The 72,089-nt window shown below is 42.6% G+C and overlaps 1 protein-coding gene across 1 annotated transcript; it reads left to right on the forward strand.

Moving 5' to 3' along the window:
* Window positions 1-12,999: 12,999 nt before the first annotated feature.
* Window positions 13,000-16,923, forward strand: LOC126456578 (neuroligin-2-like). The gene is made up of 2 exons (XM_050092325.1): window positions 13,000-13,528; window positions 16,871-16,923. Exons 1-2 carry the CDS (start codon window positions 13,000-13,002, stop codon window positions 16,921-16,923), a joined length of 582 nt encoding a protein of 193 aa, XP_049948282.1.
* Window positions 16,924-72,089: the final 55,166 nt, after the last annotated feature.

The raw sequence follows: 72,089 nt of genomic DNA on the forward strand, positions 1-72,089 counted from the left end.
GTGTGTACCTGCCCCTGATGTAGGCGACCCGCACTAACAAAATGTGCTGGCGTCCTTGCTGTTCCACTACTCTTGTTTGGTGGTGATTTCGGTTAGATCATGCACCCTAAGGATCAAACGTCTCACTACAACACCTGTAAGAATGGTGCCTTTGTGATCTGTTACTCCAAAACACCTTGGAAGTTTGGCACATGACACACCTGGATATACTTACTAGGCAGGTTGCTGTGAGAGCCACTTCAACAACATTTACGCCTCTCAGGAACCCACAACTAAAAAACTTTGACCCTTCACCTTTTAGGACCACTGTGCCTTCATATACAGTATTCTCCCCCCGCAACAAGTGATGTGGCCCAGTTGTGCGCTGTGGAAGTAAAACACTTGCTACCTCCATGATCTCAAATGTATTCAACGCGTTATAGGGAATGGGAAACCTGTGAACGTCACTTCCCGAAGTACTGCACAAGTTTGAACTGGTGCCTGGACTGTTGTAACGGCGACCGGAAGAGTCGCGGGGTTGAAGTGGCGGAAAACGCGGCAGGACCCGCGGAGCGGCCCGCGAACAACAACACAATGGGAGAGGACGAAAACGGCCAACGAAGGACCTTACGAAGACAACAAGTACGGAACAACAGAGTCAAGAAAACCTAACTAGACAACCACGTCCACTCGTAAACAAAACACGAATGTGACTGAACCGAAGCGCGCGCAACCTCTTATATTTCTCAAACGATTTTACAGAAACTATATGATTTTTGCCTTACTTGTAGCGTTATATGTCAGCTTCGTGACGAAGTGCCCATCTCCTCGCTAATGACCATTCTTATTGTGATGTACACATTTTAGTAAGACACTACGCAAAACTCAAAAAGTTTGCAACGAAAATTAGGGGTCGCTATGATTTTGCGTTTGGTGCATATTACACTATATGTTGCTGCGTATGAAATTTAGCTAACATGCTGAATTTTGTTTAGGCTTGGGACGAGATCTCTATCTGCCTCCGATCTCGAGAAAATGGATCCCATGTAGCGCACTCACTTCCGATCCCACGCCCGCGAGAATGAAATACTTGCAACACCTCTCGTATCTCCTAAACCTCTCGAAACATCGAAACGAAAGTTTGGCGAATGATAGCACACAAGGAGGAGAGTGTTTTGCCAATTATTAAACACACGGAACTTTCTTATCTATGGCGATATATCACTACTTATACTTCTTTTTTTATTTATTTCACTCCAGTGACTGTAATTTTTTAAGAGATATCGACAGCTAGCGAAACAAGAGCTTCCTAGTATGAAAATAAACATGAAATTTCTTCTTTTATGTTACTGCAAACCGATATTATGAGGTTTTTCGTAAGCTATTGAGAGCTCTGTGATTGCCAATTACTTGTTTAATGAGGCCCTCTCTTTCGGAATTCTGTCTCAATAGCTGCTGTGAGATGAGTTTGGCAAATTACATTGTTACAAAGGAAGTACAATTAAACCAGTCACCAAGAGAAATGTAGCCTTTAATCATAAGTGGTGATGCTTCTTCGAATGAGAAAAGGTTAACAACTCACACAAAAACAGATTGGCAATTCTGTTGGAATTTTGGTGGAATCCCCGTAACCCATCGTATTTTTAACACTGAGCGACTGGAATGGAAACTTACCAAAGGATTTTATTCCTTCTCTTGATCTGAGCAGTATTAAAATAATGACGAGCGTTCCTACAGGCGAAATGATAGGCACATGCCAGATACTGTTTACTCACCTAGGCCTTGCCAAACTGACAATGCGTGATCGCGAATAAAATAGTTGTTATTGAGAAAAATAAACAATTGACCTGTCGCCCAACTCAATGGTCAGTGTATCGTCAGCAGCGAAGGATAATGCGCGCGACAGGAATACACAAGCTAGCCATGTGTGCCTTGTGAGATGGAGTTCGAAAAACATTGTCATGAAAGTAGATCTGCCTTTGTCAGCAGCACATTTCAACAAATTAAATATATCAAATCATAACACTCTTTTAGGATATTCCTACTTTCGTAATAATACCGACCATTTTCTTCACTTGTGTAGCCTGTTGTTGTATAATTAGTTTATTAATGCTGATAATGTCCATGCAACAGTTCAAATGCTTTTTCTCATCACGGCGAACCAAATAAAACATTGTTATTTGTGACTGCTTTTCGACTGTTTCTAGCTTGCAGTGGAAATATGTTGTTTACATGCATGTTCAAAATGGTTCAAATGGCTCTGAGCACTATGGGACTCAACTGCTGTGGTCATAAGTTCCCTAGAACTTAGAACTACTTAAACCTAACTAACCTAAGGACATCACACACATCCATGCCCGAGGCAGGATTCGAACCTGCGACCGTAGCGGTCGTGTGGTTCCAGACTGTAGCGCCTTTAACCGCTCGGCCACTCCGGCTTACATGCATGTAGTACAGTGTGTTGTATTACATTATTACATCCATATCAGAGTAATCACAGTGAAACTTCTATACTTCAGATCTTGGACGCTTTTTACCACAAGCACGAAGGGATCACACATGTAGAGATTATCCCATTCTAAATTTTTGTAACAGATCGTACAGATACGCTGGCTTACTAGGCAGCAAGAATATAACCTTGCTTTACTTTCCTGCCTTGATTCTGAATCACATGATTTTATAATATTCCTTGCTTCCTTATTCACTACCCTCTGTCCCTTCTTGCGATCTGAAAACATCGCGGAGGCATATGGTGCAATTCCAGTGGCCAATGGCTCATCAGTTACTGAAGTATACATTTTTCTTGACAGAAGAAAAACAAAACAAAACTATGCAGATATAAATAACACAAAAGTATAGCGTGCTAACGAAGAAAGCTGGAGCGTTTAAATGGCGAAAAACTAAACACTACCCAAAGGCAATAAAATTCAGTACACAGTAAGGCAAAATTTATCGTATTGGCAATACTACCAATGCTGATATGCGCCGTTCCGATGTCAGCATATAGCCGGGCTACTTTTGCGCTCCCCGCCTCAAATTTCCCACGGTGCTAGCGAGGCAAGCGCGACGCGAGAAACTGTGCCTCAACCACAACGCCGCGCGACCTGGCGCAGGCGCGTGTCGCGTCCCAGTCGCGTCGCGTCGCAATTCGCGCGGTCCCATTTGAACCTGTGATGTTACAAAACCGCGCGATGCGCTGCGTCGCCTCACACGCGCTATACGCGTCTCAATTTGCTCCTAGCGTAAAGGCGGGTCAGGAGGCGCGCGCCGCCACAGCTTACGGTGCGATGGTACAGAGACCTCTAGGGGTCTTCGACGTCCATGACGTATGGCGTGGATTCAAATTCCGGGGCGCGCGATACCAGATGGACTGTGCCAAAGTTGCCATTAAGCGGGCCTTGATCCAGAATGACAAGCAAGTAGAGGTTTGGCATTGGAGACTTTCGACTATTTCTATTCCTTTCTCTGCAACCTGGACATCCAGCTGCCCACTCCTGAAACCCAGAGGGAGTGTAGTATGACTAAGACACAAATTGAGATGTTCACACTCCGTAGACTGCAGGATGCGGTGATGAGGACCAGACGTCAAGATTCGGAGGAACGCATCATATCGCCAACGACGACAACGACTCGTCGCCGACATGTACAGATGTCGTACCCAGTACATCACTTCTCAGGCCAAAATCGTCAATGCCTTTGTAGCCCACTGCTACACAGTGTATCCAGAGGGCTACCCTGGATCAGCCATCTTAATCACTTATTGATAATATACTGTTCTACACAACTTCCGATTTTGGATTCATGTGGATATGGACCATTTGGAATTTTCACAGTAAGTGCAGAATCTGTGTTTCACTTATCTTGCAATACAAGAGGCCAGCGGTCAGTACATGAATACTGAGCACGTCTTAATCAAATCTTTTTGACCAGTAATAACAACAAAACACTTGTTATAATTTTGTTCACTCATGCGTTTCGAGCATATCATCAGAAAATCAAATAAAAGAACTTAACACACAGTATCGTATCATCGATTTCAGTCTTGACATTTAAGGCCAACAAACGTAAGGATGGAATCATTTGACCGACTTTATGGAGTCCATCTATCTGATATTCTGATGCTGATACTAGCCCAATGCCCGAAAAGTGCTGATAGTAAAAGAAAGACAGCGCATGTATTCTTGTTATCAGCGGTGAAAAAGCGGAAAGGTTATGACTGAGACGAGCTCAGAAACCATGATAGTATTTAATGAACCTAAAGAAGCATGCGTGCTGCTCGGTAATAGATTTGTATGTAGAAGAGCCAGGTAGAGACTTGATATTTTTTCTATGCTGAAATAATTTTCTTAATCAATCGTACAGTATTTCATCTGTGTATCTGCTTGGTTCTTTATCGTCGTATGTGCTATGCAATACAAGTCATGGAAGTTTTAGGGTCCGACCAGTATGGGATGCAGGCTTCTCAGTGTCGCATCAGAAGCATTGGTTTTCACTCTGAGTTTACGCTATCTTGTTTCAACGTCACGTTAATACGGTGAGGTGGTTTCAATCAGCATTTTGAACAGATAAACGAATTTTACAGGTGATGACTATTCTTCGCTGAGAAACTTGCGATTAGGAAAGGCAAAAATCTGCGTTCTTTCATTCGATGCTTTCACTTTTAGATGCATGAGTCGAGAAACCAAAGGCGCTTTTAAATTTAATAGTCATCGTAGGGTAAACATAACTTAGTGGTTCAATATTTCAGTTTTCTGGGAACACACACGAGGAGCTATTTTCTTTATTTTTAAGATACTTGTACTTTAAAAACCGTCTTTATGAGCTGTGTTCACGGTGCAATCAGACGATTCAGTGAGGCAGTAGGACTAATACGTAACATACGTATCGAAAACTATACGTTCGAATTAATTGAAATCATTCTTGTTAAACAAAACTGTAGCATTAGCATCATAAAATTATTCAACAGATGCTGCGGTTTTGTTTAACAAGAATACATTCTTTTAGCAATAGTAGTCCACAACATAAAGTGTGTGAATGTAAAAGAAGTTGTAGCACAGCTGAGACCGACATTCGATTTTGTCGATTCTCACGAAATTGAACTTTAACTAATCCTAGAGCACGAAGTAATTCTGTGAAAGCAATTGCAAACAGGCTTTTCCGGTTACCAAAAGTTACCCGAAACACTGTATTGCGTTATTGTTGAGTTAGACCTTTTCGAAAATAGCAAAAATTTGTCAAACAAAAAAATTTTGCGTAATATTGATATTTTTCACAACACTTTCTCTTTAAATGCTCATTAGAAACAAATCACTCTGCCAATTTATTTTGGTAATTTTGGGGTAAGTACCTATGGGAGCAAATTGCTGAGGTCAAACGGTCCCTAGGCTTACACACTACTTAATCCAACTTAAAATAACTTACGCTAAGGGCAACACACCACCCATGCCCGACGGAGGACTCGAAACTTCGACGGGGAACCAGCGCGAACTGTGGCAAGACGCCCTAGACCCGTGGGTACCCCGCGCGGCTGCCAATTATTGTGTGTGAAATCTTATGGGACTTAACTGCTGAGGTCATCAGTTCCTAAGCTTACACACTACTTAACCTAAATTATCCTAAGGACAAACACACACACCCATGCCCGAGGGAGGACTCGAACCTCCGCCGGGACCAGCCGCACAGTCCACGACTGCAGCGCCTTAGACCGCTCGGCTAAGCCCGCGCGGATTGCCAATTATTGATCTGCTGTCGTTTCAACAAAACAGGACACATATTTGGAAATATTAGTAACGCTCACGTAATGGCTAAAAGCTATTATCAAATCTCTCAAGCACAGCGTCCTAAGAATACAGGGTTTGATGCAGTTCTCCGATCTGGATTACCCTGTGTAACAGCCCTCTTCATCTCATCATAACAACTGCTACCTGCTTCCGTTTGAACCTGCTTATTGTATTCAGGCATTCAAGCCTACGTCTCCTCTATAGTTTATGCCACAACACTTTCCTCCATTACCAAGTGAACAGTTCCTTGATGCCTTAGACAGTTGCCTATTTATGGATCCTTTCTTTCACTTAGATTTCACCATAAGTGTCCGTTTTCCTTCAATTCGTTTCCGTACTTAGTCATCGGTTATTCGATCTACCTACCTAATCTTTAGCAATCCTCTGTTACACAAAATTTCAAAACCTCCGCTTCTATTCTTGTCTGAACTTTTATTGTCCACACATCACGTCCATACATGGCTGCATCCCAGACAAATATCCTCAAAAACGACTATCTGTCTTTTAAACTTGTATTTCATGTTAAACATTTTCTCATTTTCAGACAGGCTTTTCTTGATATTGCTGGTCTACATTTTATGTTCTATCTACCCTGACAACCACAATTGTGTATTTTGTAATGAACCGGGACCTAGAAACGACATAGAGGCTTAGTCTCGCCATAGCCCTCCATGGTTCACAGCCCCACAACAGGCCACAGCAGTTCACCCATCCCACCGCCGCCCCAACTGAACCCAGGATTATTGTGCGGTTCGACCCCCAGTGGACCCTCTCGGGAACGTCTCATACCAGACGAGTGTAGCCCCAGATGTTTGCATGGTAGAGTAATTATGGAGTACGCATAACATGGATCTCGACACTAATCCGCCGGGAGGATTAGTGTTGGGGGCTTGCACACCTTCCCGCTCGGGAAGCAGCGCGTTAGACCGCTGCGCAAGCCGCGCGGGCGACACTACAGTTAGTTGCTTCTCAAATGGCAAAACTCATCTACTGCGTTGATAGTCGCAGCTGGTTGTGTAGTGTTGGCAGAAGAGCCAACACTGTGTTTCTAGAGGAGGCCGAAATGCACGCGTTTAATTACACGCTGACTGGCGTGAGGTCTGGAACAGGACAATATCTTGAGAATTGCAAATAAAGTAAGTAGTTGATATAATACTTAACTTTAATCCACAATTGTAGGACATCGCTCTTGATGATACGTGCTTCATATAATAATTATCAATTGAATACGGCGCCTTGCTAGGTCGTAGCAAATGTAGCTGAAGGCTGTGCTAACTATCGTCTCGGCAAATGAGAGCGTATTTGTCAGTGAACCATTGCTATGAACGTCGGCTGTACAACTGGGGCGAGTGCCAGGACGTCTCTCTAGACCTGCCGTGTGGTGGCGCTCGGTCTGCTATCACTGACAGTGGCGACACGCGGATCCGGCGTATACTAATGGACCGCGGCCGATTTAAAGGCTACCACCTAGCAAGTGTGGTGTCTGGCGGTGACACCACAGGTTGATGTTTCAGTGAATGTGACTGCCAGGAGACCCAATGGATGGTCTGACTGCTTGTATCCCTGTTTTTCATTTCATACTCTCTGGGAGGCACTTGTAGCTTAACGCTACAGACGAGAAAATCTCTGTAGAGCTCTGCTTCTATATGGGAATGTAACTATGTCCTCAGGAATCCTATTAATGACGTACCTGGGTCATCCACTTTCAACTCTTGAGAGGTTAAAATCACGATATTCTACTCCGCGCGATGCTTCTAATATGGTTGCCAAAAATTCTTTTGAAGAATGGAAAGATTGATGGGAAGCAGAAACAGATGTGCTCTGGTGTAAAATCTTTTCAGGGGCTAAGCAGCCAAAACGATATCACATACGACGTAGGACCTGGCTGCCATAAATCGTATCCGTATGGGCTGTGGCAGATGCAAAAACACACTCCATAAGTGGAACAAGCTGTCCAATTCAGACTATGTCAGAAGTGCTGCATGTCAGACATTACATCACATGTCAACGACTGATGGATTCGACAATATCGCAGTAGTGAAAATAATATCTTCCTAGCAACATCAGAGGGTGTACACTGGATTGAAGGACTGGTGACACAGTTATGAAACACATGTAATCTTGGCAGTTTCGTTATTTCCCATTTGTACATATGTTTAGTTCTGTATGTATCTGTTGCAGTTGTGTGTATTAGCCGTACACTAAATACCAGCAGTTGTATCCAATTTCCTAACATTTCCGAACCTAGTTCTTTCAGCATCACCTGTTCGAGTTCAACTTCACGCATCTACTCTGCTTTATTTTTGTTGATGCTTTTCCAAGTCCTTTGCTGTCTTGTATAGAACCAAAGTGTAATCTGCAAACCTCCTAGATTTCATTTCTTCTCCGTGAAATTTAATTTCCTGTCCTAATTTATCCTTGATTTCTTTCACGTCTTGCACAAATTTCAGATTAAATAAGACTGGGGAAAGACTACTGCCCTGTATCACGCCGTCCTCTGACATTGCTTCTATGATCATCAACTCTTATAACTGCTCTCCAGTTTCTTTACGAATTGTAGATAACCTTTGGCCCCCTGTAATTCACCCCTGCTACCTTCAGAATTTCGAAGAATGTAGTCCAGACAAAGCTTTCTCTACATCCACAAATTCTATAGTTGTAGGTTTGCCTTTCCTTAACCCAAATTGTAAGATAAGTCGTAGTGCCTGTACTACCTCGTGTTTTCCTACATTTCTCTGGTAACCTAACCGACCTACCTTTAGTTCGGCTTCTACCAGTATTTCCGTTCTTCTGTAAATAGTTATTGCCGGTATTTAGCAAGCATGGCTTATTAAACTGATAATTCGGTAGTATCCACTCTTGTCAGTGCCTACCTTTCTTTGAATCGGGATTATTGCATTCTCTCCGAAGTCTGGATAATTCTCCCGTCAAAAAATGGTTCAAATGGCTCTGAGCACTATGGGACTTAACATCTGAGGTCATCAGTCCCCTAGAACATAGAACTACTTAAACCTAACTAACCTAAGGACATCACACACATCCATGCCCGAGGCAGGATTAGAACCTGCGACTGTAGCAGTCGGGCGGTTCCGGACTGAAGCGCCTAGAACCGCTCGGTCACGGCGGTCGCCCAATTCGCCTGTCTCACATAAGTTGTGCAACAGATGGAATAGTTTAACTACCACCAAGTGAAGAGACAAAAAAAAAAAGCAAAGTTACAATATTTGGAAACTGATGTATCTCCATCTTAGACCAGTATTCAATTTGGGGCGTCATGATGTTCATTAGTGGTTTTTCTGTTACACTACCTGGCTTTTTTTCTTTTCTATTTATGTTGCTTACAACTGGGTTAGAAAATCAGTACCGTTTCCTAAATAACGTAAACCGTTTGATGTTACTTTAAAACTGATGAATTTCCGCGCAGACAACAGAAAAACCTTTGTAATTGATGTGCATTTAATAGTTCCGAAACTTTATGTATGGATTTTTTGGTTTATGTGTAGTGTGATAACGTCTGAAGAACAATATTAAGCATGGCAAAACAATAAAGGTAAAAGATCAGAGTGTGGTAGAGTTGGGATTGAGCTTTTGTTGTCTTGTGTACTCGAGATGTCTTGTCAAGCACTGAAATTCTAGCGAGAAAATTATTAGTGCAGTTATTCATTGTCTTGCAATATTTAACATAAGCTTCAAGCTGTACATAATAATTTTTCTAGTACGGAAAGCGGCGGTGATGGTTTTCGATGGCATGATTTGTGCGAAAAAACAATTATGTTTTGCTACCTTCTAAGGATCTTACAACCTTTGGAAGGTTAGATGATTTAAATAATTTTTTTTCAATAAAAGTGTTACCTGATGAACATTATGCTAAGCCATGTTACGACGACGTGTTTTCTTTCAGTCAAAATGAATGCTGACCCCAGGAATAAATGGTTAATTTATTCTTTGTAAGACGTTTCTGTGGGACCTATAGTAATAATACAAGGCACCGCGATAGTCTGTAAGCCGGCCGAAGTGGCCGTGCGGTTAAAGGCGCTGCAGTCTGAAACCGCAAGACCGCTACGGTCGCAGGTTCGAATCCTGCCTCGGGCATGGATGTTTGTGATGTCCTTAGATTAGTTAGGTTTAACTAGTTCTAAGTTCTGGGGGACTAATGACCTCAGCAGTTGAGTCCCATAGTGCTCAGAGCCATTTGATAGTCTGTAAACAATATGTGAAAATCTTAAGACCTTACCGATATAGTCAGTAACATCTTCAATGAACAGTAAGAAAGCCTTGGATTTTGTAGACGGTTATACATCACTGTCATCTTTACGTGGTGGCCTTGATGCTCTTTTTATATCAGTGGAAGAACACCCTTTCATCACCAGCGCATTAGTGAAATATGCCAGTTCTGCATAGTGTGGCTCCTGTCACAGCCATTCCTTGTTCTAACTGCTAACGTCTGTATAAGGTCACACTTTTGCCACAGCAAATTTTACTTCAGTCAGTACCGAGCAGTGTCTGAATCGGCCCATCATAGAAACTACAACCGACCTCGAGGATGGTAACGCAGCTTGGGACATAGCTTTGGTTTGCTCCACGGCGTAATAGCCCGGAATGTTTTAATAAATGTGACATTTTCGGCAATAACTGTTTAAATTTTAGAAATCAAAAATTTGTTATACTTTTGAGTGATTTTAATCATGATTTTCAGAAAATATTCTGAATGAGCTTCCACTTTGTTATGCTGTGTCCGTTCTCGGTTCGCAATACTTGCTATATTGTGTAAAGAAAGCTGGAATCATACAATGATGACTTGACCGGTTGCCTTAGCTGGTGCGTAATTTTCCAGGTTTTATCGTCTTGGGCCATGAAACTTTTGTTCCTGATGTTTCGTCCAGATCTGCGACGGACCGCTTTAGAGGTGCTTCGCGGTCTTGTCACATGAACTTCTGAAGATACCCAACGCAGTTATGGACAGACGGAAGATCCACGAGCTAATAAAACTAGAATATTCCATAGATACTGTTAAGATTCCTTGATGTCTCAGTACATAAGCAGCTAAAATGTAATTAGCAATTGAGATCATTTAATTCTTCCTTCCGTTTTTACTGTGATGTTATCGTCCACGTCGTCGTCGTTGTTGTCGTTGTAGTAGTTGTTTTCGTCTTCGGTCCAAAGACTGACTTGACGCAGCACTCCATGCTACTCTACCTGTGCAAGCCTCTTCATCTCCGATTAACTACTGCAACTTACATCCTTCTGAATCAGTTTCCTGTATTCATCTCTTGGTCTGCCTCTACACCCACACTATATTCCAGTACTAACTTGGTAATGCCTTGATGTCTCAGAACGTGTTCTCTCAACCGGTCATTTCTTTTGGCTAGGTTTTGCCACAAATTTCTTGTCTCCCCTATTCTATTCACTACCAGTGATCTACGCATCTAAGTTTCAGCATTCTTCTGTAACACCACATATCAAAAGCTTCTACTTTCTTCTTGTCTTAACTGGTTATCGTCCATGTTTCACTTCGATATACAGCTACACCCCACATAAATACCTCAAGTCAAGACTTCCTAACACCGATATCTATGTTGGACGTTAACAAATTTTTCTTTTTCAGAAACATTTTTCTTGCCACTACCAGTCTAAATTTAGTATCCTCTCTACTTCGACCATCATCAATTATTTTGCTGCCCAAATACCAAAGCTTGTCTATTACTTTAAGTAATTCGTTACGTAGTCTAATTCCCTCAGAATCAAATCATTTAATTCGACTACGTGCCACTATCATTGTCTTGCTTTTGTTGATGTTCATCTTATATCCTGTGCATTCCGTTCAACTGCTCTTCCAAATCTCGCTGGTTCTGACAGAATTACGTTGTCACTGACCAAACTTTATGTTTTTATTTCTTCTCCCTGAACTTTCATTTGTACTCAAATGTGTTCTTTGGTTTTTTTATTGCTTGCTCAATATACAGATTGAATAACATCCGGGAAAGGCTACAATCCTGTCTCACTCCCTTCTCAACTGCTGCTTCCCTTTCATGCCCTCGACTCTTATAACTGAAGTCCGGTTCCTGTATAATTTGTAATTAGCATTTCGTTCCCTGAATTTTGCTATGTAGGTAGATATTGACAATGAAGGACAAATTATATAAAAAAAAACATTAATAGCTACAATTCTGACGCTAGGTTTCTTTTGTTGCAGGATACCATGAAGAGACACGGTCGCTGAGACTGCCTGCCCCTTCTGTCCTCGAGAAGGAGTCTTCATCGTGGAATATGGCCAAAATGTCGCAAGCTCTGCCCGGAGCTCAGATCCTTCGCCCTGCATCAAGTTCTCCCTTAGCCGGCATACCAGCGCGAAGGAAGGTCACACGATGAAGTTGTCCGGCTATGAGACGGCCCGTCGATCCCCGCTTTGTATCAGCATGTTAGAGCAGTCGACTAAGTACTGTAATAGTAGTGTCGGCGAGATTAGACTGAAGTTTCAATGGAAACTCTAATACCAAGAAACGAACGTGCACTGCCTGTTTCACGGGGCCTTTTAGAACACTGCATTCATAAACCAAGAATTTCCTTAGTGTTTTCGGTACGCAAGGAAAGAACAGCAACCTATTTCCCGATAAAAGTTATTGGTATTTTCTATTTTGTTGCAGTTACTAACTGTGAAATTTGTGTGTGATTTTGCAAGACAGCAGTTTTTAGTTATTGATTTCAGCTCAGAGTACAAATTTCATCAAGTCTCTGTAATTATTTAGCTTGAAAACAAGAAACTGATGAGATTTTGGATTGTGTTGCCATGCGTTGTGCAAAGCAGAAGTGTCATGCCAGGCTGTACGAATTTTGTTTCATTTGAGAAAAGTGTGTGTGGGCGTACGGTTCCGACTGACGGAGATGTTCTTGTATGGTAGCAGGAATTTATGCTTCGTTTTACAACGCAAACATGCTGAGAGTATACAGTGTCTTGAACCGGTGCCTAATTAGTAGAAAGTAACTGCTGGATATCTGGCATAATAGCCACTTTAAGTGTTCCTGTTAGGATACGTGTGGACTGCGTTAAGTTCTCGGTCGAAAGTAGCTTGTACCGTGAATTAGTCAAGGGGTCTACCCCGTACTTTCTTCGCGAAGAGGAGTGTTGTCGGTTGTGCCAGTGTCTGCCACGAGACAATCAAATGGGTTGCGAACGGCGGGATTTGCACCGCGGGCGGGTCTAGTAGCCAGGGGCAGGCTGGCGTATGGCGCGGCGCCTGTGATGCGGGCTGGGTCGCGGTCGAGCCTGTTGCAGCTGCTGGCGCTGCTGCTGTGGCAGCTGTCGGGCCCAGCCGGGGGCGTCCCGGCCCCCGGGGGCGTCGTCGGGGGCGGCGGCGTCGGCGTCGGTGTCGGGGGCGGGCCCCTGCCCGTCCTGGGCGTGGGCCAGGCGCCCGTCATGTCGACGCGCATCGTGCAGACGCGCTACGGCAAACTGCAGGGCCTCGTGCTGCCCATGGAACACGCGCGCCACCTGCGACCCGTGGAGGTGTTCCTGGGAATCCCGTACGCGACGCCGCCCGTGCGCTCCAACCGCTTCAGCCCGACGCGCACGCCGTCCCCGTGGGAAGGTGTGCGCATCGCCGACACGCTGGGCCCCGTCTGCCCGCAGAAGCTGCCCGACATAAGCAATGAGACGGCGGCCCTCGAGAGGATGCCCAAGGGCCGCCTCGAGTACCTCAAGAGGCTGCTGCCACACCTCAAGAACCAGAGCGAAGACTGCCTCTACCTCAACATCTATGCTCCAGTACAAGGTAAGTGGCCATCGACTGAAATTAATGGTTACAATTTTATGTCGAAAACAGCAGAAATTTTCACTGATTCCGAGACGTCACAGATTTTGCTTGTGACGAAACAAAGATCGCTAGAGAAATGCAGTAAACGGTATGTTTATTGTGAAAGCTGTAAGAAGTTTATACAGCAGTTTGAAATAATAGTTAAAAAAGCTGCTAACAGATGGCGCTGTACGCTGTACAGCTCATCCCAGCATACATAAGTGAAATAATCGTATGAAAACAATCTTTGCAAACAATCACATTACAATGTTTTCAAAATGTTCAGCATTGGCACTACAGAGGTGGCGCAAACGAGGAATGAAATTCGCCATCACATTTCGTAGTGTCTCAACCGAAATGGATTCACATGCCACAGAGATCGCCGATTCAAGCTCGTCCAGCGTGGCGGGATGCTTCGGGTAGACCATGTCTTTCACTGTGCCCCACAACAAAAAGTCACAGGGAGTCAAATCCGGCGAATATGGAGGCCAATCCATGCCTGCACCAGTAAATTTGGGATATTCCAAAGTAATGACTCGATTCCCGAAGTATTCCTCAAGAAAGCGAAACACTTGTTCGGTCCGATGAGGTCGGGCTCCATCTTGCATAAACCATTCAGTACCTGGTCGATCCTCTAACGCTTGCTGTGTGGCGACAAATTGTTCCAAAATTGCAACGTAACGTGCATCAGTGACCGTTTCTCGAATGAAAAAATGGCCAATAATGCCTCTGTTGCATACTGCAGCCCACACAGTAACTTTAGGAGAATACAGGGGTTTCGCTTCACACCAATATGGCTTTTCGGAACCCCAAAATCGCCAGTTCTGCTTATTCACGTATCAATTCATTTGTAAGTGTGCTTCATCTGTAAACCAGATGCAGCCAACATCAAATCCTTCACTATGAATCATTGTGAGCATCTGATTAGCAAAGGCAACCCTTTGTTGCACAGCTCGTACGGGTATGGCCTGGTGCGTTTGAATTTGGAATGGAAACATGTGTAGGCTCTTTCTCAGTATTTTCTGCGTGCTGGAACGCTTCAAACCAGTCTCAGGTGCAATTCTACGGACGGATGACATTGGATTTCGCTGAATAATTCCAGAAACTGTGGCGATATTTTCTGGCGTAACTGCGGTTTGCTTGCGGCCAACATGCCCCACTAGATCATCAGTTACGCTGCCTGTTCGTTGAAATTTTGCGAAGAGCGTACGAATGGTTTTTGCATCGGGTCCTTTTGGAACATTAACTCGTGCTTGAAAACTTCGCCTTGTTGTCGTAGGACTCTCTTCTAACCTGTGGTACTCTAGCACCAGAAAAACGCGTTGTTCAATGGAGTACATGGTTTTAATCTCTTCCTTCGGTACGCTGACCTCCTTTCACGTTTCAATAGTGGAACTGATCACACTGGGCTTCGGATCACTATTTATACTAGGCATTACGTATGGCGATTGCAGCGCCATTTGTTAGCAGCTTTTGTAACTATTATTTCAAACTGCTGTATAAACTTCTTACAGCTTTCACAATAAACATACCGTTTACTGCATTCCTCTATCGACCTTTGTTTTCGAGATATTTAATTTTGAAATCAGGGAGTCCTTTTCTGGACACCCTGAACCTCAAATCAAAGATATGCCGCACGGTGGTGAGGCCAGCTGCATTATACGGTACCGATTGTTGGCCCTCACCTACAAGTGTTGAGCCCTCTTTACTAAAATGTAGACTTCCACGTCCGGAAATATCATGTCCATTATAATTATCCGGGCTGTTATGCCGTGGTCGGTTGATGAATTCTGTGTCAATCCCCAACGTTTCGTCTTCGACTGCGGGAGACATCTTCAAGGGGGTCTGTAGCTCGATGCAAGGTCTAACACACCCACTGTCTCGCTACTGACTGCCGCTAAATTCCGAGTCCGCGCGCTCCCGCGCCGCGGCGTGATATCACGTGTTTTGAAAACGTCAATGCAATTGGCCGCTGTCCGTCGCCGTCGATCGCCGTTGCCATCACCCAGTAGTGGACGGGTGGTACACATCTTCTTTAACTCCGGCATCCATATACCGTTTAATTTCACGCCCTCCTCCTTTCGATTGAAATTATTAGGGTGTTTAGCGATTTCGATTGCCTCCCTGTAGAGCCTTTCGTAATATGTGGGTACCACTAAAAGAACTTTCTAAAAGTTTGGAAGAGCACAAGGGAATTTGTAGAAGAAGAGAAACGAAACGATCAGCTGTTGCGGAGCATGCTTTCCAGCCAGAGAACCACCATATTCGTTTCGAGAAGACGCAAGTGCTAGCGGCCACAAGCGGATATTACAAAAGGCTCTACAGAGAGGCAATCGAAATCGCTAAACACCCTAATAATTTCAATCGAAAGGAGGAGGGCGTGAAATTAAACGGTATATGGATGCCGGTGTTTAAGAAGATGTGTACCACCCGTCCACTACTGAGTGACGGCAACGGCGATCGGCGGCGACGGACAGCGGCCAATGGCACTGACGTTTTCAAAACACGTGACGTCACGCCGCGGCGCTGGAGCGCGCGGACTCGGAATTTAGCGGCAGTAAGTAGCGAGCCAGTGGGTGTGTAGGACCTTGCATCGAGCTACAGACCCCCTTGAAGATGTTTCCCGCAGTCGGAGACGAAACGTTGGGGATTGACATAGAATTCATCAACCGAACACGGCATAACAGCCCGTATAATTATAATGGACATGAGCCCTCTTTACATGTCATGGAAATGCAAATACTGAGAAGATCATTAGACATCTCTTTGCTCTACCATACAAACAATACAATGGTCTGACAACTAGCTGGAGTGAACACAGTCAATGAGTAGATCCAAGAACAATGATTCCGATGGTATGGAAGCATCATACAGGTACCAATCAGCTCAATCATTAGCTCAGCCGATCATCTCATTATCGAAGGACAGAGAGAGCATGGAAGACCTAAATTGCGGCGGCAGATCTGAGATGGAAGAACATAAATTCACATGAAACATTGGACCTTAAAAAACAGTAATAAAGGTGTGATATAAAGTCACGTACGAGCCTAACGACATTCCTAGCAAATGTTAGTAGAACTGTAGTTAAGTTGGCTAGGCCTTGTAAAATGTCATACAGCGCTTGAAGAATTAATTTGTTTATAACAAAGTACACATGACGCGTTTTGAAATTATTTCTGTCTTCATAAATCCGTGCGCAAAGGCAGCAAAGGCAGCACAAAGACAAGAGCGTTACCAGTTGTGCACTTAAGATGAGATGACAGACTACCTTCTCGTAAGAAATAGTACGCATTGACCAAAAAGCGTACCCCGTTCCAACAGGAAGGCACAAGGAAGAAGAAGAAGAAGAAGAAGAAGAACTGCAGTTTTCATAAAATAGTTTATTACGTAAATATCACTTAATTACTACAAATCTTCACATTACTAATTTCAGCACAATATTGCCATAATTAATGGACAAACAGTTTTATCGTTATGTATAGACTCTAGTTAAACACATCAAGATGAAACTGTTTATGGATTAATTTTCATCTCTGAAGATGTGAATATCGCGCTGAAACGAGTACGCTGAATATTTGTGATAATTAGGGGATTTTGACGTACTAAATTATGCTGCGAACTCTTGTGTAGTCACATGCTTTTTATAAAACTATAGTTTCCCTCTCTATTATTTCTACTCGTATGAGCGAGGATACCTATTGAAGTTTGAATTTCAAGTCACTGACCCAGTAATTTTTAAAGAATCAGAAACTCTGTAAATATATTATTCACGATGAGAGTTGATTTCGCGTCTGTGGTTAAAATACCAGATACTTTTCTTACTGAAGCAGCGACCATTCACTATATAATCCTTTTTAATGCATTTTTAGTCTCCCATTTATTGCAGCTTTCAAACCACAGCAGTATCATCTTCAGATAGTGGGTATTTCCAATACTTTTCTCTCATACCGGATCCCACTAGTCACTGAGATACTGGCGCTTCATAAAATAGTTGGACTCTGCGTAGATTCTGACGTTTTACTCTCGCGGATAAATTGATGTCGTATTATTTTGTTACATACACGTTATGTGATTCTTGATTTTGTACAGCACATTAAAACGGACATACTACAACCGTTTTGAAAACACAACATTTAGACGCACATGGTTTAAGAACTCTGGTACACATATTCGACTTACATGCGAAGATGAAGATACATATGATGTTATGACACTAAATGTGAGGGTGTAAGAGCATGTATATAGTTCGTTTAAGTCTTTTGATTATGTTTGAATACCCAAACAAAGTACATTATCTTGGACAGTACACTCCAACCTTCATGGCTCTTCCGGTGTGTCAATCCAACTACTCTGTTCTTATCCTCTTAATACTATTTGATTACTTATTTATTTCTTTAACCTCAAGGGGTGAGTGGACATAAATACTCTTTCGCAAACTCATAATTAAAAAGTTGTATAGAGAAATAAATTACATAACTAACGCAGTAGGAGGGAGGAAATTACAAACATGATAAGAAGGAAAAATTAGATCGTTATGAGTTGTTTCTGTGAGTATCAGACTCTAGAGGAACAATTGTGGCACCTAAGGGATCAAGAATCTTGTTTAGATACGGAAGATCTAATATAACTAACGGGAGACGCAGAATATGTAGCCAGCAATCTAGCTGTGAGTGTTTCGTGTATCTGGCCTTACACAATTTATATAAATTTTAGGAGGGTCCTTGCGATTCGGAACTAGTAAAAACTTTCACGAAAAGTTAGATGTTTATAAATGCTCATTTTTAGCGGCCAAAAGCAATGAAACATTTTGCATCTTATAGTATGTACATTATGTTGTATGATCTAGATTTGGAAATTCTGTAGAAATAATACGACCAACGTGAACTGTGTAATTTAGCGTCTTACAGCAACAGCAAGCAGTTTATTCATACGCTGTCGTCGTCAGCATATTTTTAGCCAGCTGTGAGAATCCGAAATGTACGCAGTGCCCTTTGAATACCATAAACTGTAAGAGGCTGCATTTTATTGTTTTTCCGGCTTATCATGGGAATCTGTCGTAACACACGTCTGGTACCTGAGTAAATGATATGGTGCAGCTTTTGTCGATTTCTGAATCACAATGACATTCGATGTTGACCTATGATTGAAGAAGGTGATGTAGTTAAAACTTACCTTTAAAAAAGTGCAAATCGAAATTTCTTTGTATTTCGTGACAAGTTTCTGTTACATAAATTTCTTCTTTATTAAATAGAATACAACGTAAAATGGCAATGTGGTCCTTTATGAATGAAAAATTTTTATGTAAGCCCAACAAAAACCCGCGCTGAAAGTGCAACTTAGGCTGGGAGGGCGGAGATTACACAGTCTATAGTCCTGTTACTGAGCCGTCACAAATATTTCGTCTGCCATATGATTGATTCCTACTAAAAGTTGTTATTTCGTCTATACCGCCAACGATGCGCCCTCATCGTGCTTATCCATTATCCTAATCTTTTTAAACTGAACTGATCAGAAGATAGTGAGTTAATTTAAAACATTTACCAAATACATATCCATTGCTGTCTGAATTATTTTAATGTCAATTTTAACAAACAATCGCTCTTGTACGATATTGTAATGCCTGTGTTGTTAAGAGGAATACTGCATTGTACCTACGGACGTACACGTATGTCCAAAGGAGCTGTCATGAAGTACATGAAATGTATTCGCAGTTGTGAATACGAACAACCATCAGCTGTACAAGGGAACGACGACAGTGAAAATTTGTGCCGGACCGGAACTCGAACCCAGACGACCCGCTTTACGCTGGCGGGTCCCTTAACATCTTTGGCTATCCATGCACGACTCATGGCCAAACTTCCATACGTCGTCGTTCCTGTGTCACAGCCTGTACTCGTACACACATTAAGCAGTTCCCGTACAGGGGAGGACATTTTAATTGAAATGTCCAGAATAAATTTCCATTGCCGTCATTTCCTTAAAATGCGAACATGTTTCATGTTCCTTGGGCATTATAATTATAATTAATGAAGTTAATTTAACGATGATTTAACTATTTACCTTTTTAGTGTTCATGGAGGTAGGTATTAGCAAAGTAAATAGCAATCTATTCTAGATACAAAAGATTTCTGTATGTACCGGAGAAAAAGAGAATCCCAGCGATTGTGCGATTGTGTTTTGGTGCTATAGAGGGAGATTGAAAATTAAATAGAAGTTAAGAAAAGAATAGGATCTTGGTAAAATCGGAGAGGGGAGGCACATGTGGGAAACACTGACAAGAAGATGGGACAGGACGATAGGTTATGGAGACATCAAAAAATATCTTCCACGGTACCTGAGGGAACTGTAGAGGGTGAAAATGTAGAGCCTAACAGATATTCGAATATATCCAACTAATAACTCAATACGTTAGGTGCAAGTGGTACAGAAGGTGCCACTGACACTCTCAGATGACGAGAGTGGCACGGGAGAGGAACTAGTGGCGGGCTGCTTCAAAGCAATCAAAAGACTGATGACCAGAATAAAAGTGTGTTCACAAAGTGGTTTTCTAATTACCGACAAAGGTTAATAACGCGTTACGGGTTCTGGCGGCTTGGGGTTATCATGAGGCACTCCTGATCTACCATTACTCTCTATGAGCGAAGAACAAAGTTCCTTCAATTTGTCCTCCAGCATATTGTCGAAACTGTGAGAGGGCTAGACAACTCATTGTCAGTGATTAAACGGAACATCCGAAAATTGAGCTACACTGTCGGGTATGAGCTCTTACTTGAAAAACATTTGCTTGGAAATAGCGGACAATTTATACAGAATTTTTCTTTCGGGTAAACCAACCACAAACTAACTATAAAATATAGTAAACATGAGAAAAACTGCTTGTAAAGTATTAAATAGTGTGAAGCTACACTGAAAAAGTAAATAAGTCCTTCTACCTAGAATGTCAGTAAAAGCGAAAAGTCAGAGAAAAGTGGACGTAGGTGAATGTAACATTCCTCAACAAATTAGTAGTAATGATAAATAATATTCATATGAATACCAGGAATTTATTACTAAAATTACACGAACACATTTGGACACGTTTGTGAATTAGGTGTGGGTAATGGGAGTTAGGAAATAGACGAAAGTGATAATTCTAAATATAGCGTTAGAGCAGAATGGTAGATATTAAGTGGGATGAGAAACTATGAAATGAGACGTTATTAGACAAGAACAGAACCATTGGTGATCTTATCCCCTAAGTCCATTATCCTGTAGCTTCTCCAAAGATACAGAGTGTTGCACTTATTGAAACACGTCTGTCAAATCATAGAAGATACAAGTGGCTGCAAATTACTATTCAGCCATGCCCGTGCCTCAGACAGTAAAGAGTTAAGTGCAACAAGACAAGTGTTGTCAAATCATCCACAGTCATCGAACTATACGTTACTAGCATGTCACAAGTAATGTCATAGCAAGAGATAGCAGATTAATTTCATCTTGCTCGTAAAGTTTCGATGAAGTTTGAGGACCGCAAGAAGTAATTATCTGCCGACAAAGCGAGAGTCACTCTGGGAACTATCAAATCCTCGTTTATCAAATTGCTTTTTCAGCAAACACTCTCTCGAAAAACACTGGGAAGCTCTTTGTTCACTTTTCAGCTACATATTAATGACCCCCTGGAGTAGTTGCGGTAAAAAGTGATTTATAGGACTAATGCCATCTAGACATCTATTGGAAGCAAGAAAGTGAGGTTGTAATTTTTCTCTCACGGGAGTATATTAAATTCAAGATAAACCCTTGAAGTGTAAGAACGTAATAATAAATATTGCCTCTAAATTAAATATTCCAGTAATTAACAATTACTTTTGATGTTTAACTTTCGTTTTGTTTCCCTTGCTGTTACGTTATCATGAACTGACCACTTAAAAATAGTTTGAAACAACACACATTACAATTACGTAGCATGTACTTGCGGTGTTAATTTTTTAATTTTAGAAATGTTTTAAAAGAGGGAAGTTAATACATATATTGTATCAGTAGCTGTCACATTCTCTTATTTATTACATCTATGACAGAAGTACTGCTTGCGAGAAACCATTGTGGGACTTGTTTATTTCCTCCGCAATGTGTCTCACGAACACGCACGTATAGTGCGATAAAACCTAAAGGATCGTACAAATGAAATTACCTGTAACGTTGAAGTCTACATTATCATCAGCGTCTTCAATGACTTGGTCCCTTTGCCTTTTCTGCCTCCACAGCTGTTCACACCGTCTCTTTAAGCGATGTCCAGCTTTCGTCTTTCCTACTGTGTTAAAGAGTATTGGAGCTTTAGTTATCCTATTATTAAACATGCATTGGACATGGTATTTGCAGTTCAATCTGTACTTTTTCAATTGTAGCTGCAAAGGGATCTACATTTAATTCTTGTCTAATATTGCATTTTTTTATGGTTGACTAATGAATATTGTGCTACAAAATGGGATAACTCATCTGATATTTGGGTTCAACATGATCTACTACACAGTAGCAGAGGCAAGACGATTACTTTTCAAAGTCTAATTAATGTTTCCTTCCATATGATATGTTGGAATGTACGCTGTATGGCTCTCCATAAATGTCTGAAACCATCCTGTTTAAGCTCTACACTATCCGACTTCGAAAATTTAAAATTACACCCAAGGTATTTAAACCCTCTTATTCATACAGTTACCTCCCTTCGTACAACAACTGTAGCCCATAAAGTTTCCAATCCTCGAAATACCACAGTATTTTTGTTATCTATCGAAATTCTCTCTCCGTATTTAACGGAAATTTGAGACATGTTACGCGAAATATTTACAAGCTTCCTTCTGATTTTCCAATTATAAGCTAATACTAATTGTCAGCAAACAGAAGCACAAAAGCGTCAAGAAATTAAAATTATCAGTTCTTAATGTATCTGAGAAATGGAACAAACGTTCAAGAATACTTCAACTCAATAAAGGCAAGGCAATAAATACCAATCAAACACAAAGCCTGGCTTGTAATTTTCAACAGATTTTATTTAACAGTTGTGTGGCAACAGCAAACTACTCTTACTCCAGAATAATATACATAATTGCCGTAGAATTTGAAACATTAAAAAATGGTTCAAATGGCTCTGAGCACTATGGGACTTAACTTCTAAGGTCATCAGTCCCCTATAACTTAGAACTACTTAAACCTAACTAACCTAAGGACATCACACACACCCATGCCCGAGCCAGGATTCGAACCTGTGACCGTAGCAGTCGCGTGTTCCAGACTGTGGCGCCTAGAACCGTTCGGCCACCCAGCCCGTCTTGAAACATTAGTAAACAGACAAAATATCTACTGGCTTTAAAGCCCACCTCAAACAATAAAGTATTTTAAAACCCTCTTTACATAAATCTGAAATACCACATAAATAAAAAATGGTTTACTGAGAAACCTCCACAGAAGCAGGACGCCTTTTAAGATTAACAGCAGAAACAGTTCACAATTTCTCTTTCTGAATAATACAGGGTGATTCAAAAAGAATACCACAACTTTAGGAATTTAAAACTCTGCAACGACAAAAGGCAGAGCTAAGCACTATCTGTCGGCGAATTAAGGGAGCTATAAAGTTTCATTTAGTTGTACATTTGTTCGCTTGAGGCGCTGTTGACTAGGCGTCAGCGTCAGTTGATGCTAAGATGGCGACCGCTCAACAGAAAGCTTTTTGTGTTATTGAGTACGGCAGAAGTGAATCAACGACAGTTGTTTAGCGTGCACTGAGAATCCGCGGGAAACAACTCAGTATGAACGTGACTCGCCTAAGGTGAACGTTTTCTGTGCCATTTCAGCCAATAAAGTTTTTGGTCCCTTTTTCTTCGAAGGTGCTACTGTAACTGGACTACAGTATCTGGAGATGTTAGAGAATTGGCTGTTCCCTCAGCTCGAACAAGAAGCACAACAATTCATATTTCAGCAGGATGGAGCGCCACCACATTGGCACTTATCTGTCTGTAACTACCTGAACGTCAATTACCCAAGGCGATGGATCGGCCGCCAGGCAGCCCGTGACAGAGAACTTCATCACTGGCCTCCAACGAGCCCTGATCTTACCCCCTGAGATTTTTTCTTATGGGGGTATGTTAAGGATATGGTGTTTCGGCCACCTCTCCCAGCCACCATTGATGATTTGAAACAATAACAGCAGCTATCCAAACTGTTACGCCTGATATGCTACAGAGAGTGTGGAACGAGTTGGAGTATCGGGTTGATATTGCTCGTGTGTCTGAACATCTCTGAACTTGTTTTTGAGTGAAAGAAAACCTTTTTAAATACTCTTTGTAGTGATGTATAACAGAAGGTTATATTATGTTTATTTCATTAAATACACATTTTTAAAGTTGTGGTATTCTTTTTGAATCACCCTGTATATTAAAAACCCAGTACAATGAAAGGCAATCCCTAAGGTATTATAAAATTTGAGTGAGAAGTAATGACATATCAGAGGTGCGCGGAAACTACATCTCATTTTGAGCCTGGGTTAAAGCTGAAAACGAAGGTGGAGAAGGAAAGACTGACGCCTCGCCGAAGAACTGGAGTCTACTGATAAACACAGGGACCGCGCTATTAGTTACAATTCAAACTGGGCGCCGCTAAGGTGTCGTTCCCCACTTAAGCGATCAGCTACAACGGTCGACGCGCACCGCTAATTATACCACTGAAACAACAACATACAACCACGCAGCAACTGGGCAGTATCCGGAGTAAATCCATCCTTAAAACATTAGAAAAATTTCAAAACAGGACTGCGGCCACAAGGGACCCACAGGCCATTCTCATTCAGAATTGACCATTTTAAATATTTGCAATACTTTGTCATTAATAATATGTGCAGACAGGCTTATTATTGCAAGAACAGGAAGTAATAATATACTTAGATATACAAGAAGCTGATCATAGTGCTAAATCACGCACTCCTAAATTAACATATCCCCAGACCCGATTAACTATATAATATATTATCTATAAAGACACAATACGACAGGAATCTAGCACACTATAAAGTTTTCATCATTAAGCCCCTACTTGTTTATGTCCGCAGCTCGTGGTCGTGCGGTAGCATTCTCGCTTCCCACACCCGGGTTCCCGGGTTCGATTCCCGGCGGGGTCAGGGATTTTCTCTGCCTCGTGATGACTGGGTGATGTGTGCTGTCCTTAGGTTAGTTAGGTTTAAGTAGTTCTAAGTTCTAGGGGACTGATGACCGTGGATGTTAAGTCCCATAGTGCTCAGAGCCATTTTGAACCTACTTGTTTACCTCTGAACACATTACTTAAATATCAGCAGATACTCAGAAAATCGAACCTGTGGTTCTTTCGGAGTGCACCGACATGCACATATACACTACTTGCCTGTACCTCATGTGAGTCCAAAACAGGCAAACATCATTCACACAGGTAGCCACTGTTCAATAAGTTGTGCACCAGTAATCAATACGAAACAGAGAGCATGGGCTACTAAGCACTGGAAGAGCCGTTAACTGCAAACAGCTCGAAATTCAATATACACATATACAGTAAGACTTTAAACACCTGAATAATTGCCACAGTTAGACCCTATAACGTATCCGGTTGCGGGCTGATACATTCCAAAACCTTTCACATGTCCACATCGCTTAGCAGTACAGACGAGATCAGTGCCTTCACACTAGACGCAGTACACACTCGCCGACCGCACGCACGTCTTCGTCCGCTGCCCCACTGCCCACGTGACAGAAAGACGCAGAGCATACGCAAAGAGCTACCGCCGACAACTAGACTGCACACCGGAGTGCCAATCAAGTGACCTAAAACCAGTCCTTTCCCCACAGCGTCGTGCGCTTAAACAGCCGAAAAGCGACCAAATAAAAATCCCGCGGCCACTCGATACAGAGTCAATCGCAGAGGTCTTAAATGAATACAGAGAAGCGAGTGGCGCCAACTGTACCACGTATCAGTACTGTTTAACATAATCAATCATTCACGAATGACGTCGTCAGTATAAACAATGAGAAAAGGAGGGCAAAGTGTGTGGCGTTAACTCCTCTACTAATATTGGCTGATTCTATCCCATTACATGCAGTATCGATCATGATTTTAACAATTTTAAGTAACGACTAAAGTGCTGCAAACGTATGAACTGGAACTTCCGTTATCTTTAGTGATTGCAATAACGTTTTTCAAAATCGATATGAAACTAAGAAATTGGTAATTTAATTTCTCTTCTTTTCTCCTTTAGTTGTGCGAAAGTGGAAAGACTGTCAGAACATAATATACCTTTTCTAAAACCCTGTTATATCCCTAACATACGAGCTTCCACTATTGGCATTGAACTATTATTTACGAGTTTAGTATACTTTTTGTAACAGTAATTTAATAGACTTATCCCTCAGTGGTTTGCGCATGTCCACTTAATCAGCAAACATAGGTAAAATTTAAAAGTCTATGTTTAGTTGATCACATGCGTATTTAATCAGGTCCATGTTTACATTATCAATGCCTGGCAACTTTTTGTTGCTTGGAATACTTTTAGCAGTTCTTCCATTGTTATCAGATCATCAGGGTGATTATTGTTGTTGTTTACCTCTTGGTCTTCTTCATTATCAATCCATAAACATTCAAAGTAGTTTAACCGTTCATTTCGGGATACTGCATTTAGTTCATAAAGTATCACGTTCTTGTTTATTCGAGTGCTTCATACGTGTGCACGTTTTGTTTTTAGTGAAGTCATTTGAAGACAATTTAGTGAAATTAGTACGTCGATGCGAGCTTTTAACGTATGTTTCTCACGGGGAGGTATGCTAAATGCAACATTAAGCGGTAAAAATCTTAAGGTTTAATTTTGTGTGACAAACATTGCTAAAAAAATCAGTGTAAAAATCAGAATGAATTGTGATGTTCGGCTAATACGTGCTTGGGTGATAACTTTAATTGATAGCCTCTCGGATTGTTTGTAGCATTGTACGAAACTTCGATAGGTAATGCAGAAGTGTTACTTGTCCTCAGGTTTTTTTGCAGCTTACCAGTTATTGAGAGATACATCCTGTCTGGATGCTTCGTACTTTTTGGTGCAAGAGGAGTGGCAATAACGCTTGTTCTCCGGGTGTCCATAAAGTGCGTAAAACTCGATACAAAACACGTATAGCACTTGGCAGGGTATCTCTATCCATTGAAGTTCAAACTCAAAATCAAATAAATAAGAAACATACAAAAATAAATATAAAAGGAGTTCTAAATACTAGAAATTACATTTTAAGTTTGTCTCGAAACCTGGCAGAAAATGCAGAGACGTTTTGCTCGTATGTAATGTATGGTAGCGGCAAGATTCAGTCAGTGTCTTCTCTGTGCGATAGCAATGGAGGTAGTATCAACGACAGTAACGATAAACAGAGCCTTCTGAAATACGTTCATCAAAGAAGACGAAGTAAATTTTCCAGGATTCGAATCAAGAACAGCTTGAAACAACAGCTGCCAACATAAGTAACATAGAAGTAGATATCCTCGAAAAAGTGAAGCTACTTAAATCACTTAATAAAAGCAAGTGTTCAGGTCCAGATTGCATAAGAATTATGTTCCTTTCAGAGTTGTGTTGTTGTGGTCTTCAGTCCTGAGACTGGTTTGATGCAGCTCTCCATGCTACTCTATCCTGTGCAAGCTTCTTCATCTCCCAATACGTACTGCAGCCTACATCCTTCTGAATCTGTTTAGTGTATTCATCTCTTGGTCTCCCTCTACGATTTTTACCCTCCACGCTGCCCTCCAATACTAAATTGGTGATCCCTTGATGCCTCAGAACATGTCCTACCAACCGATCCCTTCTTCTTGTCAAGTTGTGCCACAAACTCCTCTTCTCCCCAATCCTATTCAATACTTCCTCATTAGTTACGTGATCTACCCATCTAATCTTCAGCATTCTTCTGTAGCACCACATTTCAAAGGCTTCTATTCTCTTCTTGTCCAAACTATTTATCGTCCATGTTTCACTTCCATACATGGCTTTCAGAGTATGCTGACGCAATAGATCTATATTTAACAATCGCATACAACTGCTGTCTGACGGAAGATCCTTATCCAAAGACTGAGAAGTTTCACAGATTACACCCATATTAAAGAAAGTCGGTATGAGTAATCCACTGAATTGCAGGCCCACATCATTAACGTTGACATGCAGCAGGATACTGGAACATATATTTGTGTTCGAACATTATGAATCACCTCGAAGAGAACTGTCTATTGACACACAGTCAGCACAGATTTAGAAACCCTCATTCTTGTCAAACACAACTAGCTCTTTACTAACACCAAGGGATTTAAAATTTATTCCGTATGTCTACATCTCCAGGAAGCATTCGACACCGTACCTCACAAGCGCCTTGTAATCAAATTGCTTGCTTATGGAGTAACATCTGAATTATGCGACTGGATACATGATTTCCAATCAGAGAGATCACAGTTTGCAGTAACTGACGGAATGTCATCGAGTAAATCAGATGTGATTTCCCACGTTTCCCAAGGCAGTGTTACAGGCCCTTTGGTGTTCCTTATATACGAGGGTTATTCGGAAAGTAAGTTCCGATCGGTCGCGAAATGGAAACCACAGTGAAAATGAGACGAAGCTTTGCACAGATGTGTTTGCCAGTATCTGTAGTACACTGCAGATCGCTTTACGTCACTCTTTTCAGTTCTGGGAGCACAGTGAGCACGTAAAAACGCCTAGAAGATAGTGTGTCCCGCCAAGTATGGGTCACGCTGGGAGATTTCGCCTGATGTAATGCAGCCCACGTAATGTAACTGTCATGCAGTTCCTTCTTCGTGACAGTCCTCCGCAGCGCACTGCAGGGGCAACAAAGACGTCCCTGTAGCGTTTTCAGAGGGAAGTCTCTGATCGCCCGCAGTACAGCCCGAAACTCTAAGCACCTGACCGACTGGCTATGAAGACCATATTCTGGCACCGACAACGAGCTGCATGCCAGCGTAGAGAACTGGAGGAAAGCACAGGCGGCTACCTTCTATGACGAGAGTATTCCAATGTTGGTATAATGCAACGACAGATCTCTAAATCGCAGAGGCGGCGATGCAGAGAAGGTGTAACTAAATAGTACAAAATAATTTCTGATTTTCACAGTGATTTCTATTTAGTCACCGACCGGAGCTTACGTTTCGAATAAACCACATATATAAATGATTTATGAGACAATGTGACCAGCCGTCTTGGGTTGTTTGCAGATGATGCTGCATTTGCCGTCTAGTGAAGTCATCAGAAGATCAAGAAATTACAAAGTGATTTAGAGAAGATAGCTGTATGTGCGAAAATTGACAGTTGATCCTAAGTAAAGAAGAATGTGAGCTCATTTACGTGAGTGCTAAAAGTAATCCGTTACACTTTTGGTTATACTATAAATCAGTTAAATCTAAAGGCCGTAAATTCAAGTAAATACTAAGGAATTACAATTACGAACAACCTGAATTGATATAGAGACATAGAAAATGCTGTGGGGAAGGTGCACCAAAGACTGCGTTTTATTAGCAAAACGCTTTGAAGATGCAACAGATCTACTAAAGATACTGCCTGCATTACGCTTGTCTGCCCCCTTTTGGAGAACTGCTGCACGGTTTGGGGTTCTTATCAAATAGGACTAACGCAGTACATCGAGAAAGTTCATAGAAGAGCAGCATGTTTTGTATTATCGAGAAGTATGGGAGAGAGTGCCACGGACATGCTATAGAATTTGGACATCATTAGAACAAAGGCGTTTTTCGTTGCAACGGGATGTTCTACATAGGGAGAAAAAAATCATGGAAATCAGAGCTCCCACAGAAAGACACGGCTGTTCGCTTTTTCCGCTCGTTGTTCGAGAAACGAATAATAAATTATTAGTGTGAAGGTGCTTCGATGAACCCTCTGCCAGGCACTTTAGAGTGATTTGCAGAGTATCCATGTAGATGTAGATTTAGAAGTCTTAAACACTATACAGTTCGCGTTATGTTGGAAAGTAGTATTTTTCACAAGTAAGTAAAGTTGTACTCACCCGAAAATGAATTTCAGTACCGCAGTGAATGGTCCTAAGTGAATGGTGCTACTGCAAGTGGTATGCCGTTGGTGCCTTCCGATTTTTGAACAGACATACCAAGGAAGTAATATGAGGACCAACAATTTGAAGTACATTCGAAACTACGGTGCAACCTGGAATTTCCTTTTTTTATTTACTTATTTTTTATGCGAATAGAAGTATGAGCAGATGCAATTAATGGTTCTGAACACAACGGAGAATTACCATTGTGGTTGACAGATTTCTCTGTCAGATCTGCACTCTACTACAGAATTTTCTGCCAGAAAGTCTCAAAGCAATGTTACAGAGACTACTGAAATACTTCAAAGAAAGGTAGTGACTGCTTGAGATGGGCGTGGATATCGTGACTGTTGCAAACACCATAAAAGCTACAAATAACTGCAAGAGGATTTGTTGTCAAGAAGCTTCAAGAAAATGTTTCAGATAACTGAATTAAGTTTTACCACCAGCGTTTAGTACATATAGTACTAATGCAGTAATCCATAAATCATTCAGCTCAGTAGCACGTTACGGTAGCGTCGCGTGAATTATAATCTCCTGTATCGCCCTTCAGAGACAAAAAAGGCTACAGTAATCCAAATATTGTATTTTTCAGTGGCATTTTTTAAGCAAGACCGTGGCCCGTGAAACTATGTACTACAATTCATTTATCCTAATTCCATTCTGTGGAGGTTCTTTTGGCAAGAAACATTAACATTTGTGACTGCAGCTTACAATCGGACGGAGACACTGTGCGAATAACCGCAAATTGATAAGTTTCGAAACATGACTTTTGGCATTTTTATGTTTATTATTCTGTAATTCGAAACACAGATCATGTTCCATGTTCGGATATCTGAATTGGTAGCACACTGTCGGCGAAAGGCAAGAATATTGTTTTCGAGGTTCTGTCCTGCGTCCAGTTTTAACTTGACTAAAACGTTCAACAAAGCGCATATGAAGGTTGAAACGTGTCAGATTATTCCACTTACCACGGATTTTGCCTCACTCGTTCACGCGAGCGGTGAACAGATCATCGTACTTAAATCGTAAATTCAGTGTTAGTCGCTTATCTTTTACGGCAAATATTTTCGGGGTTGTCTTTTGAGGACGGCAGCATTCATACCTTTCCATTATTTTCTTCGTTGATTGTATTGCATATGAAAAACTTTGGGAGTCAAGTTTCATAGTCAGAAGGTATTTGGGATAAAGTTTCATAATCACAGAGTTGTTGAAGATTCTCTCACATTAATTTAGCCTGAGTATAGTACAAATGCAAAAAATACGTAACAAGTGAAGCTATCAACAGAGATAAATTGTGTCATTACCGAAAGAAAGCCTTACGCTTCTGTAACCTCTATTAGACAGCACGTCCGTTGGGTACGTTGATTGGCATACATCTAAGCATTCTCTCCGCAGGGAAATTACCTTGGCTGGGTTCGGCTTACGAGCAAACAATGCCTAACGGCACTGCTTGAAATCGCAATGAGCCTCCAGCCCCCCCCGAGCGTAATGTGACCTTACGATACTACAACCCACCCATAACACACCTCACATGTTCGTAGTTATCGTTTTCCACACTTCATTACGATCAGATAAACCATCTGTTATGAGGCTCACATCTACTTCATTGAAGACTGATTCCGAAATAAGTAATCAGTTACTGTTGCTTCACTCCCCATGTGTCCTTCAGCTAAAACTTCAGAGCTGAGAGCCTGCGGTCGATACATAAAACTATTCACTGACGTTTCTTCTCGGACTGTGGGAGGCATTATCGTTTTCGTTTCACCTCCGCAGATGTCTGCCGAAGGATATAGTTTTATATACCGGTATCGACCTCAAACTTTCAGCCTAGAAGATTGAACTGGAGAAATTTTTATAATCTAAGTATGTTAACAGTTCAAATATCAGAGTTTCGAGTTATCGTGAAAGCTTTTCTGTTCCAGTCACTTTAGCAGTCAACACATCTGGTACAGAAATTATGCCGCTCAAAAACTGAAACATTTATTCATTGATATATGTTTTGTTACGACACGTCAATTTATCTGTTGGTATAGTGCTGTGCCTTATGTTTCAGACAATGTCAAGAAACAAATTTGTACGTAGGATGTGCTGCATTACACATATGGAAGAACATGTCGCAGGATTCTCATTCGTAATTTATACCATCGCTGGTTTTGCAGAAAACTGTTGTATGATAAACTAAGTTGTCTTGTGGCATGAAAAGTCCGTTGTCCTTCTATGTAGTGATCTGTTCCGTTATTTTCGAAAGGTATTTGTACTTTCTGGTTCATAGTTGAAAAACAGTTTGGTTTGGAAATAGAAGTACCACAATTACATTTGTAGCTGAGGAACTTCTATTCCCAAGCCCGCATCTCGTGGTCGTACGGTAGCGTTCTCGCTTCCCACGCCCGGGTTCCTGGGTTCGATTCCCGGCGGGAATTTTCTCTGCCTCGTGATGGGTGGGTGTTGTGTGATGTCCTTAGGTTAGATAGGTTTAAGTAGTTCTAAGTTCTAGGGGACTGATGACCATAGATGTTAAGTCCCATAGCGCTCAGAGCCATTTTTTCTATTCCCAAAGCAAACAATCGTATATCTGTTGACCAAGCTCACGATCAATTTATTAATGCAGGGTATCAGTATAGTCCCCGATTTCTCCTGCAAGTACGCATGCACGCCGTTACGCAGAACATTTAATACATCCGCTTTCCGACTACCATGATATCTTCCTAGTCCTCATTGTCTTTCTACACTTTAATAACGTTCCTCTTGTTCTTTCATCTTCGGACTCACAAAATATTGAGCAGTTTCTATTGGCCATTTGTAGTGATTGTAAATGACTCTTAGTTAATAAATTTATCTGCGAAAAGTATCATTATATGGTGCTCATTTATATCCCTGTGCCACATTACCACAGCACACCGCTAGAGGGGACAAAACGGCACTGCCATAAGATTTTCTGTAACATTGTTCCAGGAATACAGCGATCCAAGTTTTCTCACCTCCCACCTAACTGTAATAGTACTTACAGTGGATCCTGGTGCATTTTGCAATTCCCTTGTGATGGTCAGGATAGATGTCTGCCTATAATACATTACCTACATTCTACAGTCGGCAGTCTCTGTCAGTCAACAGACCAGGTCGGCCTGTACGCTTTTGTGCTGTATGTGTCCCTTCACGTTCCCACATCACTATCACATCGGAAACAGTGTACCAAGAGATTTTTAGGTGTGGGGAAACCTGGCGTACAGACGTATGACGCAAGTGACATGCAACCACCTGACCACGTGAGTTCCGCGGAGCGCGCCATTCTACTCTCTCACGATGTCTAATGACTATTGTGGTCGCTGATACGGAGTACCAGTCAGTAGGTGGTAGCACAATGGACCTAAAATGAAAAATGTTACTATGTCTAGCATTTGTCGAGATACAGTTTAAACAACAAGTGATATTTGCCATAAACACTACGTAAGAGGCCACATGCTTTACCGAGTTATATAACGAGCGATTGATATTCACACACCGACTGTTATCATTGTACGTATATACCCTTACTCCAGCGACCTAATAAATATGGAAGCACCAAGAACTCTCGGAGACCAAGCGATGAAGAGAAACGACGCATAAAATCGTTGAAGCTGGCGTCACCAACCCTGTGAACCAATTTTTTCAAGTCGAGTGGACGAAGCAGAATGCCATTTTACTTTGCGGCACTTAGCGAAAACACAGTGATTCACTGCGGCACGTTGGTTAGAAACGTTGGGAGAGCGGAAGGTTTGGGGTGAGAGTGGGGGAAAACGCTGTGACGTTACAGCTACTCTCGCGCTAATAAAAATGGCCTCGGTCATAGCCCGCCGACGGACCAGACGGCCGTGGATGGCCGGGGAGCCAAATATAATTTTTGACCCTGGGATCGTGAAGCGCGCGAGGGGAGCGCAAAACGACAGTAGCAGCGGCAGCAGCGATGGGGACGGACAAGTGGAAAGCATCCGAGGGAGGACAATCGAGCCTCTAATGCGGTTACGCGCTGTGTGTCGGCCGGCGGCAGAAGAGCACGGTAATTGCTACTTATTAGAGGGACGACGGTAATGCGGTGGCTGCGGTAGTGGCAGCCCTGTTTCGGCCGGCTACCGCAGAGACAGAGCGGCAGTGGGAACGCTGCCATCCCCTCCACACACCCACCCCATCCCGCGCCGCTCACCCCACTCGGCGGCGAGCGCGTGAGCGCGTCTAATGCGACCCGACGGCCGTGGGCCGTGTTATCCCTTACTAAGCGCCGACTGCAATGCTTCCGCCCCGGCGCTCTCATTTGGCTAGTTTTTATGGACGCATGCGGCCGCAAAACGCACGAGAAACACCGCTCTGGTATGGCGAAAAAACCGCGCTCTTCGGCGAATTCGCTGCCAGTGAAACAAAAATATGTGTGTAGCGGGGAACTGGTGGCTCAGCCTCAGCGGTTTTATACGGTGGTGAATCCTTCTCTCTGTAAGCAGGAACGCGGCGTTTCACGCGAAACGCATTTCCCTAGTGCATTGGGGTGACCAGTTCATAGACCATCAGCAGATTCTATACGGTACTGGACAAATCACTGCGCAATATTCACCATTTCTGTCACACATACTGTTCTGTGACATGTAAGCGTAGCCCTTTTTAAGTTAGTTGGCATTTGAGAGCGTGTGAACTGCACTCCCCTCGGCATCACTACACTAATGGGAACCTGCTATTTTTGGCTCGCATCGGCTCCCAGTCTGTTGCTATTTCCACTGCACAAAGTATTAAGCTTGCCTTTTCTGAGGAAGGTCATATACTTCCGAGACGAAACAAAATGTGAAAAATTCCATTTACCAGGGATGTACATATGTCACAGGCTCATACAATGGGTACGAATGTGCAATTCATGAAAGTTAAGGAGCATCGCTTTCAGAACAAAGTCACGCTTTGGAAAAGAGAGGGTGAGTTGGAGGTCTTGGTTTCACTGCTCTAAATATAACACCTTCGGAAATACTGACACTTTAAAGCAGAGGTCTCCAAAGATTTTAGTCGAAGGGCCAGACTGACTCTTCCACAAAGTGCCAAAACCTATAGGCCAACTTTTCTTGAAGACACCTTGGCATGTCTCAAGAAAACAGACTGCAGTTCATAATACCAACATACTGTAGAGATGAATCACGCGTCAATATTTGTTTCAAGACTAGACGGTGATTGAGCAATCTATGACCCAGGGAGCGAGGGTGAACTCCACTCCGCGATTTGTGTTGGCAAGTGTACAGATCATTTCACTGCCACGGTGACAGTCGATGCGCATGTCGCACTTTCCGTATTGTTACGACTACTTCCGAAAATGCTAAATGCGCGCTAGTGACATCTACCTGAATTTACGTGCAATAGTACAGAACCACTTTGTCAATAGCGACGATATGTGTGATATGAAAATCAAATTATAGTGGGACTAGTGTGTTTTGTGACTACAGTTTCTTAGTGAAGATACAGTGTTTTTAACAGTGAGTATTTAATTAAAATTGCCTTAAAGATAAATCCTGCGCTATTTTTTACTATGAACCCTTGATCTTAATGCTGTTAACTGCCGTAATATTGATTTGTCTCTTGTTTACATTGGTGTAAATATGAGAACGAAACGGAAGATAGATAGTGATTGCTGAAATTTTAAAGAGCAATAGGAAAATCAATATTTCGTGACTGAGTCAAGTAATATGGCAATGTATATAATTTGCAATGAAACAATATTAGTTCTCAAAATATACAATACAAAACATCATTATGGGACTAAATATTCTCAGAATTATTCCAAATTTACCAGAAGCCAACTATTATAAATGTGTTACATCGTTTAATGAGGAGGATTCATTCCTGAATCTTAGTCGTAATTAACACCTCTTTAAGTGAAACACGTTTTTCTGTAGAAATCAATGTAGAAAACGTCAACGCGTTCCAGTCCAAAACATAATTCATACTCAAACAAATTTGTAATACATTATTTTAATTTTTTGTTTATAGTACAGCACATGTTATTTTAGAAGAAATTTTTCTGAATATATTTGTTTGGGCCTGTGCTTCAAAATTTGTCGAAAAAGAGACACATCATTATCGTTAATTATGTTAGTAACGTGCATAGCTACTGCCTTTTGGGTATCTTTTATGAATTCATGTCGGTTTATGACGACAAATCAGAATTGGAATTCATAAAAACACACTACAAGGAAAAGGGTTATCATGTGCCGGAGAAGAAAATATCTTCCAAGAATTTCTAACATCGTCGCGGTAGGCAGAGCAGTGAGACGGGTGACATCAGTTACGTCGTGAGGCGCATTGCGATCCGTACAGTTGACTGAATACACCATTGCCGGAGCTTCTACTTTACAAAGCTGTAGTTTATGGGAGAACACGTGACTTAGCGCTAATTTATAGTGGAAAAGAGACCGACCCTGTATAGATCGTGTTTTTTGAAATGTTTGAAAGATCAAAAAAAATTATTAAACAGCCTCCTTATGCGAAGCACGGTTCGTTTCAAAGATGCTACTCCAGGCGGGTGTAAAATGTATGTGCGCAACCGAAAATACTGAACGTGAAAATGAAGATTTGATCCTGTCTGACTACAGCCTGAAGCAGATGTTAGGATGTCTTAATGGTGATATTATCTCCTCCTTCTTGCTCTTTAACATAAAAATTATAATATAAACATAAATGAATGCTTATGGGAACTAGTAACTACAAAATGATGAATGCTGTTTCTGCTTGTAAATTTATTGTAGATTGAAACCTTTTTATATATTAGAAATATTTACATATCAATGTCCAATGGACAGAAAGAGATCCAAATGAATTTCCTAACTAATATGATTGATCAAGTGCCAAAATCTGCCCCTTTTTATGGCTACGCGATCTAATATAAATAACGCGACATGACGTACCAAACACCAGAGGACACTACTTTCAAAGACGATCTGCAGTGGTGCGCAACCTCAGTGAAAATAAAATTTACGTGATCACAGCTGTTCAGCTTTAGAGCCCTAATAAACCCAAGCAGTTAGCTGTGCGTCGGAGTGATGGTTCTCGTTCTGCGACGATGGAAGAACTCCAGCCACAAAATATAAAATAAAACTCATCCAAACACTAGGACGGCAGAAGACGGTCCCCTGACTAGTATAATCTAATACAGTCTTCTCTTCTCTGTGTTCTACAGACGAGAAACGCCAGCTCCCAGCCACAAGTACAGAGTTCAGATAGTGTCTCAACATGAGCATAGGCAGAAGAAGTACTCTCAATCACTGAATGCTGCATACTCAATGACGACTCCCTACTTGGAGGAGAAGTCCAGAATCATATAAGTTCGCAACAGTACAGTGCCTAACTGTTTTAACTATAGAATCTCCTGAGAGCAAAGACAAAGTCGGGCTGTAGCAACAAAACTGATACTGAGTGATCGTCAGACACGGGTACTCAAAACAGAAGACCATTTCTCTCCACCACTGGCTTCCCAGAAAAGCTCGGCTCCCCTCCCTCGTAACTGCAGAGGGCGAATCATATTCTTGAAACCATGGAATACTCTCCCTCTCTACAGATTCCTCCGAACGCCGACCAACCACATTTTAGCCTTTTGTCGTCCAGCACGGAAAGTTTGTGTGGATATATCTATACCTGTTAATTAGGAATTCGTACCATGGTTCGCTTCTCCGAGTAAAAATTCTCGGCAATAACCTAGTCTACGTGGTTTCCGAGGTAAGGCTTCCTCATTCCTCTCTGCTGCGTCCAAGATTTTCAGAGTTTCGGAAGTATTATCCGGTTATCCTTCCGGTCCCACTACAATACCGGCCAGCTGCCGCTGTATTGTGCTTCAGCGCTCAGGTGCCCCGACCATCCATCTTGGGATACTTCTTGTGTTAAAGCAGACCAACACACCTGTGTGGACTTTTCCACCCAGGGCCTGAGTTACACCTGCCTTATCGTTTCCACTGGCGTTTCAACCTTTGCTAGTACAGGCCATCATTCATTACGCCGTTTCGATAGTAAAGACAATCCATCACCTTTCATGCTGTAAGCGTTAGCAGCTATTTACAACGTATATGTGAAACGTCAGTATTCTTTAAATATTGATGTATATGATGTACAATCTATCAAACGATACCTAATTCAGGTTTAAAATCACGGAAACGTATGTAGATGAGTGCTTGTAAGATGCGAAATTATAGCCATCTTACACTTTAGCGAGTCACTTTTTTTACATCTTATTCTACTCGCTGTGCGAATCACTCATTATAGGGAATGCTCCAAAAGCAAGATTCGAATTTAATAAAAGAAATTACCGTGGGCCGGGTACCATGTATGTCTGACCCGTTAATGCCGGCCGGACTAATGGGATTCGCAGGCCGGTGTTGACCCGCCGGCCTTAGATAGGAGACCCCTGCTGTACTGGATGCTAACAGCGCTACAGTGTATGCCGCAATCTGCAGAACAAGGGCTGCCTACGGCAGTCTTCACGACAGTGCAGCCAACCCGCATTACGACATTATGGCAGAAAATGTGCCGCCGTTGCCATCCATCAAAGCGTAACTCAGAAAGTATGATGTTTACAGCGGTGGAACAAAGTCCGTTATCGCTAATTATACCTCTAGTTTTCATTTCTGTAGAAAAATGTACATATTTGTTTATTTTTCTGGATTGTGCCTTCCTAACCATTGTGTGAGCCCCTGAGTGGATGCATCCTGGCAGATGGCATTTTTCACATTTTGTTTCGTTTTGAAAATACACGAGGTCGCAGAATCGGGTAGGACACCTTTCATATCTCCAGCCCAAATCAAACTTAAGCAGTGATGTTCACACAGTCAAAGACATCACGGAGATACACATTACAAAACTGAAAAAGTGGCATCTTGTGAATGTTGTTCGCAGCAAACGCATTACTATAGGAAGGTTTGGAAACATCCGTTTGCAGGTGAGGTAGTTTCGTAATCAAGGAAACTAGCAACGTATTTCAATAAGTTAAATAGTTTTTAGTTCGAAATTCTTTTCCACAAGGGAAATTTCATGCCATATTAAAGAAAATACGGTCATTATGAACTCTTAGAACAGATGTTTGGTGTACTTGCAATTAATAGATGTATATGGCATTTTACAAGCCGTTTCTTTGGGCGATAGAGACTTTAAATTGATTTTCTATCTCTGTAGCGGGTGGAGTGCTGCGGTGGCTGCCTGCAGACTGGGACGTTACATGTCACGATAAAATCTCAACTTCGGACGTAAAACCTCACATGACAACTAATTTCAACTATGCTAGAGGAAGGCAGACGTGACGTTAGACTTTAACTTACTGTCTATATTAACATCGTTAGAAACAGTTTCGACTGCGGCGGTATATAGGCTATTGCCTTGCCAGTATTCGCCGTTAATGGTGTGCAGAAAACCCTCAGTCTGGATTGTCGGATGTAAATATGAACTTCGCTCGTCCTGAATGATTCCTTTTTAGCAACCCTTTTCGCAGCATAGCTACAGTATCGACTGTTTATGCAGACATAAGAATACTTACTTCGCGAGATCATGTTGATCGTTATTTGATAAACTCACCATAGTTCGCCTCTGTGAATCTAATCAGTAATGTAGCGTACATTTACAATTGCCTCGTATTTACTCGTATTTATCAAGTTGGTTCAAATGGCTCTGAGCACCATGGGACTCAACATCTGAGGTCATCAGTCCCCTAGAACTTATAACTACTTAAACCTAAGTAACCTAAGAACATCACACACCTCCATGCCCGAGGCAGGATTCGAACCTGCGACCGTAGCGGTCGCGCGGTTCCAGACTGAAGCGCCTAGAACCGCTCGGCCACACCGGCCGGCATTTATCAAGTCCCGTAAGGCTTCTTGGTGATGAAACGAGGCGGTTTGTAGATTACAGAATGCTTACTACATTATTAATGAAAAGAGAACTGAAAAGTAATAAACCCGAAAAAAGTTGTGAGAGGGTATTCAAATAAATGACACATTTGACACATTACAGAGTAGTTGACACATTACACGTGTGCCATAAAGAACCGCTTTAACTCGGTTAACTCGGATTTGAATTACTTGAGGTTTATCAATCTGTTTTTTTCTTTTCTTTTTTTTTTAACCTCTCTTGAAAGTGGAACCTGCTGTACAGTGCTGAAGGAAATGTTATCGAAGTACATATCGTTTATACGTTTAATTCTCTCTTGATAAATGTTGCGATTTCTTCTGAATTAGTCAATACTCTCAATAACAAATCCCATGAAGGAATATATGTACAGGTGCGACAGAATGAGAATTATTTGTTAGCCACTCAAAGCATATCCCAGACTCTGTTGTCTCGATGTTGTCAATGAGGTAATACGCATTTTTCAGTTTGTGCTTCGCTCTCTACTCATGCCTGATCACAGTGATTTTATTTAACTAATTTTTAGTATTTTTTTCCATATAGGTTCCCTTTTAGTCCTTTTCATGCGGTATCATGCCATATTGACGGTTGCTTTCAGGTGCAAAAGTTCCGATTCTTAAACGTGAGCCAGCTTATGTTTCCCTATATAATTTTATTCGGTCAGTTTTTTAAGCTTATTTTGCCTTTTAATAGCTCATGATTAGACCACGCCGAATTTATTATAATATCATCGTTCCCATATATTTTCAGATAACCTGATGATGCTCTGTCAGGGCAAAACGAGTCCTTCTTAAGTTAATAAAGAACGTTCTGCAACCTACGAATGTTTTTTGTAAATAGTAGCAGTAGATGGTTGCTCTATCACGCCAAATGGAATGGAATAATTTCTAAAATATTCGTTTGAGAAACAGACATAAACTGTCTTACGTGTGAAGAAGTAATTAAAAATGTTGAAGTGTGTGTGAATTAATAAGGGACCATACTGCTAAGGTCATCGGTCCTTAGACTTACACACTACTTAAACTAACTTATGCTAAGAACAGCACACACACACCCATGCCCAAGGGATGACTTGAACCTCCGGCGGGAGGGGTCGCACAATCCGTGACATAGCACCTCAAACCACGCGTCCACTCCGCGTGGCAGAAGTAACTACATCGTTTGCGATTTCGATTGTGACAGTAGCTTAGGAGCCCTTCAGACAACGAAAATTGATCAATATTTTAGCTTAGTTCTAACAAATAGAAAATTAAAACTCATTAATTCGTTCATTCGCTTGTTGAAATAAATATTGAATCAGTGAAACATAGCCCCAAGTATTCGAATCTCATTTAACTTCACTTTAAATTAAAATAATTTCCGTATTTTCTTTTGTACATGTGCCCGTGAATCTTAAATATATTACAGGGCTTCACTGGACTGTTACGTTGCCGATGTCTGACGTATCAGCGTTAAAATCCATTTTCTTCGAGAAGAGAGTGCACTTTACTGGCGGTTAAGGGCAGGATGTGTCGACATTTACGGTACACACGCTAGAAGCACATCTTGCCACGTCTTCGTCGACGTCTACGTTGTGCGCTTCTGTAAGTCAAAAAGGGCTGCATTGAGTTAGAGTGTAATATAAATGCAGATCGCACTTTAAACAGATTGTCGACAGGAGCATCTCTTCCGACATCAGGGAAGACGCGCTTCTCTCGAATACTGCACGTGCAGTATTCCTCTGTCACACATGACCTCAATTTATTAAAAGATTCAGCAAGTTATACTGCTAGAGAAATTGCCCTTTACGGACGATCATCAAGGTTCTAGAACAATTCATAAAACAAGTATACAGAACACCTATTCACAAAAGAAAGTGATGTTCGACTGTTTCTTCCCGACATACTAAGTGGAGTGGTCCTCAAAGACGTCGAAGAAATAAAATAACATCAAACACGTTTTATGTCACAAACATCAATGTTTCTAGGCCGACAGTGATGTGTGTAACTACGTTATTGTAGTCACATGTCATCAAACAGAAACCACTAACAGCACTTATTTCCGTTGATTACATTACTGCATTGAAGATGTATTCTACTAAGCAGATAGTCAATAGTGTAGAAGTTAGCCGCCGTTAAAACCCCTTGGATTACTCTTAAACTCACCTCATTAGTGGTTAAACATTTTATAGGTGCTTGCAAGACAGTTGACAGGGATGAATATTGAATCCAGTATTAGAATCAGAGTTTAAACGAGCTTTGGACGACTTCAGTTCGTATTAAGCAGAAGTGATAGACAAAATTCCGTACGAATTTCTAAAATCATGGGCAAAAGTGGCAATGAAACGACTATTTAGGTGGTGTGTATAATATATAAGGCTGGTGATACACAATCATTCTTTCGGAAAAACATCAGCCTCTCAGAATGAGACTTTCACTCTGCAGCGGAGTGTGCCTCTCAGCCTCAAAGACAGCAAGAGCCGACAAGTGCGAAAAATAGTCAGCTTGACAGTTGATGCAACGAAGTTGCTGACAAGAACAATATGCAGGACAACGGAAAAGAAAATTTAGGATCAGTTATGTGACGAACTGGTTGGGTTTAGGAAAGGTAAAGGCATCAGAGAGGCATTTCCGACGCAGCAATTAATAATGGGAGCAAGGCAAGGAATATATGGGAAACCTCTTACAAAAAGAAGGGGCGCTATGATAGGGCGTCTTTTACGACATCGGGGAATAACTTCCATGGTACTAGACGGAGCTGTAGAGGGTAAAAATTATAGAGGAGGACAGAGATAGGCATACATACAGCAAATAATTGAGGAAGTGGGTTGCAATGGCTGCTCTGAGATGAAAAGGTTAACGCAGAAGAGGAATTCTTGGCGGACAGCATCAAACCAATTATAACACTAATGAATTAAAAAAATAAATAAATTTTTCGATTCTCTTCTGACTACGTTACTGAGGATTCATGGAACTTTCAGTTTTTCTCAGAAGCATTCTTTCTGTAGAATATTTTTGGAAGACTCGTTTTCCTTAATGCCCCATGCTTTACTGCAGTGCATATCATTCGTGACTGTCAGTGTCTTCTAGAATATCATGGTGTGTGACAGGCTTTCAGAAGTGTTCTTCCAGTCGTGCCGCACATCCATCTGAACCACAACCGTAATGGTTCTTGGTCTAGGGACGTAGGTGTAGCGTCTTTGACTTGCAATCAGAATTTCATGGGTCCTGTCTTTGAATCAACGCTTAAATTTCTAATATAAATCATCAATAATCGCTGCGGAGTACTTCCGGCATAAGGAGTCACCCTCGTTCTGCCAACGACAGTATCAGTAGGGCGGACGAGCGGACCGAGCTTCAGGGCACTGTCTTGGAATGGGAGAGTGCCCCAAAAAGGTGAAAGAATGAGGACTGCTTAACGGAATGAAGATGCAGAATGCAATGATAACCACTACATAAAGACACGTAATGTGTATCCACAGAACATGTGGCCTGTGTTTGAAAAATTGTTATGATCTCTTGAATGGATAAAGTTTCCGGATTATGACCCTATTCGGATCTCCGGAAGAAGACTGCCAGAGGAGAGGTGACTATCAGAAAAATATGGAATAACCATCTAAGGTATAACAATCTGAAAATTGGAGGATGGAGTGTCAGAAGTTTGAAAGCAGCTGGAAAGCTAGAAAATGTGGAAATGGCTCAGACTTGGTACTGTGGGGTCAGTGAGGTGAAACGAAAAGGAGGTAAGAACTTCTGGTCAGACGAATGTAGGGTTATATCAAAAGCAGCACAAAATGGAGTAAGGAAGTAGGATTCTTTATAAATAGGAAAGTGGGATAGAGTGAGCTACTGTGAACAGTTCAGTGACAGCGTAGTTCGCATCGAATACTACAAAAAAAACAATAGTTCAGGAGTACATGCTGACGTTGCAAGTAGAAGATGAAGAGACAGAGAAAGTATTTGAAGATACTGACTGGGTAATATAGTACGTAAAGGGAGATGAAGGATTGTAACGCGAATCTATACGAAAGAATAGAGGAGAAGGTTACATGAAATGTGGTCTAGGCAGACGGTGTGAGAGCGGAAACTTAATGAATTATGAAATAAATTTCTGATGATAACAGCAAATACTTTGTTCGAGAATCACGAGAGGGCGGAGAATACTTGGAAAAGAGCCAGAAACATGGGAAGATTCCAGTTGGATTACATCATGGCTAGACAGAGATTCGGAAATCAGATATTGGATTTTAATGCGTAGTCAGGTGCAGATATAGACTCAGATCATAATTTAAAAAAGATGAGCAGTTGACTGAAGTTTATGGAAATCGTACGGGGGAATCAGTGGACTACTGAAGTACTGAAGATTAAGAACACGTGGTTGAAATACGCTAAGAATGCGGATACTGCAATAAGGAATATCACAGTAGGTAATACACTGTAGTAAGGAAAATGACAGTAGATAGTTCAGTTGAGGAGGAGTGGACGTCTCTAAAAAGAGCAGTCGGAGATGTTGGAGAATCTGACATAAACACAAGAAGGGAACTCCGAAGAAACCTTGCGTAACACAAGAAATACTTCTTTCAACGAAAGGAGACAGTAAAAATGTGTTCGGGGAAAGACAGGAATACAGAAATGTCAATCACATAAAAATGAATAAATAGGAAGTGCAGAGCAGCCGAGGCAAAATGGCTGCACGAAGAAGTGAAGAAACCTAAAAAGAAATGATCATCTGAAGGTCTCACTCAGCATGAGGAAAATTAAAAACACGCAGAGACGAAACAGGAGTCGATACGGAAGGCAGAGGGGACCCAAATCCCAATCCGGCCAGTCATGCTAAAGTTTTCCATGATTTCCCTAAAACATTGCAGGCAAATGCCGATAAAAGGGCACGGCCGATTTCCTTCGCCATCGTTTCGTAATCCGAGATGGCGCTCCGTCTCTAACGACGGCGATGTGGACGGCACATTAAACTCTGATCTTCGTTGCCTCATTATTCCACCAAAACTAATAGTAGCAAGGTCGGACCTGACATTTAAGATGATTTCACTGTTTTTGTTCTGTTAATCTACGTCAAAGTAGTAAAGCAGTAAAGATTTTAAAGATTTTGTTGAGGTGCAAATATTTTCATAATTTTTTGGATTGTATGTACGTAAGAGAGAGATCTTATTCTTGCCGTGACAATTTGTTCTTACCCGTAAGGGGTCATCCAAGATTATTACAGAACCTTTTACTGTTTTACGACAGCGTAAATGGCTTCCTCAAGGAATATGGAGGAATTATTTCAAGAAACATTCTGTTGATAAACTTTCGGTGTGGTATGAAGATGACGTACGATTTCTTATGGTCTAACCACAATGATAAAATAATTAAGCTTTATGCCCACTGTGATACTGAAAATAGGCGCTCATTCATATCAGATACAGCAGCAGGTAAGTTCCTAGTGTCAGCAGCCTATAACTGAGGATTTCAACGGACTGATTTTTATAAGTAGTCAAATGCCTTGTAGAAATCCAGCCGTGTTGAAGCACTCGCTTCAATGTTTTAGGAAGCCTGATTGGTATTTACTGTGGACGCTATAAGTTATAAGATAGTACACCACTGGCCATTAAAATTGCTACTACAAGAAGAAATGCAGATGATAAACGGGTATTCATTGGAGAAATATATTATACTAGAACTGACATGTGATTACATTTTCACGCAATTTGGGTGCATAGATCCTGAGAAATCAGTACCCATAACAACCACCTCTGGCCGTAATAACGGCCTTCATACGGCTGGGCATTGAGCCAAACAGGACTTGGATGGCGTGGACAGGTACAGCTGCCCATGCAGCTTCAACACGACACCACAGTTCATCAAGAGTAGTCACTGCCGTATTGTGACGAGCCAGTTGCTCGTCCACCATTGACCAGACGTTTTCAGTTGTTGAGAGATTTGGAGAATGTGCTGGCCAGGGCAGCAGTCGAACATTTTCTGTATCCAGAAAGGCCCGTTCACGACCTGCAACATGCGGTCGTGCATTATCCTGCTGAAATGTAGCGTTTCGCAGGGATCGAATTAAGGGTAGAGCCACGGGTCATAACAAATCTGAAGGGCAAATTCCACTGTTCAAAGTGCCGTCAATGCGAACAAGAGGTGACCGAAACGTGTAACCGATGGCACCCCATACCATCACGCCGGGTGATAGGCCAGTATGGCGGTGACGAATATACGCTTCCAATGTGCGTTCACCGCGATATCGCCAAACACGGATGCGACCATCATGATGCTGTAATCAGAATCTGGATTCATCCGAAAAAATGGCGTTTTGCCATTTGTGCACCCAGGTTCGTCTTTGCGAACACACCGCGATATCGCCAAACACGGATGCGACCATCATGATGCTGTAAACAGAACCTGGATTCATCCGAAAAAATCACGTTTTGCCATTTGTGCACCCAGGTTCGTCGTTGAGTTCACCATCGAAGGCGCTCCTGTCTGTGATGCAACGTCAAGGGTAACTTCAGCCATGGTCTCCGAGCTGACAGTCCATGCTGCTGCAAACGTAGTCGAGCTGTTCGTGCAGTTGCTTGTTGTCTTGCAAACGTCCCTATCTCTTGACTCAGGGATCGAGACGTGGCTGTACGATCTGTTACAGCCATGCGGATGAGATGCCTGTCGTCTCGACTGCTAGTGATACGGGGCCTTTGGGATCCAGCACGGCGTTCTGTATTACCCCTCCTGAACCCATCGATTCCATATTCTGCTAACAGTCATTGGATCTCTACCAACGCGAGCAGCAGTGTCGCGATACGATAAACCGCAATCGCGATAGGCTACAATCCGATTTTAATCAAAGTCGGAAACGTGATGGTGCGCATTTCTCCTCCTCACACGAGGCATCACAACAACGTTTCACCAGGCCACGCCGGTCAACTGCTGCTTGTGTATGAGAAATCGGTTGGAAACTTTCCTCATGTCAGCACGTTGTAGGTGTCGCCACCAGCGCCAGCCTTATGTGTGAACGCTCTGAAAAGATAATCATTTGCATATCACAGCATCGTCATCCTGTCGGTTCAATTTCGCGTCTGTAGCACGTCATCTTCGTGGTGTAGCAATTTTAATAGCCAGTAGTGTACATCAGTTTGATATGAAGACGTACTCCGAGGATTTAAACAGTACGGGTAATATGCTTGTCGGCCTATGGCACTCTGTTCTTATTTCCTATCATTGACAGTTACCGGTTTCTCTTGGACTAGGAGACAAGCAATGTTTGGACCTTCGAGGTCTGAGACGCTTACATTTTTTTAAAAATTACTTCCTTTGTTGTTATGGGAAAGGTACTAAGTAATTATGAACAAGTGAGAATTGGAGTTAAGTAATTGAGCTTCGCATTTCACTTGTTGCTCAGAAACTGTAGCACGTTCCGGGAGCTTGTCAGATACCTCTGATGCCGCAGAGCAGAGCTGCTCCTGACACCTACCCCGCCGTCTGCGCTGCCGTCGACCATCGACTCAAAGCAGAAGCATCGACAGTCGTCGAATGTCTGCGGCTCAGAGGGCAGGGGATGCCGCTTCGGGTGACGAAATCCGAGGAGCCCTCCCCTTTGGCTTTCAACGAAGCGAAAGCGCGTACGCTGAGCAGACGCCTGTGCGGGGCCCCTCCTGTGACGGCCATCTGTGCGTCAGAGGTGCTGAATAACGAGCGGCGAATCAAAGGACCTCGCCGCGTAGCTGATAACAGGCCGCGTGCAGCCACGGCGACCCATCCTTGCCGGAGGCTGCTCTTCGACCCCACACCGTGACGTGGAGCGAGCGAGAGGCCCACGAAATCACGAGGACATCGTAAACAGTAGCAGTGTGGAAGACACGATCATCACTCACTGAGATCGCAGTCTGTGAAGCAACAGGGTCAGGCAGGTTTTGGTGACATTCTACAGTAGCTGAAACTGTTGTCCTAGCGAGGTAACTATTCTGCCAGCGGGGAACTGAAAATACCATTCGAACGGATTGCAATGCGAGTCTTACAAGGCAACTGCGTCCACTCGGCATCAACTATTTCGTCCAAGCCGGCCGCGGTGGTCTCGCGGTTCTGGGCGCGCAGTCCGGAACCGTGCGACTGCTACGGTCGCAGGTTCGAATCCTGCCTCGGGTATGGATGTGTGTGATGTCCTTAGGTTAGTTAGGTTTAAGTAGTTATAAGTTCTAGGGGACTTATGACCACAGCAGTTGAGTCCCATAGTGCTCAGAGCCATTTGAACCATTTTTTTATTTCGTCCAAATTTGTGGTACACTCAGGATTTGGCCAGAAATCAAAGTGGTGGAATTGGGAGTTCGAGACGGCCAAGCGTTTAAAAGAAATAGCATTTTTGGCTCGCGTCGGATGAGGTATGAGCTATTATACCTGCATAGCTTCCAGGCAGCTATTGACAGCAATAATCCGAGAGTCGTGAGATCAAGTCCCTATGTGGGAACTAATTTTTATTTTCCGTTTTCATTTTACTTAAATTTCAAATAAACTGTGACAATGCTCAATGCATTGTATTTGACGTGACGAGACCCTGGGCACAGAAGAACAAATTTCTTCTCGTAACTGACTAGTAAAGTTAACAGATAAATCCACGACTATACGACGAGATTGTTCAAGATGAAAGACTGCTAACATGCAGTACTAAACTGATTCACCCGAAACGCACTCCACTAGACCGACCCTGTGATGTTTGTTTTTATAACTAGCTAAACAATTTAATGAAAAAATCTTCTAATCTGCCATTTTTCCATCGAGAGTGAAAGCGAAATCACTTCCCGAGACGCTTGCATCAAAATACATTCCATTGTACATCAGAAGTTATTCTCGCCACTATTTGGTTACATGTTGCGTTATGCTACTTGTTATAAATGTAATGTTTATTTTTCTGTAGAGACTTTAAAACTGCCACGTAATTGTCGACGCCGCATTTGTAAAGTTTACATCCCTCGCTTTTACGATGAATATCACCTCAGATGGAGTAAATCATGAACTGTAAAATAATAAAAGTTTCTGTTTCTATATCCGCAGCTCTCGTGTCTGACTTAAGAGTCCTTTCCTCAGAATGTTTTGGCAATCCAAAGTCTTTCTTAGCTTCTACTTGTTGTCCCTTTTATCAAAGTATTATTAAATACAGTACATCGAGCATAATTTCGATTTATTTGCAATTTAACTAACGAAAAAACTGAAAATAAAAATTTTACGTAAAGGTACACGATCCCACGACACTCGTATTGTCGTTGTGCACTTTTCCTGCTTTCCCAGTCGCAGCTTGGAATCAGCCCTAAAGTAAATAGCTCACGTCTCGCCCTACCAGGAACAAAAAAACTATTTTTTGTAAATGCCTGGCCCTTTGGAGCTTCTACTTCCGTCACTTTCCTTTCTGGCCAAACCCTACTTAAACCATAACTTTGGACAATATTGGTAATTACGAGTAGATACAGTCCCCTTATCAATTTATTACAATTAAATTATAATGTACTATGGGCTTTATAATAAGTGGCTAGTACTACAGAGTGACCAACAATACTTCACCACGCAGAAGGTGAAGAAAAAACTTGAATGTTGTAGCAATTAATAGTCAATAAATACAGCAAATACAAGAATATTAATCAGTACAACAAATTATATATTATCACGGTATTGCAAACATTTTTGTGAGCTCTTCTCCTGAGGGTTGACACTTACCATTGCAGTTACCTTGCCACTATTTGATCAAGTTCCACACATGACACTTGAAGTTTTCTTCAAAGGTTCTTTCCAGTGCCACCGCAAAAATGTACCAGTTCCAGTAAAAACGAAGTTGCTGACAAAATTCACAAGGTGTAAAAGTTAAAAATTACTTGCCTACGTCGAAATATTCATCACTGTGCTACAAATCAGCTACAGCTGCATCTCGATAAATTTATTTGTGTAGGAAGTAAACTAACGAAACATATCGCAACACCAAAAACAATTAATGTAGAGTCTTGGTAACATATCGTTGCTAGATCACAGGTTAATGTACGCGTTGGGTTAACCATTTTAAATGTGAAATGCTGATACTTAATAATTGATACAACCTCCAGAACGTTGAATGCAAGAATGCACACGTGCATGCATTGTGCTGTACAGGTACTGGATGTGAATTTTTGGGGTCCATTTCCATGCCTGTGGCACTTTGTATGTCAATACACGGACGGTTAATGCTGTTGTGAATGACGCTGGAGTTTTCGTCCGATTATGTCACATATGTGATCGATTGGAGACAGATCTGATGAACGAGCAGGCCAAGGCAAAATGCCGCCACACTGTTGAGCCTGTAGGGTTACAACAGCGGCAAGTGGGCGGGCGTTTTCCTGTTGTAAAACACCCCCTAGAATGCTATTGAAGAACAACAGCGGCACAACAGGTCGAATCACAAGACTAACACACAGATTTGCAGTCAGGGCGAGTAGGATAATCACGGGACTGATCCTGCTGTCATACGAAATCACACCCCAGACCACAACACCAGGTTTAGGTCCAGTGTGTCTAACACGCAGACATGCTGGGTGTAGGTAAACAACTGGGCTACTTCTGACCAACACACATTTATACCTTGCACAGAAGCAGAATCAGCTTTCATCACAAAATACCACAGACCCCATCCAAGCCTCCAATGAGCTCTTGCTTGACACCGCGGAAGTTGCAAATTGTAGTGGTTTGGGATCAGTGGAATGCACGCTACAGTGTGTCTAGCTCGGTGTTGCCCTTAAAGTAACCGATTTGTAACCGCTCGTTGTTTCACAGGTGTAGCAACTGCTGCATAAACTCCTGCAGATGTGGTACGATGCAACAGAGCCATACGACAAACACAGTGGTCTTCCCTCTGGGTAGCGCAACTTGACCGGCCAGAGCCTGGTCTTCTTCCGACCGTACGTTCTCGTGACAACCGCTGGCAGCGGTCATGTGCAGTGACCACAGTGCTTAAAACTCTTTCTGCAGTATCGAAGAAGGAAAATCCAACGTCTCGTAGCCGTATTACAAGACCTCGTTCAAACTCAGTAAAGTGTTTACAGTGGTGTATTCGTCACCTTAAAGGCATTCTTGATCAACAGCGACTCACCATACCATATCTAAAAGGTAACTCAAAACAGTTATAGCGTGTATTTAAAACAAACCTGATTTGCATTTTCGTAGTGGTGCTACTGCATCATGCCTACCATCTTTCCTTTATGTCGGTGTTGCGATTTTTTTTCCGTCAGTGTATTGTTGGAAGCCTGTCGTAGCTACCTCGTGATGAATAGAGGGAGACAACGCTGGGGCACCGCCTGAGCACCTGAAACTATATTCTTCCCTCCCCCTCCTTCCCTTACTGTCCAACATCCATTCCGTGATTAATTTATGCTGTCTTGATGACCTTTTATAAGGCTATGCATCAAAATGCACTGTACTTTCTACTATTTACATATTTATCGTTCCACCGCCTGCGAGCGAGTGGTCACTGCGGCTGACTGCTGTTTGAGGAGTCCGGGTTCGATTCCCGGCACTGCCAGGAATTTTTCCGTAATGGGATGAATGGTATGGGCTGCTCTCAACTGAAGATCTAGTCGACCGATTAGTTCAAGAAACCTTATACTGACTCTCCATACCGCTTTCAATGATGTCATTGACAGATGAGGCACAGCGATCGGTGGGGCCCCACCTTCCCTTTTCAAATATTGACATTATTTTTCAGATCTCGTTTGTTCTTCAAAGATGATTTCATTAATTATATGCAAACTAAAAAGTAGACCAGTCTCTTTCCCCACCCCTGCTCCACCCTCTAGTCCCAACTTTAAACCACCTCCCCTTAATTCCCCACTTTCTCTCCAACCGACTTAATAGCACCAAACTTCAATTCAAATTTCTTCCCTATGTGTTCAAATCGGAGACAACCTTTTCCTTATGTTTAGAAGATATGACATGTCTTACTGATTAACGTTCACTATAGCTTTCGAACATAAGCGAATATGAAGAATGGTCCACATAACTGTATTCTTGTTTAGCTCATATGTGTTACAAACAAATAATAAATTGAAAGTTGCGGTAAATGATCGGTGGATCACCCTGTTGTTTCCTATGTCGTCACTTCTTTCACTTTGATGGAAGCTTTTACCAAAGACCCAGCTGACTTTTAGCAATGGGAAAGGTCCCCGGTAAGTATTTGGAGACACAATGTATACACTGATCAGCCAGAACATTATGATGAACAACTTACAGTCGATATAAACCCGTCCAGGCGATACCAGCATCATCTCCTGAGAAATGGCTGTTAATCAGACAAGCACGGCGCATGTATTATCAGCGAGCTTCCTGTCTCTGCGTATAAAGGGAAACGCGCGATCAATCTGAACTTGACCGAGGGCAAATTGTGGTGGTCAAAAGGCTCGGGACCAGCATTTCGGAAACTGCCCGATTTGCCGGCTGTTCGAGTAGGGCTTTGGTGAGTGTCTTCAACAAACACGTAACGAAACCGAGGTGAAATCACGTCTATATGTCGTTGGGTTGTGCTGCTAACCCTCATATCAGATGTTGGACGTCGTAGGATGGGCAGACTGGTAAAAAGGCCAGGCGACGAACTGTGGCAGAACTATCAGACTTCAATGGTGGGCAGAGTACAAGTGTGTCTGAGCACGCAGTGCACCGAGCACTTATAACGCAGTCGACGACCCATGCATGTGCCAGTGTTAATGACACGGCTTTGGCAACTACGTCTGAAACGGGCACATGACACTCGGCACTGGACGATGGTACAGTGGCAGAGCGTTGCACTGTCTGATAAATCCCGACACCTCCATCATGCCGATGGAAAGGCGCAAGGCCGGCCGGACTGGCCAAGCAGTTCTAGGCGCTACAGTCTGGAACCGCACGACCGCTACGATCGCAGGTTCGAATCCTGCCTCGGGCATGGATGTGCGTGATGTTCTTAGGTTAGTTCCGTTTAAGTAGTTCTAAGTTCTAGGGGACTGATGACCTCAGAAGTTAAGTCCCATAGTGCTCAGAGCCATTTGAACCATTTCTTTTTGAAGGGCGCGAGTCCGTCGACTTCCAGGGGAACAACTCCTTGACACCTGCATCGTGGGACGTAGACTAGCTGGTGGCGCGATTACCCCCTGGGGAACATTGAAGTGGGCATTCACGGGACCAGTGGTGCGCGTGCAAGCCACCATGGCGGATAGAGAGTCGAACATTGGCTGCGGACCGCGTACACCCCTTCATTACCATCATGTCCCCAAACAGCAGTGGCATTTTTCAACAAGATAATGTGCCGTGTCACAGCGCCAAAGTGTGATGGAGGAACTCAGTGATGAGTTGTAAGTGATGTGCTGGTCCCCCAACTAGGCAGATCTGAATCCAACTGAACACATCTGGGATGTGATTGAACGTGGCGTCAGTGCTCAACGCCCCCTCCCCGGAATTTAGGTGAATTCGGTGACTTGTGTGTGCAGATGTGGTTCCAACGCCCTACAGCAACCTACAAAGGCCTTTTTCTTCCATAACAAAGGTATGGCTATTAGGTAGGTGGTCGTATTGTTCCGGATGATCAGTGCACATAGAATAGCATTTTAGTACCATTAGAGTGCACTGAGAATATGTTTGGTCCTTTAATCTATCATTGATGTACATAGTGTAAATACTTCATATTTATCTTTCATCGCTGAATAAATCGTGGAGCTCAGTGTTAACTACTCTCTCCTGCTGTATCAGGTAACATGAAATTTCTGAATGGTGACAGGAAGTGTTAGCAAAACTGGTTGTAATATCGCTTTTTTCCAAACTTTTCTTTGGGACCTGTTCTGGGCAGTGTCGCACATCATATGCGTCTTGGACTTACGTAGTCAGTGGGTAGTAAAATGAATCATCTATATAATCCCGTATTACAATCTCTTATGGGCAACTGTTTGTATGCTCGTAAACTAAACAACGTGTTAATTTCATGTTGATGGTAGTGTTATCGTATTCAGGTTATAACATTTTCCTCATTCTACACTGCCAGTATACTCCTAGTTAACCGTGACAGAATCTAGGTATTACCTATATCATTATTTTTCATAGGGTGCCCGTTTGTTCTCTTTGCTCATAGAGGCAATGCCGAGGCCGTGGATGCTTCATAGCACAATGTTTACGTATCTACATGTGACCCACAACATGTACAGTCCGAACACACAAGGAATTGTACATAAAAGGTTGTTTTAAGACACTACATAGATGAAGGATGTTAATGCCCATTGACTATATATTTTCTAACCACCAATAATAGGTGGAATGGCCAGAAAAAGGTTCTAAAAGTTTGAATAAAAGTCTTTGGTGGAAGGCAATTGGCCTAACTACAAATAGAGTGCAACCTTTCTTACCCACGGCGCTAGAAGTGGCAGGGTGACGGGGTAGCAGGCCTTTTACTCCCACCACCTTTTACTCCTGGTAAACGTTCTCAGTAAGTTTTTGATATCAGGCTGAATGCACCTGCGCCGTCCTGCAGGCGATGGGACGAGGAAAAGTTCGAACCCTTATCCGAGATTCAACATAGATCCCGCAGGACGTGTGTCCAGTGTTCTCCTCTCTGGATCACTACAACCGCTTTAGTAAATAAAAACAAATTAATGTAATGTTATTTAGTCTAAATCTGACTTAGTGAGACCTTGGATGTGCACAATTAATGTAGGCTGATTCTTACAAAGAAGAAGACAGCACCCAACCACTGTTAATACTGCTATTTACTTAAATAAATAGCAGTATTAATAGTAGCTGTTTGCTGTCTTCTTCTTTGTAAGAATCAACCTACATTAAATTAATGTAAGTAGTTCTCGTAAAAAATTACCATCACATATAAGAAGACACTACAACACCCAAGCTTCAGAGTTCTTCTACAAGAAATCGAATACGACAGATAACATTATGACCACGTACTTAATATCAATTATTCTGCATTTGGAACGAAATACATCATCGATTCTACGTATCATGGATCCTACAGTTTGTTGGTAGCTTTCTGGAGGTATGTAATTCGCGTAAATAACGGGCCACTGATTTGGGTAAGCAGTGATGGCGTCCGACAGCGACATATACATAGAATCCGTAGGGCTTACATCAGGCGAATTTTGTCGCCGAGACATCAATGTGAGTTCATTATGATGCTCCGCAAACGTCTGTAGCAAGGTTCTGGCTCTGACACACAAACAATTACACAGCTGGTATATGACATCGCCGTCTGGGAAGATGTCAAGCATGAAGGGATGTAGGTGATTTGCAGCTGTTTGCTTGTTTTCGATTACTACCGCAGGTCACATGCAAACGAAGGAGAATGTCTCCGATAGTTTTATACTGCTCCCACCAGGCTGCGTCCATGACGCGCTGCACACAAGCTGCCATTAACTCCGACGACGGCGTTTGTGCAGACGACCGTCGACCTAGTGCACCAAAAACGTTTGCATTGATCAACGGTCGATGGTTCCGTTCCCACTGCAATCGTAATTGACGACTTCGGTGGATGAATAGGTGAACACGTAGGGGTGGTCTGCTGCGGAGTTCCATGTTCAACGATGTACAATGAATGGCGAGTCCGAAACATTGTGCTCTTTCAGCAAAGATGTCACACATCATCAATTATCCTACTTTACAGAGCAGACAAGCCTCCGAACCCCAAGTTCCGTGAAGAGTCGCAGACGTCGAACCTTTTACCGCCTAGTGATAATTTCACTGTCCTAAAACTTTCCGTAGATGCTCAAGACAGTGGCATGCGAACATTCGACCAGCTTCCCCGTTTTCAAGATACTCATTTACAGTCTCTGTATGTCGATTATCTCAATGGAGTTTCCCATTCGTAGCCCATATCTTCTCTAGGGTTATCCCCCATCCGTGTCTGCTATGCTTACGTACTGTTGTTACTGCGTCAGGTCCCCGCAACGCCATCAAACGACATCGAACGTCTCGGTGGACCGTGGTAAAATCGTTTTGCCTTATCGGTGTTTTTGGAGCAGGAAAATGCTGCACATCCACCTCGATTAGAAAAACAACTGACAGACTCTGTAGCGGTTCATTCCCTTTTTTTTTTTTTTAGTAAGCCCTCGCTGACGAGTACAGAAAATCAACGAATCGGCCGGCGAACTATTCCGGCGAGTACATAGCACATTGATCGGAAGGTTCCTTTAGGGCATCTATTCGATGCATGCGCTCGCCGCAATTACGCATTCGCTTTGGCGGCGCTGGTGCGGACAAGTCTGGGAGCCAGGCTGCGGGATCGCGTCTGCACCAACACCGCGAGAGGCTCACGCAAATTCCTGTTGCTTAGGGGGGGGGGGAGGGGGGGGGTGGGGGGGGGGGCGGGGGCGCAGCCCTCGTTCGATACTGGAGGCGGCGTGCGTGAAAGTGACAGCAGTGAAATGCGCCGCGCCTCGCCGCTGCCGTGTGCGATGCGGGGGCGGCAGCGGAGGCGAACATGACCCCGTGAGAGTCGTTTCGTTTTCCCTATTCCCACCTGCAGCTCCATGCCCGATGGCCACCTTTCAAGCTCCACTGCTCTCCGCTGGGAAACAATCAGCATGCTTAGAATCAACTGCTAATTTGTGATTCAAATTCTTTACAGTTTTTCGTACTCTCCAAGTCATCTTCGCACTTGCATTATAATTTATAAGCCGCAAGCAATTATACATTTAGCTTACACCCTCTCTCTCAGATATATTACCTACTGTTTATGCAGACACCCTCACAACATCGGTATGAAGGATAAAAAATGTAAAATAGACACAGTATCTAGGCTGAAATTTGTAGCCGGCCGGGGAGGCCGAGCGGTTCTAGGCGCTTCAGTCTGGAACCGCGCGACCGCTACGGTCGCAGGTTCGAGTCCTGCCTCGGGCATGGATGTGTGTGATGTCCTTAGATTAGTTAGGTTTAAGTAGTTCTAAGTTCTAGGGGACTGATGACCACAGATGTGAAGTCCCATAGTGCTCAGAGCCATTTGAACCATTTTTTTTTTTTAATTTGTAGGAGAAATAGCGCAGCCCTTCAAAATGAACACAGGTATACGGCAAAGTGATGGCCTACCACCAGTTTTTTTTACTTGTTTCCTAGAAAAAAAAGACAATGGGAACTTGGAAAAAAAAACTGAATAAAACTAAGATTTCACCATAACGTTGGGAAGAGGAAACAAAAATATTGAATTAAACTGTTTCGCGTTTCAGATGACTTTGCTGTACTTTCCGAAAATGTGTCACATATTAATCTTTTAGGATAAGTAGAAGAATTTCTGCAGCGAGAACTTCTTTTAGCAAACATTAAACGTTCACCGAAATTTCTGAAACTGAATATCGACCAAATTGAAAAGGTAAAAAAAAGGATCTTTGATGGAGAATCCAAGGAAATGGTTTCGAAAAAGCTGCTATGCAGCAAAGGATGTATAAAATGGGAAGCAACAACAAGTAATGGCTGTCCTAAAATGCTAAAATAAGGCATTATAGTACAGTAGTGAATCATTAGAAAAATATTAGGCCCAAGAAAAACTATGGAAGGTTGGGAATTTCGTAGTACTGATGAGAACTATGGAATCGTACAAACATACCAGAAGTAATGATAAAAAGAAGCGTGGTATTTTTTGGACAGTTATATTGAACGCAAGGCAGTGGAGTAAGCAAAAAATCTTCAAATAATTGACAGATAAGAAGTCAACAACAGGTTTGATCCATGAAGTAAAAAAATAGTTTAGAAAAAAAAAATATAACCTGAAGAAAAAACAGAGAGAGAAGTGTTTAGGCGAAAAGTAATGAATATGGAAGGATTCCAAAGTAGGAGAGTAAGAAAAACTGGTGTGAAGTGTTTTCGAAGACAGGAAAGAAACAGTGCACAGGTGGAAGAAAAGGAGAAAACAACAAATAAAAATTGGAGTAGGGATGTAACCCTAGTTGGCCCGTATGAGAAAAACCACAGTCATAAGAAAATGGCATAAATGATCTACCACAATAAATTAACAACCTACATCAAACTGCGTCATAATTTCTAACGAAAACCGAAACGTATGGAAGTGTACGATAATGGGAGCAGAAGAATCCCAGTGAACGCACAGTTAACGAGATACATCAAGCTTGTGGTTAATAGCCGCCACTGATTTCTGTATGTAATATTGTATCAGTTGGTACAGTTGTGTCTGAAATGTAAACTTCTCCATTATTTCTCAATCTACGTGCACTCGATTTTCATTCATAGCCATACTTTTGGAATATGGTGCGCCTAGATGTGGGCAGATATTGCTACCAATGTAAGACGACATCTAATGAGCCAACAAGATCGAAGGTAAATTGGTCCGTACCTAGGCCTCTAAGCTCACCTTATTTCAACTCTAACGATTTTCCTGCCTAGGGTCTTTTCAACAGACAAGTGTACATTACTCGCGGTGCTGTAGTTGAAACATTAGAACAGTCTCATCAATACTCAGATGTGTTTGACAGAATTCGCAATTAACGTCAGAGACGGTTTCGGTATTGAATCGAAATGCTTCAGCAGCACGCAGATCACCTCTTGTAACAGGCGGTAGTGTGTATTAAATTGTAACATTTAACGTGCTATAGCAGTGTTGTGTTGATCTTTGAGGTAGTCCAAAAATGATTTACAATGAGGGGACAAAAGTCGCATGATACCTCGTAATATCGTGTCGGACCACCTCCTGCCCGGACAAATGCAGTAACCCGACTTGGGATGGACTCAACAAGTTGTTGGAAATCCCATGCAGAAATACTGTGCCATGCTGCCTCTATAGCCACCCATAATTGTGAAAGTGTTGCCGTTGCAGGATTGTACATGAACCGATCTCTCGATTATGTCCCATAAATATTCGATGGGATTGCTGTCGGGTGTTCATGGTGGCCCAGCCATTCCCTTGAATTTCCTAGAATATTCATTAAAAAAAATAGCGAACAGTTGTGGCTTGGTCATTCACAAGAATTCAATCGTTGTTTGTTGTTTAGTAACATGAAGTACACAAATGGCTGCAAATAGTCTCCAAGTAGCTGAAAATGACCATCTTCAGTCAATGATCGGTTCAGTTGAATCAGAAAACCCAGTCCTTTCTATAAACACAGCCCACACCATTATGGAGCCACCACCATCTTGCACAGTGCATTGTTGACAATTTGGGTTCATGGCTTCGTGGGCTCCGCTTCACGCTCATACCCTATCATCACCTCTTATTAACTGAAATCAGGACGCATCTGTCCAGGCCACGGTTTCCCAGTCATCTAGGGCCCAAGAAATATTGTCACGACCCGAGGAGAGGCGCAAAAGGCTATGTGGTGCTATTAGCAATGCCACTCATGACTATCGTCTGCTACCATAGCCCATTAACGCCAAATTCCTCGCACTGTCCTAGCAGGTAAGTTCACCGTGAATTCCACATTGATTTCTGCAGTTATTACACGCAATGTTGCTTGTCTGGTAGCGCTAACTAGGGAAACGTCGCTGCTCTCGCACGTAAAGTGAGTGCCGTCGGGCACTGAGTTGTCCCTGGTGAGTGGTAATGCTTGAAATTTGGTATTCACAACACACTCTTCACACTGTGGATCTCGGAATACTGAATTAACTAACGATTTCTTAAATGGAATGTCCAATGCGTATAACTACAACTACCATTCTGCGTACAAACTCCGTTAATTTCCCACGTGCGACTTCAATGATGTAGCAGATCTTTTCATGAGAATCACGTGAGTACAAAACGACAGCCCAGCCAAGGACTGTTCTTTTATACCTTGTGTACACGATTCTACTGCCATCCGTATATGTGCGTGTTGCTATTCCATGACTTTCGTCACCTCATTATATTAGTCCTGTTAATTGATGATTAATTCGAAATTGTCTACATATGAAATACATTTTTAATAACTAGTCCAATACTTCGTTCCCATTTCAATGTCGGCTCGTAGGAAATATGCCTGATTAACTCACAATGTCAATGTTTGTTATAAATTTTCATCTTATATATCCAAAAAATAGAACGAGTAATTCAATGCGACACTAAACCCAAATCCAAGCAGATACCGACAATTTATAACCTGCAAGCTCAGCTGAAGGGACTATGGAAAAATTCCCATCCTGACAAACGGCGTGATCTTTGTCACAAGATAGAAGGAACATTTCACGGCATCGAACTACCTAACGACTCACTCGACATTTCCAGACAGTCATGAAGAGAAATATCACAGACTTCGAACAACAGGAAATGACATCACCGTCATTAAATTGGGGAAAAAATATTACTTCGCGTTTCAGGAACATTAACAAATACTCAAACCACTCACGCACAATAAGAAACTGCTTACTGGAAACCATGTGAACGTAAATAAACTACGTAATACTGGTATTGCAAAATGAAGAGCGAAATAAAAGGAAGTCTGGAGATAGCAACGCTAGGCAGCTCTATGCCAGGAAAATAGGCCACGTACCACTACACAGAATACCTAAACCTGAAATTTTATTGCACTTATGTGTTCAGGCATCAGTTCCAGTTGATAAAAAATGACGCTTAAGTTTCGCCTGCGTTTTATTTAGGTAGCAGACTTGACGCGACACCGCATGTTGTGTGTGATGAAGGATGATTTCAGATTTCTAGACGCGGGAACAGCCAGAGTAATACGTACTGGTACACAGTTGACTCTCACTTAGTCCACCAAATTCCTCTTCACTACCAAAATATCGTAGAACAGCAAGTCCATTCTCATAGCAGAATTATAGGCCCGACGTTTCTTGAAGCTATCCTCAATACAGGAGTTTATCTTCAGATTTTCAAGAACTTCTGGTCTGAGCTAAAGGAACGTGAAAGGCCATTACTTGATGGAGAAATACATATATGGTAGAGGCAGGCAGCCATTCGGATATGGTACAACACTGAAAGGCAGGAAGGTCTTGATCGCACAATTCTTTATCAAGTATTACGCGTTTGAAAATTTCATCATCAGGCTAAAAATGTGGAATAAAGTGTACAAGAAAATTAACGTTAGCTAATATGTACATAATAAGTTGGCATCTTAGTATTCCATACATAGATATTTCAGTCAGTATCGTACTTACACAAAATAGAACTTTAAAACAAAGCTCACGAAAGTGAGCACGTAGACTGAATGCAATTCAGGCATATTAGACAGTGCTGCAGTCTATTCGAAAAGATCCAATTCCAAACTGAATGTGACCATTAAGCTATTAAGAAATAAACGAAGGCCGTTGGATGTCACTAGCATTATCTATAGAAAGAAAGTCAAAGAGCAATTTTGCAAACGATTATGCACAGTGGTCAAGAACATGGAAGAACCTCGTGAACAACTTGACTAAGATACATTTATGCTACTTTTATGGACGGGAAGCTCATATATTGACAGCATGAAATGAATGTCGTTAGGTATCATCGTGAACAACGTTACAGAGATAGTTGTTAGTCAGAACAGAAGACGTATTTGCAGCCAATAACTACGTAGTGTGCTACACTAAAGATATAAAACCGTTATGTAAATGAAATAGAATATACTTTGTGTAGAAATAAGTTTATACCATCACTAAATAAAATGTTACACAAGCATTTCTAAATGTAGTCATATCACAGTAGATGAACATATAATAAAGGCCAAATAACACAACTATTTAGATGAAGCAAGATAAGTTTTATTAACTTGAAATAAAAAACAACAATAGAGCACTTGCCCGCGAAAGGCAAAGGTCCCGAGTTCGAGTCTCGGTCGGGCACACAGTTTTAATCTGCCAGGAAGTTTCATATCAGCGCACACTCCGCTGCAGAGTGAAAATCTCATTCTGGAAACATCCCCCAGGCTGTGGCTAAGCCATGTCTCCGCAATATCCTTTCTTTCAGGAGTGCTAGCTCTGCAAGTTTCGCAGGAGAGCTTCTGTAAAGTCTGGAAGGTAGGAGACGAGGTACTGGCAGAAGTAAAGCTGTGGGCACCGGCCGTCAGTCGTGCTTCGGTAGCTCAGATGGTAGAGCACTTGCCCGCGAAAGGCAAAGGTCCCGAGTTCGAGTCTCGGTCGGACACACAGTTTTAATCTGCCAGGAAGTTTCATATCAGCGCACACTCCGCTGCAGAGTGAAAATCTCATTCTGGAAACATCCCCCAGGCTGTGGCTAAGCCATGTCTCCGCAATATCCTTTCTTTCAGGAGTGCTAGCTCTGCAAGTTTCGCAGGAGAGCTTCTGTAAAGTCTGGAAGGTAGGAGACGAGGTACTGGCAGAAGTAAAGCTGTGGGTACCGGCCGTCAGTCGTGCTTCGGTAGCTCAGATGGTAGAGCACTTGCCCGCGAAAGGCAAAGGTCCCGAGTTCGAGTCTCGGTCGGGCACACAGTTTTAATCTGCCAGGAAGTTTCATATCAGCGCACACTCCGCTGCAGAGTGAAAATCTCATTCTGGAAACATCCTCCAGGCTGTGGCTAAGCCATGTCTCCGCAATATCCTTTCTTTCAGGAGTGCTAGCTCTGCAAGTTTCGCAGGAGAGCTTCTGCAAAGTCTGGAAGGTAGGAGACGAGGTACTGGCAGAAGTAAAGCTGTGGGTACCGGCCGTCAGTCGTGCTTCGGTAGCTCAGATGGTAGAGCACTTGCCCGCGAAAGGCAAAGGTCCCGAGTTCGAGTCTCGGTCGGGCACACAGTTTTAATCTGCCAGGAAGTTTCATATCAGCGCACACTCCGCTGCAGAGTGAAAATCTCATTCTGGAAACATCCCCCAGGCTGTGGCTAAGCCATGTCTCCGCAATATCCTTTCTTTCAGGAGTGCTAGCTCTGCAAGTTTCGCAGGAGAGCTTCTGTAAAGTCTGGAAGGTAGGAGACGAGGTACTGGCAGAAGTAAAGCTGTGGGTACCGGCCGTCAGTCGTGCTTCGGTAGCTCAGTTGGTAGAGCACTTGCCCGCGAAAGGCAAAGGTCCCGAGTTCGAGTCTCGGTCGGGCACACAGTTTTAATCTGCCAGGAAGTTTCATATCAGCGCACACTCCGCTGCAGAGTGAAAATCTCATTCTGGAAATAAAAGGGATTCTTTAAAACTTAAAAATATAGTATTTGAGATATATCAGTTTATACCCAACGCAAAATCAAATATCACTGGAGTTTGACCAACTATAATCACTACAATAGTCAAATAAATATGTATGACATACAGTATAATCATTTAGATAAGCGTAGATGAGTGGCAACAGTTTGAAACCATATAGAAGCAAATATTAACTTTTCTTTTATCTTGCATAAAAAACGTAAAGGTATAATACCGGAATATATAATAGCTCAGCTTGAAGTAAATGCGCGGGGACACCCAAAAAACAGCTTAGCATATTTTATTTATAAATGATAGAGCGCAGCAATCAGTTGCCCCCTTTTTTTCATGTTTAATCACGCAAATCCAGATTTCGGCTAGTGCCTAGCCATTATCAGTGCGTTGTGCATTGATGCAATATGCACAGTGCACTGATAATGGCTAGGCACTAGCCGAAATCTGGATCTGCGTCAAAAAACCTGCAAAAAAGAAAAAAGGACGACTGATTGCTGCGCTCTGTCATTTATAAATTACATAACAGTCGCTGAGTGCACCCAGTTTCCTAATGGAAGGCAATCTGATGAAGCTTAGCACATTGTGTTTGAACATGTAGAGTTAGGATCATTGGTTGACAAAAACTGATGCCTAGGCAATCGTAATGGTGAAGCAATGGTGTACTATTTCGGAATTAATGGATTTCGTTTGCAATATAGTTATATGGAACGAAATGCGAACGTGTATAACAGTACGAAAATGTAGAACTACAGAAAAAAAAAACTCTTTGAGTTAACAGCGAAACCCAAAAGTTCAACTTTCATAAGGTCAACCACAAATCTATCTGTCAGTCTGTCTGTTTCATTAGAAACGGGTGGACGTATCCAGCTCAAAATTATGCTATATATTAAGGTCTATAGTTCCACTGTGGTGTAAAACTTTCAAGCCTCTAAGTCATTTCAGTCAAAAGATATGGCCATTTACTTGTAAATCACATATTTTGATACTCGAAAACGTACACATCAAAATCTGTAGGGTGCTTCCCGTTAAACCACAATCATGGAATTTGGCAAAATGTTAGTTTCCACAGTACACGTAAAGCAAAATTTCTGAATCTTGTTAAACTGTAATTAAAAAGATATTTTACCATTTCAGCGTAGATTGCTTTCATCATTCGTCTAAAGCGTCATAGGCCGTCATTTATGTAAGCTGTAGTCAAGAAAGCCCATAAAAATATTTTATTAAATCTTCTCTCTCCACATATATTAAATTAAATCCACTGCTCGATTCTTTCTGTATGTCGGGGCTAGGCAGAGGAACTATTGTAGAGATTATGTTACGGTCTTGATTTTACCGGAACCAGTATCTTGTTAGAATCTGTATCGATAACTGGCAAAAATCGTTGAGAATCTTTATACTCCGAATTAATGGTCTATATGCATACAAAAATAAATAAAGCAAAATTAAAATGTAGCATTTACTGATACCTCGTTCAGCTTCTTTATCAGAAACAACACGTTCAGAAGTTTATGATTTGTTGGAGACTTAAGTTTCCCGTGTCCGCCTTCGACACCATTCGCTCAAACTTCAGACTTCGACATTCGTCGTCCTCCACAATTCTGCCCAACTCTACCATGCACGTGTCACACGATGGAATGTCGTCACATCCCCTCTTACCCATTTTTCACCCTTCTTTTAACGCTTTATTGAGAGTAGAACTGCGTCATCAGCATCTAAATCACGCGGTTTTCCTACTGGTGGCATAGGAAAACATTTCGGACACATTTGCCCTCAGAATCGACACGAAAAGGCCTCAGCCCCTGGCACGAAGTGCGTCAATGAAATCATTACTTCGCTTGGGACGTTGATTTCGACAAATTTCACTATCGAAGGTAACATTTCACAGTGTGATGATCAACAGGATGACGCTCTTCACAAAATTCAGCATTGCTGCCACCCCCTGAGTCTTTCAACCCTGCGCTAAGAAATTTTGGTGCTGAAACCACACCGAACGTGATAAGACCCTCTTGGAGCAATGCATGACCGCAAGGCTTGCTCTGTTGTATGGCTTGGAGTCACTAGGGACTGTTAAAAAACCATTCTACGAAATCTGAAAGTGATCCAAAGCAGCGAAGTGTTCATATGTTTGTTTTCATCCCTACTTTCTCGTTCCACTCTAAGACGCGATCACCTATCAGAAACTTCAACACACATTCAGCCGCTTGGCTGCTCTAGCGCCTGATGCTTAGGCAACACCTCCGACAGCCCTCAGGTGGTGTTTGTTTATGTGTCGGAGTGGGTTACAGTTACGACGTTTCGAAAAAGTGATCCTTCAATTTTATTGTGCAGTGTAGTATTTTCATCCATTGATTGATCATATAGCCTCCAAGTTTCATTATCTTTCCTCCACTGGACATTTTGTCCATTATTACCACCCACACTTTATCAACACTGTCTGGTGGTAGATGAGCCACTGCAGCATGCGTGTGGTGAAACTGGACTTCCGCTTTATCCCTGCATTCTTCTCATAATACCAGTTCTTGTATTTTCTTCCACAGACCTTGGCTGAAGTGAAACTTGGTTCTGGAAGATGATGCTTTGGGGAATAACGTTTTCATAACTTTAACAGTAGCAATTTCAAAGTCTAGCACTGCAGTTCCTGATGGATACCCACACATATTATATTTTAATCCATAAAAAAAGTCTTCCATGTGTTGTTTGATCTGGGGGGAGGGGATCAAACAGCGGCGTCATCGGTTCTATCGGATTAGGAAAGGATGGGGCAGGAAGTCGGCCATGTGCTTTCAAAGGAAGTATCCCTGCATTTCAAAAATGGTTCAAATGGCTCTATGGGCTTAACTTCTGAGGTCATCAGTCCCCTAGAACTTAGAACTACTTAAATCTAACTAACCTAAGGACGTCATACACATCCATGCCCGAGGCAGGATTCGAACCTGCGACCGTAGCGTCGCACGGCTCCAGACTGTAGCGCCTATAACCGCTCGGCCACTCCGGCTGGACATCCCAGCATTTGAAGATATTTAAGGAATTCACGAAAAGCATAATCAGGATGGCCTGAGGCGGGTTTGAACCGTCGTGCTCCCGAAAGCAAGTCCAGTGTGTTAACCACTGTGCCATCTGGCTCCTTCCCTTCTATATGTACTTTGACTTTTGTACAGGAGCAAAGACAATAAAACAGAAAATACCTATGAGTCTTCCGATGTCAACATGAATGGTGTAGAGTTGTCCGAACTGTTTAGAACAACTGTCAAAAGTTTGTCCATAAGAACAGTTACATTTTTATATAGGATTTTCTCCGCTTCTTCGCAACCGAACCCAAGTATTTTTCTTTGTGAGGAACTAAATCATCGTCAACTTTGGAAAAAAAGGTTATCGTCTTCAAAATGTATTCCCCATCTGAATTTCGGAACTACTGACATGGTTCTACCTCACCCCAATAGCTTGCCTTCTTCTTTATAACTGCAGTCTTGGAGTTCTTGTAATTTAATATAATTGGGGTGAAATCTAAACCTTTATGTTTCAGATCATTAAATTCGTTTTTTAAGGTTTGGGAACAGGTTCTGTCTGTTTTTTGTAGACTGCGTTCCTGCTGTGAGGCATTCATTACCTAATCTGCACTGTTGCTTCGTCAGGTGGACAAAAATGTTGCCGTTCAGCTCTGCTTCTGCCATTTGCAACTTTTGAACAACCTCGGTACGCACAACGTTCGTATACTCATCACATGTTCTTTGCACGCAGTAGCGATGTTCATCCTTTAGAAGACACGCATTCCCTTTCGTTGTTCTAATTATTTCCATTGCTCACAATGGGCAGAACTGGAGTAGCTTAGGCCTACGAAAATATAGGGAAACGAGGGCTGGGGGTAAGATTCCTGTCTGACTGACGGTGACAACACATCCCCTGCTGGTGAACGACTGGCGTTAATCAGCGGTGACAGAGTCTCTGGTCGGAAAACCCGCGATGTGCAACTGCTTGGTCGGAAGTCCCACGGTACCCGCGGCACCTACAAAAACGGTCGGAAACATCACGATCGGAAAGCCGACGTACCCTCCTGATCAAAGTCCGTGGCCGATGTGTAGTGGTGTTTGCTGTCATCTCACTAGGCCAGTCAGAGACATCCACCTTGGACCAGTGTGCGTCTATCCGTGGCTCGGGACGCGTACCATAACATTAAATCTCAGCATCTTGACTTGCCGAAGAGATCTTCATCCCACGAAAGTTTCTAGGAGTATTAGGAACAGCGTGTGAACCGTTCCAGTTAGTAGTTTCTGGGGACAAATAATCAATGTGTGACCTCAGTTAGACACTGCACACCTGAAGAAACCGGTGGAACATTTTCTTCAGAGTAAAGAGGCCTTTATAACGGCTAGAGGTCATGTTACACGGTAATACCCTCATGCCTTGGTCCGGCACGCTTATTACCTACATCTACGTCGACATCTGCACTCAGAAAGTAGTTTAGGGGTATACCAGTATCAGTTACCACTTTTTATGTTTAGTCATGTATAGTCCGCGGCAAGAACGATTGCTCGTAAACTTCTGTGTGGACTCGAATCTCTCTGATTTTATCTGAATGGTTTTTCGCGAGCCATATGTAGGAGTAAGAAATGTACTGATTGACTCTTCTAGGAACGTACTCTTTCACAACTTTAAGAGTAAATCACACCATGGTGCAGAACGTCTCTCTTGCAGCAGCCACCACCAGAGTTGGCTGAGCGACTCTGTGATGTTCTAGTGATAACTAAATGAACCTGTAACGGAACGTGCTGCTCTTATTTGTACTTCTCTATTTCCCCTATTAGTCCTGTCTAGTATGGACCCAATATTGACCAGCAATATTCGAGAGTTGGTCGGAAGAGTGCTTTGTAAGTTAGTTCCTTTGTTGCATTACATTTTCTGAGAATTCTTCTAATGCATCTCGGCCTGGCATCTTTATCACTTAAAAATGGCTCTAAGCACTATGGGACTTAACTTTTGAGGTCATCAGTCCCTAGAACTTAGAACTACTTAAACCCTAACTAACCTCAGGACATCACACACATCCATGCCCGAGGCAGGATTCGAATCTGCGACCGTACCAGACTGAAGCGCCTAGAACCGCTCGGCCACACTGGCCGGCTTTGTTTTCCACATCTCCTCCTAAACTACTGGACAGATTTCACGTAAACTTTGTATGTTAGACAACAACTACCTATCCATCATGGGTCATGAAATATGAAGTAATAAACAATGAAATGCGTGAAAAACTGTTGCATCACACATGACGTTTAAACTTAATACTTATGTGCTACTAACTCTGTTCGGAATAAATTTCACACACACAGTATACACATATGCCGCTAAACACAACTACAAAATTATTTCAAGGTTCCAAACATAGTTTATGAGGTGATGGTGATGAGGTCCCATACTCCGAGGAGCAAGGTCCTAGCCTCCGATCGTAATGGGGATGAATAATGATGATAAAGACGACACAACAACACCCAATCATCTCGATGCAGGGAAAATCCCTGACCCCGCCGGGATTCGAACCCTGGACCCCGTGCGCGGGACGCGAGAACGCTATCACAAGATCTCGAGCTGCGGACAGCTTATGAAGTATGACGTCATAAATACTGAGACGTGTGAAAAACTGCTGTATTGTGCATGACATTTAAATTTATTACTTCTTTGCTACCAGTTCTAATCGCAACACATTTTGCAGACAGTATGCGTACATGCTGCTTAATGTACGTACAAAATTATACCGTAGTAAAGCTCCTAAATCATTAGAAATTACGTCATAATCACTGAAAGCGTGCAAAACTGCCACATCATGCATGACGTTTAAATTTGTCACTTCTTTGCTACTAACTCTGTTCGCAAAATATTTCGCAGACAGTACATACGCAAGTATATCGTTACAGGACACGTAGTTCAAGACATAAGGCGTCATAAATACTGAGATAAATGAGAAAATACCGCATGACGCATGACGTTTCAATACATTTATTGTTTACTCTTACAACACACCTGCAATTGACTCAAAGAAATTCCTGATACCTGGCAACGCGTTAGACCGCTTTCAGCTACGAAGTGCAAACGTCTGTAGCTATGAAGAGACGTTGTCATAGAGACGCTTACAAAATCGCGTCGTAGACACGCGAAGCAGCTGCCCCTCAGCGTAAAGGAACGGTCCGGGATATTGTATTAACACATGTCTACATTTTGAAACTGACAACTGAAGATAATTTATACAATAACAATTGGTGCTGCTTCCCGTTGATAATATTAGTAGCACTTTTAACACAGTGGCCAATTCTGGATAATGTGCTGTTGTACAAATTCCACTAATTAAAACTTAAAATTGATTAAAATATTAATTTTTAAAATTGGCTGTAGTCACAAGAACAAATCGTTTAAAATAGATTAGTGATTATAATTGCAACGTAACTCTCATTTTAATCAGTGTTAAGTTTTAATTAGCTCGATTTGTACAATAGCTAAAATACTAACCACAGTATCCAGAATTTTTCCACTGTGTTAAAAGTGTTAGTAATATTGCCAATGACAAGCATCACCAGTTGTTACTGTATAATTTCTCTTCAGTTGTCAGTTTTGTAAAATAACTCCCAGCCCTCGAAACACGAGGTACTAAAGTCTTCCACAATCTTTAAGCCCTCTATGGGCATTTTCTAGCACTCGCGGTTGAGGTCGACCCATTGCCCGTCAGTTTCCGCTTTGACTTGCTGCGTCTGCACACGATGTTACCACTTTCTCATCGCAGGCCGAGATAGCTGTTTTTCTGAGTACTATCAGGAATTCAACATTGGCAAGTTGCTACCATCCTATATTTATACGATTCTGATACTACAGTTTCGTGGTCTTTCTCTTATTCGCCCTCTTTTCATGTCCGGATTAGTATGTCCTTCAATGATGACCAATAATTGTCTAAGATTATTGATGGATCTTTCAACATTCATTGCATTTGATGTTCCATATGGAATGTCGCGAGATCGTAGTGGTTTAACGTAATCCAGCCAAATGAATACTTTTCCGTCTCCTTCGTAGTAGAAACTTTTAGTTTTTCACTTGCGACCTCTAATTCATATATATGCTGCTTTAGATTCGCCATAAGATGCGATTCATTATCATGAAATTTGTTCTACCTTGATCTCACAATTAAATGGTTCAAATGGCTCTAAGCACTATGGGACTTAACATCTGAGGTCATCAGTCCCCTAGACCTAGAACTACTAAAACCTAACCAACCTAAGGACATCACACACATCCATGCCCGAGGCGGGATTCGAACCTGCGACCGTAGCAGCAGTGCTGTTCCGGACTGAAGTGCCTAGAACCGCTTGGCCACAGACGCCGTCGATCCCACAATTAACGAGGATTAGTACCTACAAGCGGATTCTACAATTTTGTAGAAGATTTTGTCACAAAGTTTTTTAAAATACACTCCTGGAAATTGAAATAAGAACACCGTGAATTCATTGTCCCAGGAAGGGGAAACTTTATTGACACATTCCTGGGGTCAGATACATCACATGATCACACTGACAGAACCACAGGCACATAGACACAGGCAACAGAGCATGCACAATGTCGGCACTAGTACAGTGTATATCCACCTTTCGCAGCAATGCAGGCTGCTATTCTCCCATGGAGACGATCGTAGACATGCTGGATGTAGTCCTGTGGAACGGCTTGCCATGCCATTTCCACCTGGCGCCTCAGTTGGACCAGCGTTCGTGCTGGACGTGCAGACCGCGTGAGACGACGCTTCATCCAGTCCCAAACATGCTCAATGGGGGACAGATCCGGAGATCTTGCTGGCCAGGGTAGTTGACTTACACCTTCTAGAGCACGTTGGGTGGCACGGGATACATGCGGACGTGCATTGTCCTGTTGGAACAGCAAGTTCCCTTGCCGGTCTAGGAATGGTAGAACGATGGGTTCGATGACGGTTTGGATGTACCGTGCACTATTCAGTGTCCCCTCGACGATCACCAGTGGTGTACGGCCAGTGTAGGAGATCGCTCCCCACACCATGATGCCGGGTGTTGGCCCTGTGTGCCTCGGTTGTATGCAGTCCTGATTGTGGCGCTCACCTGCACGGCGCCAAACACGCATACGACCATCATTGGCACCAAGGCAGAAGCGACTCTCATCGCTGAAGACGACACGTCTCCATTCGTCCCTCCATTCACGCCTGTCGCGACACCACTGGAGGCGGGCTGCACGATGTTGGGGCGTGAGCGGAAGACGGCCTAACGGTGTGCGGGACCGTAGCCCAGCTTCATGGAGACGGTTGCGAATGGTCCTCGCCGATACCCCAGGAGCAACAGTGTCCTTAATTTGCTGGGAAGTGGCGGTGCGGTCCCCTACGGCACTGCGTAGGATCCTACGATCTTGGCGTGCATCCGTGCGTCGCTGCGGTCCGGTCCCAGGTCGACGGGCACGTGCACCTTCCGCCGACCACTGGCGACAACATCGATGTACTGTGGAGACCTCACGCCCCACGTGTTGAGCAATTCGGCGGTACGTCCACCCGGCCTCCCGCATGCCCACTATACGCCCTGGCTCAAAGTCCGTCAACTGCACATACGGTTCACGTCCACGCTGTCGCGGCATGCTACCAGTGTTAAAGACTGCGATGTAGCTCCGTATGCCACGGCAAACTGGCTGACACTGACGGCGGCAGTGCACAAATGCTGCGCAGCTAGCGCCATTCGACGGCCAACACCGCGGTTCCTGGTGTGTCCGCTGTGCCGTGCGTGTGATCATTGCTTGTACAGCCCTCTCGCAGTGTCCGGAGCAAGTATGGTGGGTCTGACACACCGGTGTCAATGTGTTCTTTTTTCCATTTCCAGGAGTGTATGTTTTAATACGGTATCTACCTGGAAGCCTGTAGCTGTTTCCTTCTGGGTGTCGTGAACGAACAGAGCGAACTTGGGACTGTTGTTTCCAGAACCTACGTTGATATCTACAGAGGAGATTTTCGGTTTCCTGAAAATCCCTGACATCGGCAAGATTATGAACTGTGTATTTCATTTAGGACAGATAGCCGGTAAAAGTACGTACGGGACAAAAGTACGCATCAAGTTTTCTGCTCCTTAAAGCAGAATTTCATCATGCCCTCACCGGGCAGCGTATAGTTCGTCATCTCCTCAGTTTTGTTCTAGAAAGTAGTGGCAGCCGGACCCCTACAGCTAGAGAAAATGTGGTAAATCATTTTTGTATGTTATCGATGTAAAATTTGTATATTTTCGATTGAGTGTTACGAGACAGTAAATCTGTTACAAATCGGATAAATTCGGTACAGGAACTGGCGGCTTTAAGTTTCCAATATCCTCATCGATCTCCATTACTTCTTAAAACAAAGTACTCCGGCCGATTCACAAAAACTCTTTCATTGGAGGAAAACAGGTAATAGTGCAAACGTTTTTGCGGCATTACTCTCAGATAATTACGTCATTTATAATTTGAATTCGTCGAAAGATAAAGAGTTCCTAATTTGTTTTTAATGGATTTCCTTGTAATCCTTTTCATTTTCATCAGTAAGCATTGCGAAGTCTTCCCC

Source organism: Schistocerca serialis, chromosome 2 (assembly GCF_023864345.2).
Source record: "Schistocerca serialis cubense isolate TAMUIC-IGC-003099 chromosome 2, iqSchSeri2.2, whole genome shotgun sequence".
Classification (NCBI taxonomy): Eukaryota; Metazoa; Arthropoda; class Insecta; order Orthoptera; family Acrididae; genus Schistocerca; species Schistocerca serialis.

What these genes read in the sequence shown, in the direction of transcription:
- LOC126456578 (XM_050092325.1), top strand. Translation starts at nt 13,000, where the DNA reads ATGCGGGCTGGGTCGCGGTCGAGCCTGTTGCAGCTGCTGGCGCTGCTG. An exon ending in CATCTATGCTCCAGTACAAG is followed by an intron (nt 13,529 to 16,870) that starts GTAAGTGGCCAT and finishes CCGTTCCAACAG; the next exon opens with GAAGGCACAAGGAAGAAGAA.